Raw genomic sequence first — 59,603 nt, 5'->3', positions numbered from 1 at the left:
CTTAAAACGCTGAACCACAGTCAGAGGTTACATAACCAGGGGTAGCCTGAACGGTTGCGTTTTTTTTAAAGCTTGCTGATACGAAGTATGTGAAGACTGTGTGTAAAGGGGCGGGGGAGGGGGGAGTAAGAGCTCCTGGGAGCTGCGAATGTGATGATTTGACGACAAGGCGAGAGGGTTTTTTTTAAATGTGAAGGGACGAGATGCTCAGCGTTGAATAGGAAGACGATGCGATCACATCAACTTCCTTTCTGACGGCTGAACGGGGAGGTGGAGGGGAGAGGGCATGTAAAAGGGTTTATCCTTTTCAGTGTCTTTGATGTACTTAGAGCGGCGCACATTAGTAAACAGTGTCTCACAGTTCAGTCGTTTCAGTGACTGAGAGAGTCTGCTTTGTAAAGCTAGCATTCAGAGCTCCTAGCAGTTGCTGTGCTAATACGAGAGGAACGGACCCACTGAGTTGTTATTGCCGTTTGATTTGTTTTGCTGTCGTTTGGGGAACTGCTTGGCAGCCAGTTGGCACTTGGCAATGCCATGGTGGACTCCCACAGTGGGCATTGTGTTCCTGGCCGTGCTGTACCTGTTGGCCAGGCTGTATTTCGGATGGAGTTTGACCAAGAGGTGTTTGCTGAAGGGAGCCCAGAGCCCGGGGGACAGTGATGTGCCGAGGCTAGTCCACAAGCCCTCCGCCCTGGCCAAGTACCTGCTCAGGAGCTGCCTGAGCTTCAGCGCGGGGGCGCCGTGCCGCTGTCTCTGGAGCAAACTGCCTCACCTGCAGACCGTCTGGAATGTGATCTGGCCGCCGGGCACTGCCGTCCACTTCGTCCGGGATTACCTGCAGTTGGCCGACGAGGGGCTGGTGGCACTGGACTGGGCAGTGCCCGCCACATCGGGCAGGAGAAGAGCCTCCAGTAACTCGCCGGCGCCCATCGTCCTCGTCATCCCCAACTCCTTCGGCAAGATCACCAGGAACGTGGTCGAGGTGAGACTCCAGCTAAAAATATTGTTATCCCTTCTCTCCTTGCTGTCTCCCTTCTCTCCCTCCCCTCTCCCACTCTCTCTCCCTTCTCCCCCTCTCTTTCTCCCTTCGCCCGTTCTCTCCCCGCCTCTCTTTCTTCTCCCTTCTCCCACTTTCTCTCCCCCTCTCGCTTCTCCCCCTTTCTCTCCTTTCTTCCACCCCATCCCGTCTCCCTTGTCCCCTCCTTTCCCTTCTCCCGCACTCCCCCCACCCCCACCGGTCACCTCAATACCTAGAGAGAAGAACTCAGCCACGCATTGGGGTTGCAGCGGCTGATTAGCAGCCTCTGAGCCAGTAGAGGCATGATGGGCCGAATAGCCGGCTTTTCCTGTGGTATGGCGATAAGAAGTAACATTGGTGCGCCGTGTTTCGAGTTGCTGAGGACCAGCAGTGTCTCGTTCAGGTTTGCCCTGAGCCCTTCAGTCAACCTGCTTTAGAACATGACAGAGAGCAGTTTCATTGCAAAATTGCAGCTGACCACAATCTTTACCCTGACGTTCAGGAAAAGGCCTCGAATAAACGTTCACCTGGGGGAGGGGAAGGAGAGGACAGAAATATGGATACATTCTCCCTACTTCCCATCCCATTCCCCTAAACTCCCAATGACCCCAGATCAGATTTTATGCAGTTTTTTTTGGAGATAGAATGTATGAGCATTCAGTCTCAAACTGTCACCGCGGAGGAAGTGGGGCGCTCACGGTTTTGAACAGCCCAGAGGTTAAAAAAAAACAGCTTATCGAAACTCGGTGCTTAGAACCCGAATGAATAGCAAACGACACTTGATGTTGCTCGCAGGAGAGCGGTCTGTATCTGACATCTCTCTGTTTAAACACTGCACAAATCCGGCTGACAGACTGTATCAGTGGGATAAGATGCTCAGACTTTCTTGTTCTGCTTTCAAGTCGGTTAGATTTTCTTTTTAACAGGGCTGTTTAAACTAAGATTCTGGAGGATTGGTATTGACGAGCCAGCTTCTGTTTACATTGCTAAAATTCAATTCACTTATGTCAGACTTTTAGACGATTAGTTTGAACGTCTCCTGCATAGATAAAGGGTTGGAACTCATTCTGACAAACGGATCCCGCAGACTGGGTTCTCCGAATCCAAATGAGATGACAACAGTGTGAGTATAACTGCTACCTTACTCTGCTCAGCCATCCACCTTGTCCACTTCATGGACAGCAACAATTACCGATTACTGAACTATTTGTCTCAAAACAGCAGAGTACAATTAAGAGGATAGTGGCAATGTCCCTACTTCTGGACCAGAAGGTTCAAGTCTCAACTGCTCCAGAAATGTGTAACAGCATCTGTGAATAGATTGGTCAGGAAATAGCTATAATTCGAAGTAAATTGGTCTTTAGAACATTTTCTTTGCCAGAGGCATTTGAGACCTGTGAACTCTTCAGGGCACAAGAGAGATGTTTAATCCTTGAAGGAAATACAAAAAGAGTTATATTACTGATCCTTCCACCTCAGCACCCCAGTGGGTTGTTGGTAACAATATACATCAGACGTGTGACTGTGACTTGCTGACCATGAAATGTGATGGACAGAAAGTTCAGCATGGGGTGTGTCTTTTCTAAATACCACCTGTCAGAAGCATTTGAGTCCAGCCTTTCCTGTCAAAGAACTCAGCTGCGAAAGACCAGCTAAGAATGTCAGTCTTCATAAAAGGGCACCCGAGAGGTACAGAAGTAAAGGAAATAAGGAATACTAAACCTGGAAAGTTACTCAAGTTAAATTACAACATTAAGCAAGTATTACTTCAGTTTAAACTAACAACAGACAATTTTTTTACGAATGTCAAGAAGTTCCACTTCCCACAGACAATGATCAATTTCCAGGTAAGGTAACGGAAACAAAAATGCAATTGAACAGTGGCATAATGGAGAAACCATATGCTAGTAGGTGGTTCCTGCATAGCTCTGCTTTGTGATTGTTAGAGATTTTTCTGTTTGTTTTTTTCTCTGGCTTCCAACCATTCATTCTGAGAATTAAAGTTAAAACCAAAATAGCTCACATACCTTATGTCTACAGCCCCATCTAAAGCCACCTCAACACTAACCCATCAACCTGTGCTGATTGTTTGATGTTATCCGTACCTGAAGTTAAAACCAATATCTTGCATCATGGTTGAATCACAAAGCATCTCATCCACTTTATTTGGAGAGATATCTCCAAAATGTTCAGTTTGCAATTTACTAAATAGTTACATAGTTCATGATTAAATGGAGGAAAGCCACCTTATTGGATGAAAAGGTGAGCAGACCCCAGATACACATTCCAGCAGTTGCACTGCACTCCTGTTTGAAAGGAGTGCAAGAATGGTCAATAAGATTATTACATCTATCAGCTTAGCTCGAAGCATTTGTTGAACTATAAATACTGCATCAGTAAAAAAAACAAGAAAAACCACATTACGAAAGTTAGTTAAAAAGTTAAGAGTCCACAATGTTCCTTTTAACGTGCTGCCAATCAATTATCTTCGCTATTGCACTTGAAGAAGCCTACACATAAAAACATTTCTTCAAATTGAACTGATTTGATTCAGCTTAATATTATCACCCCTTTCTACCTCATTATTGGACACTGCTTCCTGGCTTGATAATTGACAAGAATTTATAATTGAAGAGTGGTTATATCTGTGTCAATAAACTAATAGTGAATGCAACAAATAACTGTGGATGGTGGAGATCGGAAACAAAACTTGAAATTGCTGGAGAAAGTCAGCAAGTGATAATCACTGGTTTTGATGGCAGGTAGAAAAAGCAAAATCTTATATTGACTAATGTTTCAAAGAAATTTGTAAATAGATAGATTGCTTTGTACTTTTGGAAGGAAGTCCTCATCTTTCAACAAAACTTAGTTACTGTTCAGAGCCCCTGTGCTAAGAAAGAGAACAAGCAGGCAGCTAACTCAACATGGAACCAGAGTCGAAGTTGGTTTGATAGGAATCAGCTGAATAAGTACACAGATTGCAAATTCCTGAAATTGACCTCTGCTGCCATAAATTGGTTATTTTAATAAGCAATATCTGCTAAACTGTATAATGCTTCACCCTGAGATAGCAGAAAGTAAAACAATATTAGGAGTCTATGCATCAGGTATGCAGCTTCACAGCAGTTGTAAATTACTATGATTTATATCAAATCCACACAAACTGCCAGATTCAGATCCCTGCATAATGCAGAATATGTAACTGGCAATACTCAGATATTGTTGAACTCTGTCATTGTATATGGTATGAGGTGCCTTGACTGTAGATGCAATAAATTGTACTTAAGTGTGATCTGTTATGAAAACAAAATGTGACCTCAAAAATTAATTTTAATTTTCAGATAAACCTTACAAATTTGGACAACTCCATATATTAAGGGAGACTGATATCAGAATTGAGCTCATATCTTCCTTTTCCCATTTCCATCTTGGCAGCGACATGCGGTTAAAATATAGTCAGTTCTGATATAACACGATAATTCCATTTTCATGTGATTACGCGTTATAAGAAAATCATGCAATATCCACGCAATTTAAACTAACAGAGCCGGAATCACATTCTAGCCAATACAAATAAGGAAAGTTTGCATTCTACAGAGAATGGTCTAAATTCTTCAATCACATTGAAGCCAATTTGTGTTAAAGAAACATGCACTGTAACAGAACCGACAGTGTAATGATTTATTTTCTGAATTAATTGGGATTGTTGCTTTTTATAATACTTTCCTTTTGACTTAGAGGTGCTGGTGTTGGATTTGGGTGGACAAAGTTAAAAATCATACAACACCAGGTTATAGTCCAACAGTTTTATTTGGAAGCACAAGCTTTCAGAGCGGGATCAAGGAGCGGTGTTCTGAAAGCTAGTGCTTCCAAATAAATCTGTTGAAATATAACCTGGTGTTGTGTGCTTACCTTTTGGAGATGATCAAAAAACTGTTAGACTCCAGCTACTAGCTCAACTGGCTCACTAACACCTTTCAAGGACTGAAACCTTCCATTCTTACTCAGTGTTACAAGTGCTCCCCAATATTTATGTACTTAGACAATCAATACCCATCATCTGTTTCTTCTTAATCTTAAATAAAGATATTAATAAGCTTAACAATGTAATTTACCAGGCCTCCTCTACCCATCCCTAATGCTATTGACTCTTAACCTTGTGTGTCAAACTACTGCAGACATTGAGTGCAGTGATTCAAAATGGCAACTCAACACAATTTTCTCAGGGCAGGTAGGATGTATAATAAATGCAAGCCTTGCTTGTAATGCTCAAAATCCAAGAATACCTTTCTTAAAAGTGCATAAAGCTTAAAATAAAATAGAATTTATTGGAGATAGCAGACAAAGGACCATCTGTAGAGAGAAAAGCAGAGTTAACAGTCCTACTGGTCAGAAAAAATTAAAACTCATGGGTTGTAAGAAAATGTGACAAAGTTGAATACAAATTTGGCTTACAGTCATAGAATCATAGAGATGTACAGCATGGAAACAGACCCTTCGGTCCAATTCGTCCATGCCGACCAGATATCCCAACCCAATCTAGTCCCACCGACCAGCACCTGGCCCATATCCCTCCAAATCCTTCCTATTCAGGTAGTAGGCAGCAAAGGGAAATGGTCAACCAATATCATTGTGACTGGAAGGCTGTTTACAATGGAGTTCTGCAGGAATTCGATATAATTCAGAGAACTATTGTCTACATAACATTCTATGGGCAACTATTTTCTCAAATTGCCCCTTTTGTAAGATATTGGAAAATACAGCCCCACTTCTATTGTTTCCACTCATGCCAATGTTGTATCAGCCAAGATACCTTTAACACCCCTCTCAATTTTCTTGGCTTCTAAGATCAATGGAAAACATTGTTTATTGTCTCGCACCAAGAACATGATAAAATTTGCCATAGAGGAGTAATGATCTGGAAGATTGCCATATGAAGAATTGCTAAAAATGACTAACTTCATATCTTTTGGATCATCCAAGACTGGAAATTTGGATACATAATTCCCTAAACTTAATTTCTTCACTATTTTATTTACTCTTAGAGCCTCCTCGCCTATGACATGTTTTAGCATAGTATTGAGTTCCACTAAGCCATTACTAGCTTTGGGTATCATCATAGCATGCAATCAATTCAACTGACTAACCAAGTCTCTTAACTGACTTGTTTGTACCCTGGATGCAAAATTCTCTTTCAGAGGACCTGGCTCTATTTATTGGGATGGAATTGGACTGTACTAAGCAAGATTTTGATTCCAAGTCACTCAAAGTTAATCTACTCAACATCTATATATTTAACGTTCCCCGAAGCTCGACTACCAGTCTTAAACTCCTTCATATTGTGTCTATCACATAGTTCTCAAACACTTGTAGTTCTCACAATTATCAACATATATCATAAAGATGCCTGCTAGTTTCTTGTTGTGATAACAATAAAACATCACTGCATCTGCTATTAACTGAATGCAATCCCTTTCAGTAGGATGGACTCAATTTAGAAATTCCACATCCTTCATACACCATGCAACTCAAAATTACTTGTTTAATTTCAAGTAATTCCACTTCTAATCATAAACTTCTTTAGATGGCTATAAAAATACTTTCCTTTCAAATGTTTCTCCTTGCCAAAATGCAGATTTTATATCATTTGATTTGCATCCCAAAATATGTTGCTAAAAGGGCTAAGAAACTCTTCAGGCCTATTTTTTCTGATTTAGCAAAATTGACTCTAATATTTTGATCACCACAGGTCTTTTGGCAAATAATCTGGCTTTAGATTTATATGTATCATCAGAAGGCATTAACTGTGAGATCAAACTGGCTGTCTGATGCCTTGTGCATAAACCAAATTATTTCCAACTTCCCAATTCTTTTTGTTTAGCATCCTTTATCAACTTGTCTACCTAGTTATTAGCCACTAACACTTCTCAATCTATGATCTTATACTTTTTTGTGGTATTTCTGACAGATCCTATAGTCCTTATTCTTATTAAACTGAGTCTCCTGCTGACCTTGCAATCCTAATACTGGATTTCCCTTCTATGATCTGAGTTCCTTTCACCAATCCATGATCTTTTCCTCAGACCATGATCTAGGGCCATTCGAGAACTTGTCTTATGTTACTTGTCTTTTTAGACCATAAGGCTGCAGCATAGAAGTAGGCCATTCAGCCCATCTCATCTGCTTCAATGAGATAATAGCTGATTTGATTATTTTCAACTTCTATTTTCTGCCTTTTGCCCATAACTCTTTATTGTTTTAGAGATTTAAAAAATCTGCCTATCACAGTTTTGAATAGACCTAATGACCCAATAACCTCTGAGGGAATAAAAAAACCTCCTCATCCTTGTCTTAAATTGTTGATCTCTTATACTGAGATTGTATAGAATTATACGGGATCTAGTCCTAGACTGTTGCACAAGGGGAAACAACCTCTCAGCATCAATCCTGTCCTGCCTCCATAGAATTCTCAATATTTCAATAAAATAGCCTCTCATTCTTCTAAACTCCAATGAGTACCGGCCCAATTTACACAACTTATCCTCATAAGAAACTCCCTTCATATCCAAGGACAATTTAGTGAGCCTTCTCTGGACTGCCTGCAATGCCAATATATGTTTCATTGGATGTGGGGAACAAAGCTATTCACAGTATTCTGGGTGTGTTCTAACTAATAGTTTATATGGTTCTGGCGAGGCATCCCTTTGTCTACACTCCACTCCCTTCAAAGTAAAGGCTAACATTCCATTTTCCTTCCCTGTTAGCACTGAAATTGTATGTTAGCTTTTCTTGATTCATGAATGAGCATCCCTAAATCCTTCTGTGCTGCAGTTTTCTGCAGCCTTGCTGCATTTAAATATTGTTCAGCTTTTTTTTCCTGCAAAAGTGCATAACCTCACAATTTCTCACTTTATATTACAACTGTCAAATTTTTGTCCACTCATTTAACCTAGTTATATCTATCTTTTTGTGTCATCCTCAACACTTGCCTTCCCATCTATTTTTGTGTCATGTTCAAACCTGGCCATAATACATTTACTTTCCAAGTCATTAATATATATTGTGAATTGTTGTGTCCCCAGCATTGATCCACTAGTAGAGCTTTGCCTCCTGAAAATGGCCCTGTTATCCCAACTCTCTGTTTTCTATTATTTATCAATCCTGTGTTCATGCTAATATATAACTCCCAATATCATGGTCTCTTATTAAGTAGACTAATTAAGTAGACTAATTAAGTACCTTATCAATCACCTTTTGGAAATACAGATTATATTACATTGACTGGTTGGCCATTATCTATCTTGCCATTAGCTCCTCAAAGAATTATAAATAATTTGACAGGCATGATTTCTCCTTCATGAAATTATGCTGATGCTGCCTGATGAAATTATGCAATTAAATCATTTATAATAGCCTCTAATATTTGCCCAAGAATAGATGTTAAGCTAACTGGCCTATAGTTAATTTTGTTTTGTTTCCTCCCTTTCTGAATAAGAGTATTAAATTGGCAGTTTTTCAATCCTCTGGGATGTTTCAAGATTCTGAGGACTCTTGGGAGGCTATTAGCAGTGAATCAATTATCTTGTAGCTACTTCCTTTAATATGCTAGGATACAACTCATCAGATCCAGGGAACCTATCAACTTTTAGCCCTTTTAGTTTCCCTAGTACTTTTTCTCTCATGGTATTTATTGTGTTTATTTCAATCCCCTTTTTTGTACATTGATTATTTAGCACTTTTAGAATGCTGTAGTGTCTTCTACCATGAAGACTGATACAAGTGTTTACTCAACTCCTCCACCACTTTCTGGTTTCTGGTTATGATTTCACTAGCCTCATTCTCTAACAGGCCAATATTCACATTGGCCTCTCTCTTCCTTTTTTATGTATTTAAATAAGCTCTTGCTGTTAATTTTTATATTAATGATAGACTTTGGTTGGCTCATCCCCTCCTAAGAATCTCTCTTCTTCACTGGAATATATCTTTGTTGTAATGTAACCTATCAGGTCTAGAGGATTTTCTGGTCTATAGCTCCATTGGTTTCCCCAGTGCTCTTCTCTAGAATTCAGCTCATCTGTTCCTGTTTTGTCCATATTACTGCTGAATGGCTTATTTGAGTCATGAAGGCCATTGAGAATTAATGTTTTCCCAATAATTATTTTTAAGGTTTCTGACATCTGTTCCAAAATTCTTCTTTTTGAAAATTTAACTCCAATTAATACTAGGGTCTATCCATGTCTTACACTTTAGCGCTGTCTAAAAATTTAAAGGCACACATAGAAATAGGAACCTCCTTTAGTTCTGAGAATATTTTATACTTGTTCCTGGTTCTAGTGCGAATTGGCAGTGCCAAGGTTATACCTTGATTTCTCGAAGAACATTGGTGGGAAATCATATCTCAGAATTTTACACTTGGTTTCAGCCATTCTTTTCAAAGATGACTCAAATTACAATGTTCTGCCTGAATAGGACCCTTAGTTTTCAATCTTCACCTTCACAGAACTATTCTCTGCTACCAATGTCAAAATTAATCTAAGTCAATCAGTGAGACAGAAAACCATGAGGCCTTCTTCTGTGGATTGAGTTCGCTGGCTACTCAGTGCCACTGCCACTGTGTTTCTATACCCATTTCCCTACCCCAACTTAATGTCCCCATGCCACTCCTAAGGGCATTCCCCACATCTATGAGTTTAGACAATAATAACTACCATCTGTACTCTTTAACTTTGAATAAAGATATGAACAAACTTAACAATATGATAAATTAGATATTAAAAAAACACTGGGATCTTGGAGTATACTTCGGCAGATCCTTGAAGATAGTGTGACAAATAAATAAGATGATCAGAAAAGTACTTGAGATATTTTCCTTTATTGCCTAAGGCCAAGAATATAAGAGCAGAGAAGTAATGCGGAACTGTATAAACCATGACCATAATTTATACAAATAAATGCCTGCAGCTGAAGTGATGTTTTTAGCTCTGGTCTCCCATTAGAGGAAGTATGTGATCACAATACAGTGAGTACAGAAAAGATTATGAAGAAATTATCAGGAATAGGGATTTTTGACAATAAATAAAGATTGGATAGTTTGGGGTTGCTTTCTTTGTATTGGAGGAGGTGGAGGGGAGACTTAATGGAGACATATAAAATTGTGAGGAGCCTTGTGATGATGAATAGTAAGAACATATTTCAGTGAGCAGAGAGGACAATAACCAGTGAACATCAACAGAAAGTGAGGATAAGGAAATCATTAGAAGGGAGTTTTGAGGAGCAAGTTTTCACCCACAGGGTATTGGGCATCTGGAATTTACTATCTAAGACTATGGTAGAGGTGGAAACCCTTACAGTATTTAAAAACTAACACTTAGATATGCTTTTAGGGTGCTGTAATCTACAGAGCGCCAGACAAGGAGTAAGGTGGGTAATCTTTCCTGGCCAGCATGAACATGATTTCCAACTGGCTTTCTTCTGTGCTGTAAATCTTTCTATGTTTCTATATTTTTGTCTCTATGTTACAAGTCAGTGACCTATCAGTGGAACCAGCCTAAAACAGATGTCCCTCGGATGTTGCGACATTATTTCCAGCATTCAGTGCAATTTTTTTTCCAGAATCTGACATATGTTGCCTTGTAGAGATAAAGCTTACTTCTTCTGAACTCAAGGGTGGTTTTGCATTGTCCTGTTTTTGCACTCTTGATTATTGTTGATTTAAAGATAATCATTATTGTGAAATTGTTAGGAAGGAACATTGATGATATTATGCATTACATTGTCAGTGCTTTAGAAGTCAATGAACTGTGCGCTTGTACTTCTAGCTACAGCACAAACAACACCCAAATCAATCTGGGTTAAAACCAAAAGATTAAATGAATTTAATCCAACTCGAACCTGAATTTTAAAATTCCAACTCCATTGTGACAAGCATGGTTTGAATCACCTGTGCAAATTATTTAGGTTAAGCGAAAAAATCTGTTTCAAACTCATGGAAAGTTCAATTCTGTACAATACATAAAACATGTTAATAATTTCAAGTAAAAATACAGACCAAATGTGTCCTCTTCAGATTCAGTTATTGTGTGAGAATGTTTTAATTTTCTGTGCAAAATGTTTAGGAGAAATTTTATATGTGCTGAGTTGCACTGCTGTTATATTACAAAGGAGTGATTTAAGCCCACTGGTGGTCAACAGAGGTATTTATGTAAAAGTTTCCAGGAGCCGTCATTGGTGTAATTACCTTGTGAAATGGATGCAAGCTGCTGCAGTGCCTAAAGAGTGGGCTGTGGATTTTTAAATAGATAGTTCATGCTGAACATCTGGGGGCTAGACAGGTAAGGAAGCAGCAGCACTTGACTTACTCACTTGAATCTCACATACTTTACTGCACATTGCATGAAACTTTCTCTCTAATATTTCAAGAATGGCCAAATATGGCAAATGTCTTGCAGCAAGCAGATTAGTCTGCAAGCATTGGCATCCAGGCAAAAAGGCACTTATTTAAAGCTTAGATTGTCATTTTCTTTGAGGAAGCAAGAAGTTGTGTCTCCACCCAACCATCTTCAGCTGCTTCATCAATGATCTTTCCTCCATCATAAAGTCAGGAGTGGAGAAGATTGCTGATGATTGCACAATGCTCAGTGCCATTCATGGCTCCCCAAATACTGAGATAGTCCAAATGCAGCAAGACCTGGACAAATCCAGGTTTGGGCTGACAAGTGGCAAGTAACATTCAGGCAACACACCAGGCAATAACCACCTCAAACAGGAGAGATTCTAACTATTGCCCCTTGATATTCAATGATATTACCATTGTGAAAGCCCCCACTATCAAGCTGTTACTATTGACCAGAAACTGAACTGTTGCTACAAGAGCAGAGAGAGCTAGGGACCATTGGCACAAAGCTGGTCCTGTTTTTCTAAAAAGCTGTTTCTTTTCTCAAGGATTGTGTCCTTGATTTTATCAGAGGGGTCATAAAACCCTCCCGGCTCCGAGGTGGCTAGTTTAGTACAGAGATGGAAAAGGCTTTTGAGAGGCCTTTTGTTTATATGTAAGTAGATGAGACTTCCAGCCAAAGTGGTCATGTTTTAGAAGTGACCTGTACAATGAAAAGGATCTGGTCAGCTTTCTAGCTGAGCTGTTCAGTCCAGAACTAGGTAGGAGTTAGCTGTGTGGAAACAGTCTGCTAGACTCTCTCTCCTTCTACCGTTCTAATTTCAACTTGTAAGTGTTTGTTTCATTTTTAACTGTGTTTCAGCGGGTTTGCTTATTGGGACTGTTGTGTATATTTGGAACAGCATAATTAAATCTAGTTTGGATAGACTGAGTTCTATAGGTGTATTTTATTCTGTTCTTTGTGTTTAATTGTGTAATTTTGTGAATAAATTTTTGTCTGTTTTAAAACCTGGTATTCAGCCTAGCTAACTTACTTGGGGTAATTTTCACTGTACACTTAGCAAAACAAATTGCAAGGTTATGGTCTGGACTGCCTGCTTAAGAATGTGGTCTGGCCTAGTCCATAACACCATGCAGTGAAAAACTCACATTGTGGCTCCCCAAAACATGCCCACCATCTACAATGCACAGGAATGTGATGGAATGCACCCCATATGACTCGATAAGCAGCTTCAACAACATTCAAGAAGTTTAACACCATCCAGGGAAAAGCAACTTATGTCATTGACATGACATCTACAATCATTCACTCCATCCACCATTGACATTCAGAAGCAGCAGTTTGTACCAGATACAAAATGCACTACAGAAATTCACCGAGGTCCTTTCGACAATGCCTTTCAAACCCACCATCGTTATAAGGACAAGGGCAGCACACACAAACAGGAACACCAGGACCAACAAGTTCCCCTCCAACATACTCACCACCCTGACTTGGAAATATATTGCCATTCCTTCACTGTCACTGGGTCAAAACCTGAACACTTGCATCCTCAATGGCATTGTGGGTCTACCTACAGCAAATGGATGGCAATGGCTCAAGAAGTCAGTTCACCACCTCCTTCTTGAGAGAAACTAACGATGGGCAATAAATACTGTAATTAGAAAGTAACAGGCATTAAAATCTGAACAAGAGTAAGCCTCAGATGTGAAGAAAGGAAACAGCTGTTTGCAAAAGTATTATGCTGGAAAAGCACAGCCAGTCAGGAACTGGAGAATTAACATTTCAAGCATAAGCTTTTCGTCAGGATTCCTGATGAAGAGCTTGTACTTGAAACGTTGATTCTCCTGCTCCTTAGGTCATAGAGTCATAGAGATGTACAGCATGGAAACAGACCCTTCGGTCCAACCCGTCCATGCTAACCAGATATCCCAACCCAATCTAGTCCCACCTGCCAGCACCCGACCCATATCCCTCCAAACCCTTCCTATTCATATACCCATCCAAATGCCTCTTAAATGTTGCAATTGTACCAGCCTCCACCACATCCTCTGGCAGCCCTTTCCATACACGTACCACCCTCTGCGTGAAAAAGTTGCCCCTTAGGTCTCTTTTATATCTTTCCCCTCTCACCCTAAACCTATGCCCTCTAGTTCTGGACTCCCTGACTCCAGGGAAAAGACTTTGTCTATTTATCCTATCCATGCCCCTCATAATTTTGTAAACCTCTATAAGGTCACCCCTCAGCCTCCGCGCTCCAGTGCTGCCTGACTGGTTGTGCTTTTCCAACACCACACTTTTCAACTCTGATCTCCAGCATCTGCAGTCCTCACTTTCTGCCAGAAGTAATATGTCTTGAGATAATGGTCAACCCAGTTCTTTGGCTGTTTTGTAGGACTTGAGTAGACAGCCATCATTGATGGCTCTAAAAAGGGAAAGCAGTGCAGTAGATGAACTAGTGGCATGTGTAAAAGCTCTGTCAAAAGTGGTGTTAAAATGATTGTTGGCAGCCTTCTGCTTACTTTGGATTTCATACTGTTAAAATAAACATGGAACAGATAGATACTTTGTTATTCATGGAATCTATAATTGTACAAGGAAAGGGGTTCTATTGGTGCAGAATTATTTACACAGGTGGTGATGCCTGGTGTGTTCATTGAGAATTAAAAAGTGCACATTTGTTGTTACATTGTAAGATGGGAATTGCAACGATAACCTCTCTCCTTATTGAACAGTGGCAGAGAGGAAGGAAAGATTGTGATATTAAATGATGTTCCAAAATGGGAAGACTTGAATGATATGATTGATTTCGTCTGATAGCTCATGCAACAGTTTCTGAGCGCTGATCATTGGGATATAATTCTCCATATTGTTCTTGATCCAATAGTGTCATACTCTTCTTATCAGACAACACTGTCCATCTCCATCCCTTCTGCTATAGAAAGTATATAAATCATCATAACACATTGTTAAGTCTTTCTCAACTTGACTAGGCAGTGGAAATGTATTTTTAAAATCCTGATTATCTTCTGATGACCAATTTTTAAAAGTCTTAAAAAGTCTTTGAAAGAAATGTGCCTTCCCCAAACTCTCAAAACAAACCACTGCAACTGTATGTAGGTAGAATAGTTAAAAAATAGCAAAAATGGTTCATCCCAGTTGCAAATATCCCTTATGAAACTCCAAAGATCCTTCATGATCAGAAACTCCAAACTCCCACTTTCTATCATCTGATACTGGCAGCGTCTGTGCCATATAAATCCCAGTCTAAGTGACCCAAAGTATAATGTAGACAAATGTAAAATCAGGAAGCTAAGAGCTGCAGTACCAATGTGAAACAACATCTCTATTGACCAGCTGACTTCTTCATTTCTTAACATATAACTTCCCATTAATCTTAACTGCAGGAATTCATCTCAGTCAATGCACCAAACAAGAAATGTACTCATTCTTCTATGTTAAAAAGAAGTCAACGCACAATGAAATCTGATGTTAGAATTCATTCCAGTCTGTTTCAATCCGGAAGTACAGTTGCACAGCTTAACAGTGTAAAAAACAATGATGTAGGTTAGTAATGGTACAATAAATACAATTATCTTTAAACTGGTGAGGGCAAGTCTTAGAGTGAACAACACATTTTTGGGACCCTCACAGTCCTTATTGCATGAATGTTAGAAGGTGACAGTAAACCTTATCTATTATCCCTTCCAATCATGCAATAAAAATTGCTTGAACAAGTCCAAGAAACTAATAATTCATTTGCATCCTGACAGGACTAAAACACTCACGTCAGTCACACAACAACAGCAAAAACCACATCACCTCAAAATAACATACCAAAAGCATGATCACTGCACCACTGCTGCTTAGCAATGATACACTGTTCAACCACAGAAAACTAATTGTGCCTGCACTCACCTGATAATATGACCATGCAAGAAAATCTTTTAAAAATACATTTAATTAATGTTCCAGAACATTATATTCACTACCATGAGATGAAATAACATGATAAGATCTGGAAATATATTGTACTGTTTTGATCTGAGCAGTGCCATCCAGTATTGAATTAACCTCATTAAATGTTCATTCTTGACAAACTGATGGTTATCAGAGGACATGCAGTTCATTGGCAGTAACACCCAGACAAATAGTTGAGAACCAAACCACATGAAATACTTACCTTGTGTGTGCTGTGCCTTTCAGGGAACAGAAAGATACTAGCCTGCACTTTTTGTATTTCTATTTCAGTAGAGATTTGCATTTTTTCTAATTCTATTTCCATAGAGATTTGTATTGGTGCCATTCGATATAGTTGAATAGATTACACATTACATGCTATATTGTGCAAGTGAAATAGATCAATTTAATGGCCATGTGCTAACTTTTAGTATGATTTTGTGTCTTTTACAATCTAGTTACTTAACAACTTGCTCCAGTGTGCAGGCCTAATTGGTGTTGAGGACCAGTTTGTGGCAGTCATTTCCTGTCTCCACTTAATTGTGTTCAGCTGCATTATAAATTCCTCTCTTAGGTACCATATAGATTTGGCAGAAATGATGGTGAGAAGCAATATAGATTAAATGGTGCAGGTCTAGGAAGTAGAGTCTAAGAGAGCACATAGGGATCAGAGATCTTTGTATGTCACAGGCAATATTGTGGGAGTGATTAGCAAAATGTATGAAATTTTAAGCTTCATAAATAAAGGTGTTGAATACAAAAATGGACATTATACAGTGAATCTTTATAAAAGTCTGATTATATCATGATGAGAGTTCTGTACCCAGTTTTGGTCACCACAGTTTAGGTAGGAAAAGTGAATCCTGGATAATAGTCATGGTTGCTAGTGCATATTTATCAGAATGACTTCACGGTTCAGAAATTTTAGCTGGAAGGTTCATTTGGAATAGTAGGCTAATTAGCCTATCAAGGATGCTGTGCCATTTGATAAAATCAGGGCTGATCTAATTTTGGTTTTTGTGCCACTTTTTACATGCTCTGAAAACTCTTAACTCCCTTATTGATCAAAAAAGTTGTTCAAATCAGCTTTTAAATTTCAATGACCTCACCTCCACTACTTTCTGTGGAAAGGAAATATAAGAATTCTGAGGGAAGAAATTCCTCCTCTTCTTTGTCTTCAATGGGAGGTGCCTAATTTTGAACCTTTGTCCCTAGTTCTGGATCCCTCCACATCCTCCCATCATTTACTTTGTTGAACTTCCTTAGAGCCTTAAATGTTTCAATAAGTTCAATAAAGTCTGCAAATTTCAATGAGTAGACACTATGTGCTCAAATTTTCCCAAGATAATTCCTTCATCCCAGGGATTAGCCTAGTGAACCTGCTCTGAACTGCTTCCAAAAGAAGTCCCTCCATAAATCAGGGATAAATAATCTAATGTTGTCCTGAATGGCAACAATCTTCTTGAGTGTTATTGGAGTTGCACTCATCCAGGCAACTAGAGAGTATTCCATTACCCTCTGGCTTATGCCTTGCAAATTGATTGTAGGCTTTGGAATCAGGAGGTGAGTTACTTGCTGCAGATTCCTGTTCTTGTGGTCATAGTATTTAGATGGCTACTCTCGTTCAATTTCTGCTCAATGGTAAACCCCAAGGATCCATCTGTGTTGAGACCCTTGGCCACCAATATCCCCACCAGCTCCTGCTCTGTAGTTGGTTAGGCCCAAGTGTCCTTGCTGAATCCTCTGAAGAATGTCATTCTATAATGAATGGGGAATTACTAATCAATCATCAAAACTAGTAAATCTTCAATGATACAGAAGGGTTATTTTTGTTCAAAGTAAGTTCTGTCTTTCATTAGGAAGGGGTCCATACGCCAATGCCGAGGGGATGTCCCATTGTTCCTTGCCTTGGTTTCCATATATACAGCAGCGTGGTCAGAAATTGCTATCCTACCTATTTTACAGGATGATATGGAATTTTAAAAAATCGGGGCAAAAAACATATCAATTCTGGTATGGCATTTATGTGGATTGGAGTAAAAAGAAAAATCTCTGCCCTGTGGATGAAGACATCGCCATACATCTACTAATCCTAATTCTTTGTTCAGATCCACCAATTGTCTAGATCTGGGAGATACTCCTGCAGTACTCTTGGGAATCCTATCTATTTCCAGATCCATAATACAATTAAAATCTCCCCCTATAATTGTATGACGGGCACCAAGAGCCATCAATTTTGAGAAGGCTTCCGTTATAAATTTAAAGGGGTGTGCCGGGGGGCAGTACAAATTTAAAATCCCATATTCCTCTCCATTTATAAGGGCTTTAATCAAAATATATCGTCCAGATTCGTCTTTTGTCTGATTTAGGATTTTGAAAGGGAAATTCTTCCGAACAAGAATAACAACACCCCTGCTTTTTGAGCTAAAAGAAGAAAAAATGGTCTGATCAAATCCACCCTGTTGTAATTTCAAGTGTTCTTTATCCAACAGATGTGTCTCCTGGAGGAGAGCTATATCAACTCTTTCTTTCTTAAGATTTGATAATATTTGCTTCCTTTTGACTGACGAATTACTCCCCTTGACATTCCAGTTGCACCACTTAACCGACTGATCAACCATAATCATCCGGGCAAATCCGAGACCCCTCGGGAGGGGAAACCCCATCCAAAACATCCCGAGCATAGAGCATATAAAATTCACAAAAATAAAGGCTCTCTAATACACTCACAACAGTATAATAAAAAACTATTTCTAAATAATAAAAAATATATAAAATGTATTTAAATGGAGATTTTCCCCCTTGTTCCCAGGGGGTATCACTTCCTTTCCAAAGGTCCATCGTATCCTCTCCCAACCAATGCCCCAACCTTGACCCAGGCGCTCCTCAATAGGATGAGGAGAATTCAGATATAATACAAAGCTAGAGTTAACAGTGAGCACCCTACCCCCACCCACACCTGGATATATTTGGTAATGTTAATACCATGTATAAACATATATAACTATGAAACTATAAAATTACAACCTCAACAAATAATAATTAAATATAATAATACAAAATAGCAAGGGAAAACAACCCCGCTCATATATACATAGAATAATAAAAAAAACAACCTCAACGGGGGGGGGGAGAAAATCGTTAAATAGAGAATAAATAAATAAATCCCTCTCCCCACCCCCCAAGATAATATTAAACAGTAAGGTAGGAAAATAGAAGAAGGGGGGGGATATAAACCGGAATGAGGGAAAGGTAAACCAACATCCATTGTCTCTTACAATTTATCTAAAAGAGTCCAAAAATTCCTTAGCCTTTTGTGGCGATCCAAAGTTATACATGGATCCTTCATGGTTAAAGCGTAGCGTCGCTGGGTAGCATAAGGAGTACTGAATATTTAAGTCCCTTAAACACTTCTTCGCCTCATCGAATGCCTTCCTCTTTCGGACCAGAGCTGGGGAAAAGTCCTGGAATAACATGATCTTGGATCCTTTATAGATCATTGCTTGGGAATCTTTTCCAAGATTTCTAGAGGCTTCTAGGAGTTTCTGCCTCTCCCTATAGCTCTGCAGCCAGAACAGGACCGGACGAGGGCGCTGGTTCGAGCCGGGCCCGCGTATTGCGACCCGGTAGGCCCATTCTACCTTTACCTGGCCTGATCCAGCCTCCAGATTTAAAAGCTGTGGCAGCCACTGCTCGAGAAACGCTGTAAGCTGTCCTTTCTCTTCCTGTTCAGGAAGGCCCAGCAAACAAATTTTTTTCGCCAACCTCGATTATCGAGGTCATCAATATGATTCTCTAAGGTCCGGACTCGCTGTTCGAGAGTCCACGGACCTGATCCACGGCCGATTGCACTGTAGTTTCGGAGGTCGCGGCTTTTAGCTCCGCCCTCTGACTCGGCGCTCGATTTCTTTAATGTCTCGGTCGTGCTTTTGCAGCGCGGCCGAGAGTGAGTCCCATCGACTTCGGGATTCTTCAATGAAAGTGTCGATCTTCGCATCCAGTTTGGAGATGATTTCCACAAGGCTTGCCACTGTAGGTAAGTTCCCCGAAGTGGCTGCGGATGCCTCTGCTGCAGCTGGAGAGGGTGGGGGAGGGGTTCCTGCTTGCTGAGAGCTACGGGCTCTCTTCCCTTTAGTCATTTTTACTAAAGATTAGATTGTTTAAATTTAATACTAAGCAACTAATTAAATTAAACAGCTATTTTAAATGATTTGGTGAGTGTAGTGGGGGTGGGTGGCCCACTTTGCTCAAGTCTTGGGAGGAGCACTGTAGACTCAGACTTGCTGGGTTGCCGCCATCTTGGATCCCCCCACCTAACTATTCTAATCCCATTTTTCAGCTCTTGGCCCATAGCCTGGTAGGTCTTGGGATTACAAGTGTATATCTAAATACTTCTTAAATATTATGAGGGTGTCTGCCTCTACCACCCCCACAGGTAGTGAGTTCTAAATTCTCACCACTGTCTGGGTGACAAAGGTTTTCCTCACATTCTGTCTAAACGTCCTACTCCTTACCTTTGAATACATCACCTGTGACTCTGGAAAGATCATCTGCTGGCATCTGATTCTTGCCTTAGACATTTTGAGTCTTGTCTAAGAAACTCATAAGTTTGAGATGATCATGTTATACATGAAGAGTATTTTTAACAATACTTTTTCATCCAGAAAGGAGAGCAAAACTTTATGATCAGATTCAATCATGACCCTGAAGCCTTGAATGCAGTCAGAAAACTTTTCACAGTAACCACTACAGCTGCTTTCTTGATGATGGCATATTTGTCTCCAAATCTGACAGATACAGAAATAGAATATAATTGTTTTTGATATCCTTTTGGCTATTCCTATAATAGAAGCCCAGCCAAAAAAGCAGTCAAGTAATGCCAAACAGGAGGCATTATGTAGTGGGAGGGGAATAAAAAAGGAAATACTTTAGAGGGTACAGGGGTGGCACAGTTGATACTTTGCTATAAGTACAAGCTTATGTTTGTAAATGTACTGCTAATTTTACATATTTTATTTTATTTTACCTGTCTTATTAACAGTCACTAGTAAGAACCAAATCACACAGGTAGTTTGCTTCTTACATCTGTGGCATCATCCAATCTTGGAACCCCCTCAAAGAGAGTGCTGTTCTTTTTTTAGTGCTCAGCATAGTGCAGCATCTTCTAAATTGTTCAATGTGAGACAGTCATATACTGGAGAGCCTTCAAATGGTTGAAAATATTCACTTTTATTCAGCAGCAGCAAAAGTGAAAAGACAAAGAAACACTGCATTTACTTCTGGAAACAGACAAGGACCTTCTGTCTTTTGATCAGCAACAAATTTACAGTCATTTATGGCCACGATATCCAGCTCTCATCTACTAGAACTGTCTGGTTTGTTGTGCCTAATGCTACAGCACTCTGTCATCCAGGAGATGATGTTCCTTTTGTTCAATGTCCTCATCTTCCTACTTGAAAGACTGTTGTTGCTCTCCCAACTTTTCAGCATCCACCACATCCCTTCTTCATCTGAGCATAGTTTTCTTGGATTGCATGGCACACTCCATCTGGAGTATACTGCAAGGACCCCTCAGACTGATCTAAGCATCAGAACTTCACCTTTAGCAGCTCTACTATCTGTTCCATGAGGCTCTGGTCACAGAAAGGGCAGCATTGCATTAATGCTCAGCTTCAATTAGGGGCTTGCGTAATGGTGTGATCAGCAATGGTTGCAGAGGGTAGTTCTTATCTCCTAGTAACCATCCTTGTAAGGCTTATGGCCCTTGAAATGAAGCAGAAATGTGAGAGTTCTTAGGGATATATGCATCCTGGCAACTTATGCATCCCAGATAACTTACAGATTGATGGAACAGAACACCTGTCTCATGATGATGTTGGCTGTGTTATAATATGTTGCTCTCAATAGAACATGTGTCCAGTCTATGGTGCAGTATACCTGGGGGAATGCCAGCTGTGCTGGCAAAATCTACTGCCTGGGCTGCAGCACTGATTTCCTCTGGGGAAACTGTGGTGAAATGGTGTGATCTGGGACAAATTACATTGGTAACATTCTTGAAAAATTTGTGGGTCGAGGATTGTGAGATCACACACAGATCGCCAGTGGCTTCTTGGAAGCAGCCAGTCTTGGAAAGGTTTAGCACGGCTATCACTTTGACAGCCACTGGAACAGGTGGCCACCCACGTCTTCAGGTTACAGGTCTCCTCCAGCAGTTAGTATGGGTCTGTGAAGGTGTCCTGGGACATTCATAATCTGTGGTGGCATGGCCTCTCATTCATCTGGAGGAAACAATATTTTGGATGATAGGTTCTGGCCCTCCTAAACCTCCTTTACATCCTCAGGGGACCGTCGGCTGTGACATATTCATATGACAGTAGTTCAGCAGCCACTGAAGTTTATTGTTGTTTCTGGACTCTCTGGTGAGTTTGAACCTCCTCGATGTCTCTATACCTTCATACCACTGCAGCCACATTGATGATAACACTTGCTGTGAAAGTTGATCATTGATCCATATGTAGGGAATATCAGAAACAATATTGGTTTATGGAATATAAGGCATAGTCAGGAATTATCTTCATGCTTAGATTTCAAAGTTTTAGATTAGATTAGATTAGATTACTTACAGTGTGGAAACAGGCCCTTCGGCCCAACAAGTCCACACCGACTCGCCAAAGCGCAACCCACCCAGACCCATTCCCCTACATTTACCCCTTCACCTAACACTACAGGCAATTTAGCATGGCCAATTCACCTAACCTGCACATTTTTGGACTGTGGGAGGAAACCGGAGCACCCGGAGGAAACCCACGCAGACATGGGGAGAATGTGCAAACTCCACACAGTCAGTCACCTGAGGCGGGAATTGAACCCGGGTCTCTAGCCCTGTGAGGTAGCAGTGCTCACCACTGTGCCACCGTGCCGCCCACAAAGTAACTTAATTTATTATACATCAATTCCAAATAATGCCAAATATGGTAATCATAGAGACAGGTTGTTCTCATATATCGTATGTTTCATCAACAAGAACTGGCTACAATGAAATTGACAAATTGTGGATGCTGTTTGGATAAAGCAAATTTTCTACTGAATGGGTATAGCGATTTTCTATAGTGTGATTTCCTATAGCAGATTTCCATAATGTGATTTCCTATAGCTCGAGGTTACAGAGGGCCGCAACAATTGTGTTCAGCAGAATGACCTATATACCAGCCTCTCAATCATTGTTACATTAAGCAAAGGCTAATCTACATTCTTTGTGCATTCATATCCATCTGCTCTCTCAGATTAGTGTTCTAACTCTGCCCACACTGTGCTCTTTATATTCAGTGATGTGCAGTTCTACAACAATATTGCAAGGTTGCTCTAAGATCTTGAATTCCTTATACAGTAGAGTGCCTTCTCTCTTTCTGTCATGCCTTAATATTCCAAACACACCAATATCAGTGGTCTCTAAACATTTGGTGGTACTGCGAGTCTAAGTATAATGATGGCCGATGGGATTGCTAGAAAGTGAACCCTGAGTCTCTCTCCAATAGGAGAAAGTGAGGTCTGCAGATGCTGGAGATCAGAGATGGAAATGTGTTGCTGGAAAAGCACAGCAGGTAGGCAGCATCCCAGGAGCAGGAACATCGAATCCTGAAGAAGGGCTAATGCCCGAAACGTCGATTCTCCTGTTCCCTAGATGCTGCCTGACCTGCTGCGCTTTTCCAGCAACACATTTCCATCTCTCTCTCCAATATACCATCAGGTCTAGTGTACAGGTATAATATGTGTGTTTGCTCAAACATGGCAGATCCTGGCCATTGACATGCATGACAAAATGATTGACCACACACTAGCTAAACATTCACCGAATGAAATTTTTTTCTCTTAAGTTAATGATATTCGCAATTGGGGCATGAATTATAATTTGAGTACAGTCTACGCCACCTGAACCTAGAGAAGTGTTGCTTATCACCCTCTTACTTGGTCAGGTTATTTTGACAAGTGATTCAGTGGATGATTGAGCAAACATCAGTGAAGAGTTACTAACTGATATTTGCAGAATTCCTTTGTGGACTTCCACTGTTGCTCTTATTTTGTAGCCTTGGCTTTAGGAAAGTAGCTTGAAAGCTTTCTAGGCAAAAGTGAGGACTGCAGATGCTGAAGATTAGAGTCAAGATTAGAGTGGTGCTGGAAAAGCACAGCAGGTAGGCAGCATCCCAGGAGCAGGAACATCGAATCCTTATGAAGGGCTTTTGCTGAAACGTTGATTTTCCTGTTCCTTGGATGCTGCCTGACCTGCTGTGCTTTTCCAGCACCACTCTAATCTTGTCAGCCTTCTAGCTTTACTGATTGATAGCACTTTATCATTAGTCATGCTATACACCATTTGCTCCGTGGGATGGTCATTTAATGTGGCAGCGGTGACTTGTACAGTCCATTTATGTGAACTATTCAAATATTAACATGGTGTCATGATGGTATTATAAGAATTATATTAATTTGTTCACATCATGACAGAATGCTATGCCATTATATCATAACCAATAAGTATAGCAGCTGCCACTAAAACATTGTATTAATTTTTTTGACGAAGAGTTATCACAACCTCAAACATTAGCTCTATTTTTCTTCCTGATTCTGTTTAACTTACTGAGTCCATGCTTTCTGGAATTGAATTCCAGCTGTTTCGATTACAGATTTTCAGTTACTGCAGTAGTTTGTATTTGGATTTATTGGCCTTCTGTTACCGTAGTCACTGTGCTTAAAAAGTGTACTAAATTTATCATTATACCATCTTTGGATATTCACGACTGGCAGCAGCAAAACTTAGAGGATGCACATCTGAGCACTGACGCCATGCTGCATCCACCAGCCCAGTGAGAATCCTGACAAGCTTTGAGGAGTCAAAGGCAATTCCTTGAATAGGAATGGCAGCTGTTTGTGCCTTTTGGACTACTACAATGGTGTACACCAAAGGTGAATTTTGGTAGGAGTGACTGACCGAGAGCTGGGATTGGTACAATGTCTTCTTTATACCCTCTATCAGAAACTTTATCTTGCCACAAGAACCCACTTTTTAAACAAGGCCAAAATAAGAAAAAAATGAGAAAAAATATATTTTGAGGTTCAGGCGAGAGTCCCAATTTGAAATTTAAATTGAGAATTTTTTTGCTATTCAGCAAGCTAGTTTGGAGAGTAGCCAGATGCACTATCCCTGTTAATGATATCCCAGTCACCTCTGAGAGCTGAGGACATGTGAAAACATGAGTAGCTTCAGATCTAAACTCTGCACTCCTGTCACATCCAGTCTTAAATATTTGTGGACAATCAAACAACTCAGAGGAAGAGACTACACAAACATCCCAATCCTCACTGATGGGGAAGCCCAGCACATCAATGCAAAATTAAAGGTTGTTGTATTTGCAAGCATCTTAGGCCAGAAGTGCTGAGTGGACAATCCAATTTGGCCTCCTCCTGAAATTCTTAATATCAGAGATGTCTGTCTTCAGCCAATTCAATCCACTCCTACCTGATGTCAAAAAAACAACCGAAGGCACTGGATACTGCAAAGGGCATGGGGCATTTGTACTAAAGACTTGTGTACCAGAACAAATCATACTAGCTAAGCTTATTCAGTCCAGCTACAACATTGGCATTTATATAGTACTGTGGAAAATTACCCACATATGTTCTGTCCTCAAAAAGTAGGACAAATCCAACCTAGCTAATTCTGTCCCATCAATCTACTCGCAACCATCAGCAGTTGTTGATGCCGTTATCAAATGGTTTTTACTCAAACCTAACCTGCTCAGAGATACTTGGCTTGGGTTCCACCTGGCATACTCAGCTCATAACTTCAATGTAGCATTTGTACAAACATGGACAAAAGAACTGATCTTAGGAGGCTAAGTGATGGTTACTGCCCTTGGCATCAAGGCAGCTTTTGATTGAGTATGGCATCAATGAGCCCCAGCAAAACTTAAATCAATGGGAATCAGTCTCTGCTGGTTGGATTCATACCTGGCACATAGGAAAATGTCTGCGATTGTTGGAGATCAGTCATCTCAGTTCCAGAACATCTCTGCAGAAATTCCTCAAGGTAGGGTTCATCTTCAGTTTTTCATAAATGATGTTTCCTTCATCATACACTTAGAGTGATATGTTTGATGATTATTGCACACAATGTTCAGTACCAGTCACGATTCCTCGGGTACTGAACCAATCTGCGTCCATAATATCACACAAACCTGGACAGCATTCAGGTTTGGGCTGATAAATAGTAACTAAAATTCGTATTTCACAAGTGCCAGAAAATGACCATATCCAATAAGAGAGAATCTAACCATCACTCCTTCACACACTATGGCATTACTATTGCTGAGTCCATCACTACTGATGTGTGCAGAGCTACCATTGACCAGAAACTGAACTGCACCGAGCATGTTAATTGTACAGTTACAAGAGCAGGTCAGAGCTGGGTAACTTACCTCCTGACTCCTTAAAACCTGTTTGCTATCTTCAAGATACAAGTCAAGAGTGTGACAGAATATCTTTTGTTTTGCTGGATGAGTACAGTTCCTCAGGAAACTCAACACCATTCTGGACAAAGCAGCCCTATTGATGAGGGTCCCATTTCACTCTTTCAAAATTCATTCCCTCCACTACTGACACATAGTGACAACAGTGTGTACCTTTACAAGATGCATTGCCTTGGAACTTGAGAACATGAGTGGGGCAAAAACAAAAAGTTGCTGGGAAAGCTCAGCAGGCCTAGCAGCATCTGTGCAGAGAAATCAAAGTTAATGTTTTGGGTCTGGTGACCCTTCCTTAGAATTGGGGAATTTCTGAGGAAGGGTCACTAGACCTGAAACATTAACTTTGATTTCTCTTCATAGACTTGCTGTGTTTTTCCAGCAACATCTGTTTTTGTTTCTGATTTACAGCATCCGCAGTTCTTTCGATGTTTATTTAACATGAGTGCATTTAGCCCACTAAGCCTGCTCCATTATTCAATATAATATTAATTTCAATATTTTTATCTCAAACTTTCCTCATTTCCCTTTATGAATTTGGTATTTAGAAATGTGCAAGTCCCTGTTTCACACAGACTCAATAATAAACTTTCACAGCCCTCTGGAATAGAGATTTCCAAAGATTCACAACACTCTGGGTAAAGATGCTGCCTCATCTCAGTCCGCCTGAACCTTCCCCTTGTTTGGAAGCTGTGTCCCTGCTTCTGGACTCCCCAATTAGGGTAAACATCTTACCTGCATCTACCCTGTTTGGACGTTAACTATTTTGAAGGTTTCAATGACATCACTTCTCATTCTTTGAGATTCTACAGAATATAGGTTTGGTTAGTAAGTTTATGGATGACACCAAAATTGGTGGCATGGTATACTGTGAAGACAGTTTTCTAAGATTACAAAGGAATCTTGATCAAATGGGTCAATGGGCTGAAAAATGGCAGACGGAGTTCAATCTGGATAAATGCGAGATATTGTATTTTGATACAACAACCAAGGTAGGGCTTATACAATTAATGGTAGGGCCTTGGGTAGTATTGTGGGACAGAGGCACATAGGGTATGTAATTCTTTGAAGCTTGCATCACATATATACAGAATGGTTAAAAAAGTGTTTGGTACACTTGCCTTCATTGCTCAGTCCTTTGAGTACAGGAGTTGGGATTGGGAAGTCATGTTGAAGTTGTACAGGACATTGGTGAGGCCTCTGCTAGAACATTGTATCCAGTTCTGGTTGTCCAGTTATAGGAAGGATATTATTAAGCTGGAGAATGTTCAGAAGAGATTTACCAGGATATCGCCAGGTGCGGAAGGTTTGAGTTATAAAGAAAGGCTGGACAGACTGTGACTTCTTTCATTGGAGTGTAGGAGGTTGAGAGGCGACCTTATAGAAGTTTATAAAGTAATGAGGGGTATGGATACAGTTAATGGTAGTTGTCTTTTCCCAAGTATGGGGGATTTCAAGACCAAGGGCACATTTTTGAGGTGAGAAGAGAGAGATTTAAAAAAGACATGAGGGGCATTTTTTTTTAAACAAACGGTGGTTCGTGTGTGGAATGAACTTCCAGAGTAAATGGTGGAGGTGGGCACAATTACATTTAAAAGACATTTGGATAAGTATAAAAATAGGAAAGTTTAAGAGGGATTTGGGCCAGGAGTAAGAAGGTGGAACTGGTTTAGTTTGGGATTATGATCTGCATGAACTGGTTGGACCAAAGTGTCTGTTTCTGTACTGTATGACTCAATGACAATGATCTAATACAGGCTCAGTTTTCCCAAGGTTTCTTCGTTGAACAATCCTGCCATCCTGGAAAAGGACTAGTGAACTTTTGTTGCACTCCCTTTATGGAAATAATACCTTTAAGAAGGTAATGGAGCCAAAACTAAACATAGTACTCCAAGTGCAGAGTAATCACGCACCTACATAATTGAAGTAATACTTTTCTACTCCTGTACTCAAATCCTTATATGATAAAGGCTAATATACCATTAGCTTTTATGATTACTGACTGCACCTATATGATTGACTGCTGTGAGCCAAGCTCCATAAGAGACCATAAGACATAGGAGTGGAAGTAAGGCCATTCGGCCCATCGAGTCCACTCTGCCATTCAATCATAGCTGATGGGCATTTCAACTCCACTTACCCGCATTCTCCCCGTAGCCCTTAATTCCTTGTGACATCAAGAATTTATCAATCTCTGCCTTGAAGACATTTAGCGACCCGGCCTCCACTGCACTCTGCGGCAATGAATTCCACAGGCCCACCACTCTCTGGCTGAAGAAATGTCTCCGCATTTCTGTTCTGAATTTACCCCCTCTAATTCTAAGGCTGTGTCCACGGGTCCTAGTCTCCTCGTCTAACGGAAACAATTTCCTAGCGTCCACCCTTTCCAAGCCATGTATTATTTTGTAAATTTCTATTAGATCTCCCCTTAATCTTCTAAACTCCAATGAATACAATCCCAGGATCCTCAGCCGTTCCTCGTATGTTAGACCTACCATTCCAGGGATCATCTGTGTGAATCTCCACTGGACACACTCCAGTGCCAGGATGTCCTTCCTGAGGTGTGGGGACCAAAACTGGACACAGTACCTCAAATGGGGCCTAACCAGAGCTTTATAAAGTCTCAGTAGCACAACGGTGCTTTTATATTCCAACTCTCTTGAGAGAAATGACAACATTGCATTTGTTTTCTTAATCACGGACTCAACCTGTATGTTTACCTTTAGAGAATCCTCGACTAGCACTCCCAGATCCCTTTGTACTTTGGCTTTGCGAATTTTCTCACTGTTTAGAAAGTAGTCCATGCTTGTATTCTTTTTTCCAAAGTGCAAGACCTCGCATTTGCTCACATTGAATTCCATCAGCCATTTTCTGGACCACTCTCCCAAACTGTCTAGATCCTTCTGCAGCCTCCCCACTTCCTCAGTACTACCTGCCTGTCCACCTAACTTTGTATCATCGGCAAACTTCGCTAGAATGCCCCCGTCCCTTCATCCAGATCATTAATATATAACGTGAACAGCTGCGGCCCCAACACTGAACCCTGCGGAACACCGCTTGTCACCGGCTGCCATTCCGAAAAAGAACCTTTTACCCCAACTCTCTGCCTTCTGTCAGATAGCCAATCCTCAATCCATACCAGTAGCTCACCTCGAACACCATGGGCCCTCACCTTGCTCAGCAGCCTCCCATGTGGCACCTATCAAAGGCCTTTTGGAAGTCTAGTTGGACCACATCCACTGGGTTTCCCTGGTCTAACCTACTTGTCACCTCTTCAAAGAATTCCAACAGGTTTGTCAGGCTTGACCTCCCCTTACTAAATCCATGTTGACTTGTTCTAATCCGACCCTGCTCTTCCAAGAATTTAGAAACCTCATCCTTAATGATGGATTCTAGAATTTTACGAACAACTGAGGTTAGGCTAATTGGCCTATAATTTTCCATCTTTTGTCTTGATCCTTTCTTGAACAAGGGGGTTACAACAGTGATCTTCAAATCATCCGGGACTTTCCCTGACTCCAGTGACTTTTGAAAGATCTCAACCAATGCCTCCGCTATTTCCTCAGCCACCTCCCTCAGAACTCTAGGATGTAGCCCATCGGGGCCAGGAGATTTATCAATTTTAAAATCTTTTAGCTTTTCTAGCACTTTCTCTTTTGTAATGGCAACCATACTCAACTCAGCCTTCTGACTCCCTTTAATTGTTGGGATATTACTCATGTCTTCCACTGTGAAGACTGACGCAATGTACTTATTATGTTCTCCAGCTATTTCCTTATCTCCCATCACTAGGCTTCCAGCATCAGTTTGAAGTGGCCCAATGTCTACTTTTGCCTCTCATTTGTTTCTTATGTATTGAAAGAAACATTTACTATCATTTCTAATATTACTGGCTAGCCTACCTTCATATTTGATCCTCTCCTTCCTTATTTCTCTCTTTGTTATCCTCTGTCTGTTTTTGTAGCCTTCCCTATCTTCTGATTTCCCAGTGCTCTTGGCCACTTTATAGGATCCCTCTTTTTCTTTAATACATTTCCTGACTTCCTTTGTCAGCCATGGCTGTCTAATCCCTCCCCGGATAATCTTTCTTTTCTTGGGGATGAACCTCTGTACAGTGTCCTCAATTTTACCCACAAACTCCTGCCCTTTTCGCTCTACTGTCTTCCCCGCTAGGCTCTGCTTCCAATCTATTTTCGTCAGTTCCTCTCTCATGCCCTCATAATTATCTTTATTTAACTGTAACACCATTACATCCGATTTTGCCTTTTCTCTTTCAAACTGCAGACTGAACTCTACCATATTATGATCGCTGCTTCCTAAGTGCTCCCTTACTTTAAGATTTTTTATTAAGTCTGGTTCATTACATAGCACTGGGTCCAGAATAGCCTGCTCTCTTGTGGGCTCCATGACAAGCTGTTCCAAAAAGCCATCCTGTAAGCATTCCATGAATTCCCTTTCTTTGGATCCACTGGCAACATTATTTACCCAGTCCACCTGCATATTGAAGTCTCCCATGATCACTGTGACCTTGCCTTTCTGACATGCCTTCTCTATTTCCCGGTACATGTTGCCCCCCTGGTCTTGACCACTGTTAGGAGGTCTGTACATAACTCCCACTATGGTTTTTTGCCTTTGTGGTTCCTCAATTCCACCCACACAGACTCCACATCATCCGACCCTATGGCATTCAGTGCCATAGATTTAATTTTGTTCTTAACTAACAAGGCAACCCCGCCCCCTCTGCCCACCTCCCTGTCTTTTCGATAAGTTGAAAATCCTTGGATGTTTAACTGCCAGTCCTGACTTTTATATGTTTACATTTTCTAACCTCCAAAGTGGTTAGCACTGCTGCCTCACAGCGCCAGAGATCCGGGTTCAATTCCCGCCTCAGGCGACTGACTGTGTGGAGTTTGCACATTCTCCCCGTGTCTGCGTGGGTTTCCTCCGGGTGCTCCGGTTTCCTCCCACAGTCCAAAGATGTGCAGGTCAGGTGAATTGGCCATGTTAAATTGCTGGTAGTGTTAGGTAAGGGGTAAATGTAGAGGTATGGTTGGTTTGCGCTTCGGCGGGTCGGTGTGGACTTGTTGGGCCGAAGGGCCTGTTTCCACACTGTAAAGTAATCTAATCTCATCTAACTTTTATAAAAAACTCTGCACCCCTGTTCTTCCTACCAAAGTAGATAATTATATTACATTTGCCATGTTCTTCCCACTCACCTAGTCTGTCCAAATAGTCTTGTAGCCATTTTGCATCTTCCTCACAGCATATATTCCTACTTAGTTTCATTAACTTGGGAATATTATACTTTTTCCTCACATCCAAATCCTTGCCATACATATTGTGAAAAGCAGGGAAACAGTACTGATTCTTGTGGAACCCCACTGTTACAGATTGCCAACATGAGAATGAACAATTTATTCCTACCCTGTTATCAGCCTTTTAGCCAGTTCTTAATCCATGCGCTAACTTACCAAGGCTCATTTTTGAGTTTCTTTCAAAATCCAGGACCAAAAGGACAAAAGCAGCAGTTACGTGGGAAAACAACCATCTGCAAGTTCCCTTCAAAGTTACAGATCACCCTGACAAGTATATAGGAACTACATAGTTCCTGATGAAGGGTCCTGCCCGAAATGTTGATTCTCCTGTTCCTCTGATTTTGCTTGACCTGCTGTGCTCTTTTTCAGCTCCACATTTTATCAACTCTAACTTTCCAGCATCTGCAGTCCTCACTATCTCCAAGTGTAGGAACTGCATAGACATTCTATCATCATTACTGGGTTAAAATCATGGAACTCCCTCCCTAACAGCAAAGAGGGTGTACTGCATCCCATGGACTGTAGCAGTTCAAAATGGCAGCTGACTATCTCCTTCTGAAGGGAAGTTAAGTTAAGGTTAGCCGCTGACATCCACCTCCTATGAATGGATTAAAAAAAAACTTTAGACATTGAAAGAAGTGGAGTTGTCTCTTGAAGAGCATTAAGGTGGATAAGTCCCCAGGTACTGATGGCACCGACCCCAGGTTAAAGCAAGAGGCAAGAAAGGAGATTGCTGGGACCTTGATCAAGATCTTTGTATCCTCATTCACCACTGGAGAGGTCCTGGTTGTTCCTCTATTCAAGAAAGGGAGTAGGGATAATCTTAGAAACTGTAGACTGGTGAGTCTCACTTCGGTGGTTGGGACCCTATTGGAGAGCATTCTTAGGTATAGAATTTATGCATATTTGGTAAAGCATGGCCTAACTAGGGACAGTCAGCATGGCTTTTTGCAAGGCAGGTCATATATTACTAACTTGATTGAATTTTTTGAGGAGGTGACAAAGGTGATCGATGAGGGTAGAACAGTGAATGCTGTCTAGATGGATTTTAGTAAGGCTTTCAACACGTTCTGTTATGGTAGACTCATCCAGAAGATTAAGATGAATGGGATCCACAATGACTTGGCTGTGTGGATTCAGAATTGGCTTGCCCATAGAAGGCAGAGTGTAGTGTAGGAAGGTTGTTTTCCAGGCTAAAGCTCCGTGACTGGTGGTGTTCCACAGGGATCTGTACTGGGACCTCGGCAGCGGGGGGGGGTTGGTAGGTTTGCAGATGATACAAAGATCAGTGGAGTGGTGAATAGTGTAGAAAGCTGTCAGATGATACAGTGGGGATAGATCAGTTGCAGAAATGGGCAGAAAAATGGCAGATAGAGTTTAATCTGCGTAAGTGTGAGTTGCTGCAGTTTGGGAGGTCAAATCTTAAGGAAAAGTATCCAGTTAGTGGCAGGACCCTGAACAGTATTGATGTACAGTGGGATCTTGGGCTTCCAGTCCACAGCTCCCTGAAAGTGGCCATGCAATTGGATGGGGTGATAAAGAAGATGTATGGAATGCTTGCCTTTATTGGGGTTAGGGAATTGAATACAAGAGTAAGGATGTAAAATAGCAGTTTTATAATACTTTGGTTTGGCCACACTTGGAGTATTGCATTTAATTCTGGTAGTCACATTACAGGAAGGATTGGGAGCCTTTGGATAGGGTACAGAAGAGGTTTACTAGGATGCTGCCTGGATTAGAGGGTATAAGCATTAAGGAGAGGTTAGAAAAACTCAGGTTGTTATCTCTGGAGTGGGGGAAGCTGAGCAGAGACTTGATAGAAGTCTGTAAAATTATGAGATGCATAGATAGGGTCGACGGTCCGAATCTTTTTCCCAGAGTTGAAATGTCTAAAACTAGGGGGCATGCATTCCAGGTGAGAGGGAGTAAAGTTCAAAGGAGATTTGAGGGGCAATCGTTTTACAAACAGAGTGGTAGGAATGTGGAATGCAATGCCACAGGTGGTGGTGGGGTGAGTTACGATAGGGGTGTTTAACAGACTTTGAGATAAGTACATGCATATGCAAGGAATGGAGATATATGGACCAAAGGCAGGTGGAAGGGGTTAGTTTGCTTTGGTATCATGTTTGGCATAACATCGTGGGCTAAAGGGCCCATTCCTGTGCTGTACTGTTCTATTGAATTGTCCCAGAACAGGGAATTTTCTCCAAGTCATGCTGGAAAGCAGGTTGACTGCCTACTACACGGAGAAGGGCAGATAAATAATGCTATTGAGGCCCCAGTGAGGGAGACTTTTCAAGTTTTTTCCAGCATTTTGCTGGTTGCAGAATGGCCATCTACAATGTGGAGAAATCGGCTCAGTGTAGGTAATTTAGGGATGAGTGAACGGCTGCAGATAAAGAATGACAGGGAGTTGCTCTGCCCTCAACTTTTCCTTGGTCATGTACTATGATGTTGCTTCTACTTAAAATATCTATTCCATGATTTCATTAGTTGGATAGTTTCAAGGAGTTTAACAAATATGTCTTATTGTACACAAGAGGGATCTGTATTAATCAAAAGCAATTCCAGACAAAACCAAACCACTGGAGGAATTTCCCCAGAAGCACAAAGCTACTTGATCATTATCTCATGCTTAATATGCAATGCATTGAAGGCTAAATAATATTTAAACGAAATGTGTCCTTTACTACAAGGTGAATGGAATATGATAATATAGGGAAGTCAGGCTATAACAGTACAGGTTATTGGTGATTCTGTACCTGGAGTACTGTATGCAAAGCAAGGGATATACTTACATTGGAAGCATTTTGAAGAAGGTTCACTCAGTTGACTCCTGGAATGAAGGGGCTATCTTATGCAGAAAGATTGAAGAAATTGGGCCTATACACTTTGGAGTTTAGAAGAATGAGAGATAACCTTATTGAAAAGCTTTGGATTCTAAGGAAGATGTTCAGTGAATTTTCTCTCATGGGGAAATTTAGAACTAAGTTTAAAAATAAGGGGTCTCCAATTTAAGATGAAGAAATTGCTCCTCAAGGGAAGTATGGTCGGAAATATGAAGTTAAGGCCACTATCTGATATCGTGGGAACAGGAGAATCGACGTTTCGGGCATAAGCCCTTCTTCAGGAAATCAGGATTATTTCCTGAAGAAGGGCTTATGCCCGAAACGTCGATTCTCCTGTTCCCTGGATGCTGCCTGACCTGCTGCGCTTTTCCAGCAACACATTTTCAGCTCTGATCTCCAGCATCTGCAGACCTCACTTTCTCCACTATCAGATATCCATGACCTTACTGAATGGAAATGCTGGCTTAAAGTCCTAATTGACCTTTTCCTTCTCCTATTTCTCATAATCTTATGATTTTACAACTTGCTTATCTCAGAATGTTCTTTATGATGTCACAGAAACATCTAATGCTTTGCAAATTTATATTTAACAAAACTGTATGTAATGCCATAATTATGAGACAGGATGTGGTATTCAATTCATTCATGTTCACATATAAGACACATTAGCAAACTATAACACTTTCTATGTGTCCTATGATTCACAATGTCTCCAGTAAGAGAATCTGGAAGTTATAAAGTTTCCTTAGAGACTCTTAAAATATGTCTAGTCTGTGTAGATAGTGACTCATTTCCCCTGATTTTACATGCTTTTTCATTTGAGACAGCATAATGTGATGTTTCCCTGAGACATTTAATTAAAGAAGCTGACAACCAGGTGGAGAATCTTCAGTGTAGTCCACATACAATAACCTTAATCAACAGCAGACTGTGGTAAATACTTTACCACAATGTTCTTCTATGATGATTTTAGGGTTTAGAGTGGGTTTAAAGTGAAACTGGTTGAAAACATTTCTCAAGTTACACCGACCAAATCTTGAATATCTTGTACAGCAGAAGCAAATTCACTCATCAATATTAGTAATTAGAATCCTAACTTAAGAATTCTAGGATATCACTATCTAGATGTGAGCTCATGAGCATGGAAATATGAGATGACACCTTTTTATAATTGCTAATGAATACTTATTATAAGAATCAATTCTTGATTTCTTTGTAGTCATGAAAACTGTATCATAGAACATGTAATATGTGAAGACAATACCCTCAGCGATACACGTAATGACTACTCTAAGTATAGCTAATATTCAGTGCTGTATTCCCTCAATAATGAGTGTTAGTTATATAGCCAATCAGTAGTACTTATAACATGACTATTCTACTTTAAATTTATATACAATATTTAAATACATGGATCATAATTTGATGTGAATTATAAATTAATATCTTAAAATAATAAGTTAGTGTATCCTGTGATAATTTTAATACCTTTTATTTTATTTTGTTTCTGTCCTTGTGCAATTTCAAGATGGCTATCACATAATCACAGCAAATGACTTGTAAAGATTGAACACATCTTTCCATTTTATGGTGCAAATCTATCAAACAGCACAATTCATGAGGAAAAACATTAAAGAGAAACATATCATGTGAGATAAGTGCAGGGGAGTTTATTGATCTCAGACTTCTCATTGTGTACAATAAGACATATTTGTTAAACTCCTTGAAACTATCCAACTAATGAAATCATGGAATAGATATTTTAAGTAGAAGCAACATCATAGTACATGACAAAGGAAAAGTTGAGGGCAGAGCAGCTCCCTGTCATTCTTTATCTGTAATGCATCAATACAGAGCATAGACTAAAGTATTATGGGATATGATTAGGCTGCCTCCAAATTATCAGACTATCTGACTGATATCCAGTACTGAAAGAGCAGAAATTTCATCTGACGAAGTGTTGGAAAACTGAAGTTACTACCTTTGGCTCCCACAATAAACTCTGTTCTTTAACCACCAGCTTCATTCCTTGCTCTGGGAACTATTCGAGGCTGAACAAGACTACTCACAACTTTAGTATCATATTTTACCCAAGATGAACTGACCATATATCTGCACTCCATTAAGACAACATATTTTTACCTTCATAATAATATCCAATCCTCCCTACCTTGGTTCAGCTGCTGTTAAAATTTTTATCCAAGCCTTTGTTGACTTGAGACTGCATTGCCTCCATTTTAAATTCCCCAATCTTTGTTTTGTCTTTGCAGCTCTGTGCCTCAGCCTTGGATTATGGCTACCGCCCAGTAATTTTTAATAGAAGGTGTCAGAATGGAAGTCTTTTAACTACACTGAAACTGCAACAGTTTGGTGATCCATCTGATCTAAGGGAAGCAGTCAGATACATTCGATACAAGCATCCAAATGCCAGACTTTTCACTGTAAGTGAGAGCACAGGAGCTGGGCTTTTGCTGTCTTATCTTGGAGAGTGTGGATCTTCCAGTTATGTGACATCTGCAGCCTGCATCTCACCTGTCTTCAGGTATCAGGAATGGTTTGAAGTAGGACTGCCTTGGCTTTATCAATGGTTTCTACTCCTTTACCAAAAAACCTGGCTCAGCAGGTGAGTTTAACCGGATACGTAACTTGAAAGGCATGTGTTACTGCATCAGGAACTGTGTGAGGTAGAAGCTGACAATGTCTCATGATGATTGCTCCATTGTGTTGTTCATTTGTCCTGTAGATGAGATCATATCTTCAGTTTTTATATTCATTCAGGGGATATCGGCATTGCTAGCTAGGTCAGCATTTATTTCCCCATCTCTAATTGCCCAGAGAGCAGTTAAGAGCCTCAAGGAGGCCAGACCAGGTAAGTACAACAATTTCCTTCCCTAAAGGACATTAGTTAACCAGATGGGTTGCAGGGTATCTTTCAATTATGATCAATTTGCAGTCAAATGTCTCCTCTCACAGATAAATTAAACTTTCTTAAGTATATAGAGGACTAGGTCACCCAAAACATCTGCATTTGCTTTATGTGGTTGGATATAAGTATAGGATTCTGAAACCAAATATACTTTCAATTGTAACATGCAGGGGAGGACTGATTACATAACATTCTACTTACAAATGCATTTTAAAAAGGATTACAATTTATTCAATTATCAAACAAGTGCAACAGAAACTACACTTAGCCAGACAGTGGACTCAACTGCTCTAAAAACTTCAGTGCTGTTTCTTCTTCTTTCTTCTAGCTCTCTTTCTTTTTGCACACTCAACTACTGAAAAATAAGCCTCATTAACCTTTTTCCAAATCATAACTCATAGCATGATCAAAGTTATGTTTAACACTAGTTGATCCATTGGATTCTTACATGGCTGGGTGATATACCCACAGTGCCTGAAGGATCCAAGGTCAATCTTTGAATGGCTAGATAGTGTATGCTCAATATCTGTTTTTTTTAATAGTAATAGTCACCTTAATGTTATCACTTCCTCCCCTCTCCTGATTCATTCTTTCTCAAGTGTACTGTATAAGGTTAATTCTTAATGAAATCAAATGTCAATAACTGTTTATTTTAAAGGCTATCTGCTCAACGTGTTTTCCTCTCCCTACTTGAGGAAGACTTGGAACATGACACCTTAAAATAAGGGACATGATGGAAAAGTTATTTATACATAAATCTAATACAGAAAATTATTAAGTACTAGTACACATATTCACACAGCAGGCAATACGTAAGTTAGATAAGTGTGTAAAAAATATAAATACACAATAATTAATGCAGGAACATTGAGAAAATGCAATATCCTTAACATTCAGTCAATATATAATTTCAATGATAGAATTGTACTGCTTACAAAATGAACCACATATTGCCACAAAGCTAATCCTAAGTACATTTGGCAATTTTGTTTCCCAAATAGAACGCCACAAATGTAAAATATAGAATATAGCTGTTGCCTTTGAATAACAACTTTTCACCTCAGAACTTTCTCACATGTGTTGGCCTAAGGTTACACTAGCCTGAGTCATATAACAATAGGACGATAAACTTTATTTTTTGACCTGGACCAAATAGCTTCTTCCTTATAAATTCCTCACACAACCATAATAGAACTTGTCACTTGTATTCTGTTTAAAGCCCCTGATTCATTCCTTTGTCAAGTGATGTTAAATAGTCACATCACTGGAGTCCCACACTGTTTATAATTTAAATAAAATAGTATAATATTCAGTTTATCTACTAATATTCTCTGAACTAATCTAGATTATTCACGAAACAATAGTTTCTCTACATAAATGAATGTGTATCATTGTTTTGCATGCATCTTACCTTTTGTACTGGCCTGTGAGTATCTCCTGTCTCTTGTGACCTGACATTGTTTTCTAGGTGGATATGAGACTTCACAGACAAAAAAGTAGGCCACAAACAAAGAGCAGTACACGACAGGATGTGTTCTGTGGGTGAAGTCAAAAGACAAAGCATTTTACTTCTCTGCAAATGTTGCACTCACTCCTCCTCCCCTGTTAAATTCAATTAATGTTTTCTAGCACTTCATCCATATTACTGGCATATTGTTGGTCAGTTGCCTGAGCTACTTCCTACCTTGCCATTGTTTGCCATGACTCTTAAGATCTTCATCATTGCCCTTGGGGGTGGGGGGGGGGCACCCTCATGATTTGCAATCTGAATGATTTCATACTCAATTTCCTACTCTTTTGTCTTACACTGCCAATTGTAGAATTTTTTACTAGCATTATTAGGTTCACAGAAGGAGCCCAGTATGCTTATTTGCAATTTATTAGCTTGATAAATTTTCACTCATGGTCAGAGTTCACTATTTCCTCTGTGGACATTTTTAATGCTTCCACAGAAACATTAATAACATAAAACAGAAAAAGGCAATTCAAAGCATTTACAAATAAATCATTGCAAAATTAAAATGGTTGATGCTAAAAATTCAATCGTAATTTTGATGATGAGCAATTACTAATAATTTGTGAGATTTATTTGATAGAAACATACAGAGCAAGTGACATAAATAACACTTTTTTAATAAATGCATGGATAAAGACTTATATTCTTAATTGACCGAAGTTCAAATTCCAGTTTCATTGGATTAGAGATAGGTTTAAACAGTCAATGCATGGAAGTTTTGGGAAAATGCTGCTGTTGTAAAGTTTTGTGTAAGTATAAGTACTAAATTGCCATGCTAGCTTTTATTTCTGAAGGCTTGTGAATAAATTGATGAAATATGACACTTGCTTCCGTATTTGAAAAATCTTACAGAGGAAAGGAAGGCTGGAGAAAGGGTAGCATTTTGCGCTAGTTTAATCAGACCAATTCATTATTTTTCAGGGTGATAGACTGCATCCTACATTTGAAATGGGGACACTGAGGGATTTAATTCAAGTTGCCATTTTTCCACTTGAATAATGGATCTTAGAAATGGACTTCTCACAATTCTGTAAAATAATGAAGCTTGTATTAACTATATACATAAAATACAACTGTTAATGCTTTTATTAACTACAGGTATGCCACTGCACTGGGACAGATCATTGACATGGATAAGTTGTTTGCTACACGTACTCTGAAGGAGATGGAAGAGGTATTGTTCTGTCAAACAAAGAAGAGCAACCTATCTTGGGACTTGTACTGGGAGAAGAATGATCCATTGCGGGATGTGGATGAGGTTGCTGTGCCAGTACTGTGTATTTGCAGCCAAGATGATCCATGCAGAGGGAACCCAGATTCGACCCTGCCATTTGAGCTCTTTGAAACCAACCCCCATTTTTTCTTATTGTTAACTAAACATGGTGGCCATTGCGGCTTCTTGAAGAACAGATACTCTACATGGAGTCATGAGGTATTACTAGAGTATTTTAAATCTGTCAGTGAGTTCTTTATGACTGAGGAAAGGACAAAATGTTTTTCAAAAAGGAAATGCACAGGGTCTGGAACCTCCATGTCTTATAAATGTGGCAGAGGCAACAATTTCAATAGAGATTCATTTTGCTCTCACAATATCCATGATATTTTCAATTGGCAACGGTCCTACACCAGGTGATTAAAAATTAGAATGCATATGAAATGATTGTTCTTAATAACCTCAGATATCAAACTGATGCAGCCCTGTTTGATGTGGATCATCATATGAAACCTCATTGGCCTAAACAAGGGTTCAACGTTTCATTTTTTTCACAGGGTTTATGATTGTTGAGGTTTGAATATCTCATTAGTTTCCAGGCAGCTAGAAAAAACATTTTTGACTAAAGAAAATGGACTTACATACTTATATTAATGTTAAAGAGTCCCCATGATTTTAAATTACATATTAATTTTAAAATGGGTTAAAATGTCATACATTGGGATCTGCCAATGTATTTCTGAGTCTTATTTGTAATACAAGATTTCTTATAAGGACTGGGTAAAGTTTGCTGTAATAAATGGAGCTGTGTTAACTGTTATAACCAGGCTGGATTATTAGACTCTGTGAAAATACTTTAGTTGACCTTTAGTCTTTTATGCTTTTGACAAACCTCAAATAACAGGCCAAAATGCAGAGATCAAGTTATGCTTTGCCTCTGTGTTATCTCCAACCTATTTATTAAAACAAAAGTAACAGTAAGGTTACTGATTACTGTTTCATAATTCAATGTGGTTGGGACAGATGTACGTTTTCGGTGGTGCATATTTAAGATGTAAAGTATTTTATTAAGTTTCAAGATTGCATTTGACATCAATTCATATAAGAGTTAATAATGGGAAATTTGGTGTCAAAATATGAATAATTGCCAACAGGGCAACTTGAAAAATGGTGTTTTAGAGATGTATTCAGTCAAAGTGATGTATGTCTTGTTTTATATGTCTTGTGGTTTTATATTTATTGTATCTATTCCTGAACATTAATATGCACCCAGACATGAAACCTACCCATTTCTCACCCCAACCCCTAAACCGGAAGTCTCATTTATCTTCTAGCTTTCAGTTTTGAAATAAAATATTCAATATAACCAGCCTTCTCTCAAAAACTGTACAAGAAACAGATGGAGTACATTTACTAACAGACACAACTGGCCAAATAGATTCAGATAAAAGGATAAGTGTTAATATTCTTCATTTCTTCATTTCATTTTGAAGATTTTGACTTTAATTCTCAATTAAAACTTTATATGATATATTTTTTTAAATGTGAGATTTGAAATATATGTATATTTTAAAGTTTGGGGCAACAACTGGACAGTTAAAAGTCACACAACACCAGGTTATAAACCAACAGGTTTATTTGCAAGTACAAGCTTTCGGAGCACTGCTCCTTTGTAAGGTATCTAGTGGGACAGGATCATAGGACACAAAATTTATAGTAAAAGATCAAAGTGACATACGACTGATGCGATATACTGAACAAACCTAGTTTGCTGTTAAGTCTTTAATCACTTAGAATGGGGTTGCAGATTTCAATTGATGAAGATGTAATGACCAGAGCTTCTTTCAAGTCACAGTGCTGAGATAACTTAAGGTTTTATAGAAAAAAAGGTGACATCTCAGTTCAGAACATGCATTAAAGGTGTGAGGTTAGAGTCTGTCTGTATCCCAACCTTGAGTCAGACTGGTTCTATTTCCAAAGTAGGAATTTATAAAATATCACATGGACTGATTGCTTACAAATTGTGTGCTTTTGAACAAAATAAAATGTACCTGCAAATACAAATCTGCAAATGCAAATTCACCCCATAGACTTCTGTGTGTGCAGATGACACGAAGATTGGTGGAGTAGCAGAAAGCATAGGGAACAATATAAATAGACTGGCGAGTTGGGCGGAGAAGTGGCAGATGGAGTTCAATCCAGGCAAATGTGAGGTGATGCGTTTTGGGAAGGCTAATTCCAGAGCCAACTATACTGTAAACGGAAGAGCCTTGGGTAAAGTTGATGAGCAGAGAGATCTGGGAGTTCAGGTTCATTGTACCTTGAAGGTGGCTACACAGGTGCATAGAGTGGTGAAGAAGGCATACGGTATGCTTGCCTTCATTGGATGGGGTATTGAGTTTAAGACCAGCAGGTCATGTTAAAATTGTACAAGTCTTTGATTCGGCCGCATTTAGAATACTGTGTATAGTTCTGGTTGCCACATTACCAAAAGGATGTGGATGCTTTGGAGAGGGTGCAGAGAAGGCTTATGAGGATGTTGCCTGGTATGGAATGTTCCGGCTATGGAGAGAGGTTGAGTTGGTTAGGATTGTTTTCATTAGAAAAAAGGAGATTGAGGGAGACCTGATTGAGGTCTACAAAATCACAATGAGTATAGACAGGGTGGGCATTTTCCCAGCGTGAGGGATTTAGTAACGAGAGGTCACACGTTCAAAGTGAGAGGTGAAAAGTTTAAGGAGGATAAACGCGGAAAGTACTTTACACAGAGGGTGGTAGGTGCCTGGAATGCGTTGCAAGCAGAGGTAGTAGAAGTGGGCACGGTAGATTCATTTAAGGTGCGTCTGGACAGATGCATGTGTAGGTGGGAAGTAGAGGGATACAGATGCTTAGGAATTGGGCAATAGGTTTAGACAGTGGATTTGGATTGGCTCAGGCTTGGAGGGCTGAAGGGCCTGTTCCTGGGCTGAACATTTTCTTTTTTGTTCTTTGTGTGTTGTTTGTGTGTGTCTGAGAGAGAGCATGTGTATGAAGAGGGCCTGAGTGGGTATAATTGCATATAAGAGTGTGTGTGTATGTGTGCTTGCGTGTGAGCGAGATGTATAGTGTAGTGGAGTCACTTGTAGTGTGATATGAACCCAAATTCCCAATTGAAGCTGTCCTTATGGGTACCAAACATGGCTATCAGCTTCTGCTTGACAGCACTGCTTTGTTGCTTATCCTGAAGTCCGCCTTGGAACACGGTCACCTGAAGATCTAAGGCCAAATGTCCTTGAATGCTGAAGCGTTCCCCAACTGGGAGGGAACATTCCTGTCTGACAATTAGTGTGTGGTGTCCATTCATTCATCCATTGTCATAGTGTCTGCTTGGTCTCGTCAATTTACCATGTCTTGGGGCATCCTTACCTGCAGCGTATGAGATAGACAATGTTGGCCAAGTCACTAGTACCAGCCGTGAATTTGGTGGGTGGTGTTCCCATGTGCAATGATAGTATCCATATCAATACTCTGACACGTCTTGCCGTGGTTGCCATGACAGGGTTGCATGGTGTTGTGGTCAAAGAACAAAGAACAAAGAAAATTTACAGCTCAGGAACAGGCCCTTTGGCCCTCCAAGCCTGAGCCGATCCAAATCCACTGTCTAAACCTATCACCCAATTCCTAAGATTCTATATTCTTCTGCTCCCCATCTAATCATGTATCTGTCCAGACGCATCTTAAATGAATCTACCATGCCTGCCTCTACTACCTCTGCTGGCAATGTATTCCAGGCACCTACACCCTCTGTGTAAAGTACTTGCCGTGTGTATCCGCTTGAAAGCATGACGTTTTGGTATTGAATCCTTCACCCTGGGAAAAATCTTATCTCTCTCTACTCTGTCTATACTCTTCATGATTTTGTAGATCTCAATCAGGTCCCCCCTCAATCTCCTTTTTTCTAAAGAAAACAATCCTAACCTACTCAACATCTCTTCATTGCTAGCACCTTCCATACCAGGCAACATCCTCATAAACCTTCTCTACACCCTCTCCAAAGCGTCCACATCTTTTTGGTAATGTGGCCACCAGAACTGTACACAATATTCTAAATGCGGCCGAACCAATGACTTGTACAATTTAAACATGGTCAATGTTGTCCTGAAGGCTAGGCAGTTTGGTGTGAACAATGGTCTGTTTAAGGTTTGGCAGTTGTTTAAAGGTGAAAAGTCAAGGCATGGGGAAGGTCTTGGCGAGGTGCTCATCCTCATCAATAATGTATTGCAGGCTGCGAAGAATATGGCGTACTTGCTCCACTCCCGAGAAGTACTGGACGACGAAAGGTATCCTACCAGTCATATTCTGTGTCTGTCTCCTGAGGAGGTCATTATGGTTTCTTGCTGTGGCATGTCAGAACTGACAATCGATGAGTTGAACATTGTACTCTGTTCTTACGAGGGCATCCATCAGCACCTTCAGGTGTCCATCACATTCCTTCTTATTGGAACAAATCCTGTGTGTGTGTAGGACTTGTCCGTAGGGGATGGCTGTTTTTATATGTTTAAGATGGAAGCTAGAGAAGTGCAGCATCATGAGGTTATCTGTGGGCTTGTGGTAGAGTGAGGTACTGAGGTGCCCATCCTTGATGGAGATGTACATCCAAGAATGAGATTGATTCTAAAGAGTAGTCCAAATGGTGGAACAGACTTGATGGGCTGGATGACATAATTCTGGTCCTTTCTTTTAGTCTTTCGATCATTTAAGTCACTTTTAATCATAACCAAGAAAGTACATTTCTTCTACTTAATCACTAGTTGAATGTAGCATGTAGAAATGGCCTCCTGCCGTCAGAGCAAAAAAAAATCTCTTATTTCAGTACTGTACTCCTCTGAGCTTCATCCAGAGTCATTTGTTAATCATTTTAAAGTACTCTAGTAAATTAATTTTAATATTGTGTTACCTTTTCGTTGTGGGGAAAATCACCAGCGTCGGAGTCCGAGTCGGGGTTCAATGGCAGAGTTTATTGTACAAGGAAATACCAGAGCTCTGGGGAGAGAGAGTCACCAACAGCACAGTGGTCAGCTGCGAGTCTTCTCTCCACCCGGAGCACACGTCAAGATACTTTTATACATTTTGTAATATAATAGGTCAGTGATGAGGTTATTGTCTTTGTAACATAGTTTGTTTATTGTAAACATTGCAGAATTGTTGATAGTTTCGATGCAGTCATTGTCAGTTCTAGCACAGCCATTGGAAATTTCAGCGCGGTCATTGTCAATTTCAACATCTGCGCGGAAGTCCATTACTGTAGTAATGTGTGCTACTCGCTCTTCTTGAGAAGGACGATTACTGCAGCCCTGGCTATTAGCACTCTGTATTGAGTCCATATCAAACAGTTAGCATTTCTATCAAAGGTGTTGGATGGACCCAGACACTTCAGCGGGCAGTATACACTATTCATGTGTATTTTCTCCCCCACCTGCTTTAAACTAATCAACTAGGTTGTGAGTGCATTGTGCTGGCATCCAGGTGGCCCCAGGCAGTATCTGTGTTCGTTCTGCCATCTCTCTCCATATTGTGGTCCAGCGGCCATCTTGTGTGTCAAGTGGCCAACTTATGGCTCAGCGGCTACCTTGTGTGTCTGTGTGCCTAGTGTCACCCTGCCCTGTGCCATCTCCCACTTCATTTTCTATCTTTGAAAAGTGGCTGTGGTTACTAAGCCATTTCGTGCTGCCTTTTTAAAATTTAAAACCAGTCTTCAGCTTTTGTGCCCTTATCCTATATCTTCAGACAGAGTCTCTGTTAAATTCATAGTATTAGAACGAGATGATCAGAGGTGAAATAGCTCCCCTCTTCCCCACTCTTCATTTGATCATGAGTGTTTAACTAGTTATATACTGTAACCTTAAAAGAACCAATGAAACACATTTTCACAATTTTAACAATGAGTTAGTTTTATTGTACTTGCACTAATCTGGGTAAAATAATAAAACACATTCCAATATTGACAAGCATACACAGATGATGGGACCAAGCATAGAAATACAGATTACAGAGCAAGTAAGAAAAGGTTTATTATATTCGACTCAAGTGAAAAGAATACAATGTCAGTGATCTTGCTGGCCAAGTGTTCTTCAATAGTCCTGACTTTTTAAGTTAAAGCTAATTTGGGTTTTTTTGTCTGGAGATGATAGGGTTGAGCAGAATTTAAGTTTTAAAATATTTCTGTTTGCAGTTGTTTGATCCTTGTCAGCAAGTACACGCTCTTGTTTGTAGGATGATTCCTGCCATCACAAACATTGCTGTTTGAGAGTTTTAGGTGCCCTTCTTCTCGGAGTTAAATGAATTATGGGTCATGGTTGAAAAGTTGCTGTTCTGGTTGGTACAGCCTATTCACATTTATTCTGTAATGAGTGCTTCCCTTCAGTGTAAATCTCTTAACTGAATGATTGCAGAATAGTATTTGTTATTTATGTTTCAATTCCCCGAATTGGGTTTGTGTATGTATGCAGGAACATGTACAAATAGGTGTTGGTCCTCTCCCATTGTCCTGTACACCCACTGAACCTGTTCATTTCAGCCCGCTTTTGAGTTAGGCCTGATCTGAGTTGGGCCCCATTTGCTGGTGTCAACCGGTGTGGCTGCTTCACTCAGACTTGATCAGGCTTCACCCCTTACACTTTAAACAGTTGCACAAAACAATAGTTTGGTTATGAAGAAACCAGGTTACTGAAGAAGTTTGCACTCAACAGAGCTTGGAGGAAGAAAATGTACTCACCAGTTACACAACTCATATACTGTACGTGTTGGGTTTGGAGACACATGAGTTTTTAAGTTTGTCTTAACAAGATTATGCTCATAAAAGTTATGCAATGTGCTGGAGTGTTAATGAGTATTCATGCTAAGAAAAGTAAAGGAGGTTCAAGCCTACCACCTGAAAGGTTAGGAGAACCCAATACCAACCTTTTAAACCACTGTCAGGAAACTGAATTTTTGCTTCCAATCCTATTAAGTTCCCCCACCTACCCTTATAAAAGCTCCATACAGGCCTGGAAGATTCTGACTGTAGGAAAGTGGGCTATTTAATCACTACGGCCTGCAACTCATTGAATTTGATCATGGCTGATCTGTGTCTCTGTATTATTTCGCATACTTGGTCAATATTGCTTGATATCTTTAACTAATAAAAAAAATTGTCCATCTCTTAATCTTGAAAATGTCAATTCACCCAGCATCCATAGGCTTTTGTTGGATAGAGTCTCACATTTCCAAAACACTATGTTTGAGCAAGTGATTTGACTTTAGTCCTGAATGATCTCACTCTAATGTTAAGATTGTGCCACCTTGTTTTAGACCATCCCACAAACATAAACTACTTGTGTCTGTATTTACTCAGCTTTTCAACTGAATCAACCTTCAACCTTAAGGGAATAGAAGGACGCAAGAATTTGCAAAGAGTACTTTCATCAAGAATATACCAGGATTTAAAATGTTGAGTTATGAGGACAATGTTTAGTGCTAGGATATTAAAATAAAGATGTTGAAATACAAGTATAAATTGAAAATATAATTGAAGGGACCACAACTGACATACATCTCTCTGATGAAGATAAACTCAGCCAGATCGATTGAAAAAAGGACAATATACTGGAATTAGCAACTTGAAAGCAATTTCATCATTATTTGTGAGGTGCTAAGAGACTAATCTTCTATTCTGCACAGACCCTGAACTTCTCTTTACTGTGCTACACAATAACTGTCCAGACAGATGGGAAAGACATGCTCTTCACTTGGTAGGCAGGATTTGTCTTAGATTACCTTTAATGATTTGACTGCTGGTTTCAGCAGTCTCATTACTTTTTTGTCTGACACTTATTTAACAGCATGAGCTTGATGTTCCACTGAACTGAAGGCTGTGAATTAAGTAAATTCACAAATACAAATGAATAAACATATATAATTTTTAATTGAACACATGGGTCAAAATGCAATGGATATATGACCAGTCAATAATTGTCTTTGTTATTGGAATCTCTAAATATAAAGGTTCTGTAGGCCATCCAGCTTCAAATACTGGAGGTCTAGGAACTGGGAAAATAGATAGTGGAAATCATGACACTCAAAACTGACAGAATTGGTGTTTCTAAGTTTAGTATTAGTTATTAAATAAATGATTATGGTATACCACAAGAGTACAATTTATAACAAAATTTAATACAAGTACAACTAATGTGATATCAATTAGGATGTAAACACAGATTGGACTTAATGCAGAAAATTATGGAAAATCACTCAACATTCTTTTTAAACCTCCATTATCAGAAAGACATACACAAAAAAAGGGAATTGAGCAAAAGCTTTTTTAACCACATTATAGGGTTCTCTTTTAACATTAAAATAACCTCTTAAAAGAGCCTTTCCTGCAAAATCAATGGACAGACAATGCTTACTTCTGAGAGATGATCACGGTGATGAGGTATCAGAATATTGTGAACATTCATGAAAGGATATTAAAAATGAGCTGGATTGTTTTGAGATGAAAAAGGTAGAAAAAAGGCATTTGGGAATAAGTATGAAAAGTAGAATTTCCTATTGATTTGGGGCAATTGATTTGATGGGGTTTGGGGGATAGAAGTAAACCTTTGATTGCCTAACCCATGGTGACCAGTCTGCCTAATCTTTAAAGAGAATTCTAGATCCTAGCACAGTTGAAGTACGTTCAGCTTTTTCGATTAGTTTACATTCACTCATTTCCTGTCACCAAACTGGTTCTTAATCAGAACTGATCTGATTAGGGCCTGACCTTTGTGTTGTTATTAATTAACCCAAAACAAACTTATAGTGGGTTAATTGTTATTCAATGGGAAGTTTGTTCTAATTTATTCAATAATAAATATTAAAACCACTATCAGAGTCTTTATCAGTGAACTGTCCTTCACCTGTCCTGCTTTCAAATGGTCAGTGTGAAGCAGCCTGGAGCTTTACATCGATTCCCATTGATGTGGCATTGCTATGTTCTGCCTGTCTAATACACAGTTTAAAAGAGAAAATAAATTTCAAAGCTTATCCTTCAATTCACTAAAGCCTCCAGCTCAATGGAAGGGATCAAAACTTGAAGACCTCTGGCCTATTCTGTCAACCAGCAGTGGCGATATCAAAAATACTGCAGCAAAACTGATCATGTTCCCTCAACAACAGTAAGGTTGTAATTTCAATTATGAAATGGGTAAGAACTGAGGGGAAGAAGACCTGCAGTGAGCTGGAGAAGTCAGCAAAAGTGTTGTCTCAATTTTCAGAATGCCTCATGTTTGTGTGGTGGAAATGAGCAGGCCAGCAGGAAATGTGCTCCTCAGAGGCATGTTGCTATAGGGAGGTAGGATGTTGGGTGCTGCTACAACTTCTTAAAGGTCTGCAGAACCTAAACAAGATTTTCCTTTTGTGTCTAATACCGGGAAGCCAAATGGTGGAACTACAGTTTAACAGTTGCACTTCCAGCAGATAATCAAAATATTTTGATGTATTGATGGAGATGCTAGTGAAGCAAATATATGGTATAAAAAAAGTTATCTTACCTTTGGGTTGTAGGTAGGTAACATAGTAAATTGTTAAACAGGCATCATGAGAAGAGCACATGAATGCCACTTGGATTTTTACCAACATCGGGCAGAAGTTTAATGATAAGGTAAGAGTTATCTCATCTTTCTAACACAATCTGTCAGGGGCTCTATCTTTCCTTCAGCCTTATCAATCCTTACCTTCCTGCTTGTCATGGTTATCTCCAACTTAGATTGGAAGTGCTCAATGCAGACCCCATCTGTTTGTCGTCATACCCACAATGCCTGATAATGCACTCAAAACTGCTTTTTCTTCTTGGCTAAATTTAATGCTTTGGATTAACTACCCTATACAGTCAGAAATTAATCCAAGGCAAAACTTACATCCATTATTCTTAAAGGGGAAGCTATATCACTTAAAAGGGGAAAGATAACCAGCAAGGAGAAAGTGAGGATTGCAGATGCTGGAGATCAGAGTCAAAAAGGCATTCCTGATGAAGAGCTTATGCTCAAAACGTTGACTCTCCTGCTCTTGGATGCTGCCTGACCGGCTGTGCTTTGCCAGCACCATACTTTTTGACAAAGATAACCAGCACTCCCACTATACTGAAAGTGCTGACATTTGTGGGAAAGACTACTGTTGATATAATTGAAGATCACACCTAATGGTTACTAGCATAGTGGTTATGTTACTGGATGAATAATCCAGAGGACTGATGCAATGATAGGGATTCTGTGGGGATACCTTATGTAGAAACTTGGTACTCTGTAAATATCAATTATTTAGAATTAAAGGTAGGAGCATCATTCAGAAATTTATATTCGACAGAAATTGTCTATGCAGTTGACAGTGAGGACAAATGGTGTAGGTATCAGAAACTATCAATAGGCAGGTCGAATGGGTAGACAAGAGCAAGATAAAGTATTTGGAGATGGTAAACAATGGAAATGAATATGAGATAAATGGTAGGATAATGAGAAGTATTGAGTGGAGGAATAGTGGTACCTTGGACTGTTGTAATCAGTGATCTCTAAAAGTGGTTAAATGTATACTTAGCTCCATTTGTCTGAGAGTATAAGAACAGGGGGGTTATGCTAGAACTATATAAAATATGAGTTAGACTGCTAAAGGTGTAATGCAAATAGTTCCAATCACTGCATTTAAGGGAAGGATGTGATCAAGATAGAAATGATGTAGAGGAGATGCATGACGATGCAAGGTAGAAATTTTAAGAAGATCAGGCCAGCAGGCACAAATGTCCATAAATGTGACCATGATCTTCTGGTCACTTCTCATATTGATTCTTCACCTTTTTCTGACTCTGACTTCTCCATCTTCTGCCTCTGTAGTGTTCCAAGCAATCACACTGCAAGTTACAGAACTGCACCTCATCTTTCTGCAGGCTTCTAATTCAACATTGTGTTCAATAATTTTATATCATGACATCCTCCTTTATTTTGTTTTTTTCTTTCTCTCATTGTTTACAGATGGTAGCTACACATGATACTGCCATTCACACCTCTTCGTGAAACATGTTTGTTCCTTCACTTGTTACTACTCAACCTTGTCCCATAGATATTTAATTATTTAATGGAGCTGTGTAACTGGATCGTGACACCATCAGCATGAGTTTAATTCAATGCTGGCTGAGTTTACTATGAACTCCAAGGACTCCACTTCTCAAATCTCCCTTCACCCAAGGCAAGGTAACACTTAAGTTAAAGCACTACTATCTCTCTTATGAGACAGCAGCCCTATTTAGCAACTTTAAAAAATCAGTGACTCTCTCCTATCCTCCCATTTTCACAGATGCTCCCTTTTGTTCTTTTCCCACAACCCACTGCTCTCCCTCACCCTCTTTCATTTGTGTATAACCATTACATTTCTAAGTTTCCCAGTTCTGATGCATGGTCACTGATTTGCAGTGTTGATTCTGTTTTAGTCTTCACAAATGTTGTCAAACATGCTGAATATTTAAGGCATTTCTTTTGATTTTATTAAAGATTTCTAGTATCTGCACTATTTTGCTTTTGGATTTGCAGGGGTTTGAACAGAGGTGCCTAAAGGGAGATTCAACTGAGATATACAAAATTATGACAAACCTATATAGAGTGGATACAACAAACCACTTTCCTTTAGTAGAATTACAAGAGGGCACAGATTTAAAATAATTGATAGAAGAATTAATGAATATGAGGGTTAAGGAGAATTATTTTCACCCTGAAGATGGTCAAGGGCTAGTCAAGTCAGAAACCTTCGCCATATTGAAAATACATGGGAATATACTTGACGTGCTGCGACCTTTAGGTTATGGCTAAAAGCATGGAAAGTAGAATTAGTGTGGAAAGCTATTTTTCAATCCACATAGTCCTGGTAGACAGAATAGCCACTTTCTGTGTCCTAAACCTTTCTATGACTCTACATTAAGACACCACAGTGGTGTATTGTACTGCCACTGATCTCCAGTTGCTTTACTATAACCAAGTTTTTACGCCCTCCGCTTTATTTAGACTAGTGTCAACCAGAAAAATGAAGAAAACTCTGAAGACAAAGCACATTCCATTTTGCTCTTTTTCTTACTTAGCCTAGTTAAGCACCATTAGAGTCAAGTCACTTGACTTACAGTTATCTGTAAAGTGACTTCAGAACAGTTAAACAGAGCAGGTATGGTGGGAAGGCAAGTCCAGCCAAGACTGAACAAGATGACTTTCTCATATCCCTCCCCTGCTGAAGGAAAGATACAAGTAAAATACAAGGATCCAGCATTTATAAGAAAGGTGATTTTTATGCATCAACAATTACTCCTCGCACTGTATTGGATCAACAGCTAGTTGCAACTCCTCACGAATCACTGGGTATGAAAAAAAGTGGGATTTTTCACATGTGCAAGAGCATGTGCGAACTCTTTCCGTAAAAAATATAAATTATGCAAAATTGTAAAAAAACCTTATGGATTTTGCAATACAATTCAATTTGTCTTCCTATGCATGTTCTATTCTTAGGTGTTTCAATATGATTGTGATTGTCCTAATATTTACCATATACATTCCATGACAGGCTAACATCCCACGGGCAAAACAATTCATTTTGTCAAAGACAGAAAGTGCAATATACAGGTAAAAAAAAAATTCTCAATGCACCATGACCCAGTCTGGGGTATCTCAATATAATTTCAATACTCTTGATGTTTACAATATATATAGTATAGATTCATAGTCATACAGCACAGAAACAGATCTATTGGTCCAATTCGTCTATGCTGACAAGTTTCCTAAAACTTTCCAACTTGTCTGCATTTGGCCATATCCCTCTTGATCTTTCCTATTCATGTACCTATCCAAATGTCCTCTAAATGTTGTAACAGTACTTGCATCTACCATTTCCTCTGGCAATTCATTCCACATATGAACCACCCTGTGTATGAAAACATTGCCTCTCCTGTCCTTTTTAAACCTTTCTCCTCTCATCTTAAAAATATGCCTCCTAGTTTTGAACTCCCCCATCCTACGGCAAGTCCTTTGCTATTATATATGGCCCTCATGATTTCATAAACTTCTAAAAGGTCACCCCTCAACCTCTTCTGCTACAGTGAGAAAGCTGCCAGCCTGTCTAGTCTCTCTTTATAACTCAAACCCTCTGGACCCAGCAGAATCCTGGTAAATCTTTTTTGAACCCTCTCCAATTTAATAATATCCTTCCTATAGCAGGGTGACCAGAACTGTACACAGTACTTCAAAAGTGGACTCAGCTCAATGTATTGTACAGTCTCAACATGACAGCCCAACTCCTATATGCAATGCAAGCAAGCTAAATGCCTTCTTAATCACCCTGTCTACCTGTGACATAACTTTCAGAGAGCTATGTACCTGAACCCCTAGGTCTCTCTGTTCAACACTACTCGGGGCTTTACTAATAACTGTATAAGTAAGTCCTGTCTTTGTTAGTTTTCCAAAAATGCAATACCTCTTATTTATCCAAATTAAACTCAATCTGCCACTCCTCAGCCCATTGGCCCAATTGATTAAGATACCTTTGTAACCTTAGATAACTTTCTCCACTGTCAACTATTCCACCAATTTAGGTGTCATCCTCAAATTTACTAACCATGCCTCCTAAATTGTGATCCAAATTATTTATATAAATGACAAACAACAGTGGACCCAGCACTGATCCCTGCAAAACACCACCAGTCATGCACTTGTAATCTGAAAAATGACCCTCTCCATCACCCTCTGTCTCTTGGTCCTCACCCTGAACAACTTCTCTTTCCATCCTCCCACTTCCCAAAAGGAGTAGCCATGGGCACCCGCATGGGCCCCAGCTATGCCTGCCTCTTCGTAGGATATGTGGAACAGTCCATCTTCCGCAACTACACTGGCCCCACCCCCCACCTTTTCCTCCGCTACATTGATGACTGTATCGGCGCCGCCTCGTGCTCCCACGAGGAGGTTGAACAGTTCATCCACTTCACCAACACCTTCCACCCCGACCTCAAATTCACCTGGACAGTCTCAGATTCCTCCCTCCCCTTCCTCGACCTTTCTATTTCTATCTCAGGCGACCGAATCAACACGGACATCTACTACAAACCGACCGACTCCCACAGCTACCTGGACTACACCTCCTTCCACCCTGCCCCTGTAAAAACGCCATCCCATTCTCCCAATTCCTTTGACTTCACCGCATCTGCTCCCAGGAGGACCAGTTCCAAAAACGCACAACCTAGATGGCCTCCTTCTTCAAGGACCGCAATTTCCCCCCCGACGTGGTCGACGATGCCCTCCACCGCATCTCTTCCACTTCCCGCTCCTCCGCCCTTGAGCCCCGCCCCTCCAACCGCCACCAGGACAGAACCCCACTGGTCCTCACCTACCACCCCACCAATCTCCATGTACAGCGCATCATCCACCGTCATTTCCGCCACCTCCAAACGGACCCCACCACCAAGGATATATTTCCCTCCCCTCCCCTATCAGCATTCCGTAAAGACCACTCCCTCCGTGACTCCCTCGTCAGATCCACACCCCCCACCAACCCAACCTCCACTCCCGGCACCTTCCCCTGCAACCGCAGGAGGTGCAAGACTTGCGCCCACACTTCCCCCCTCACCTCCCTCCAAGGCCCCAAAGGAAACTTCCATATCCGCCACAGATTCACCTGCACCTCCACACACATCATCTATTGCATCCTCTGCACCCGATGTGGCCTCCTCTATATTGGGGAGACAGGCCGGCTACTTGCGGAGCGTTTCAGAGAACACCTCTGGGACACCCGGACCAACCAACCCAACCACCCTGTGGCTCAACATTTCAACTCCCCCTCCCACTCCACCAAGGATATGCAGGTCTTTGGACTCCTCCATCGCCAGACCACAACAAAACGGCGGTTGGAGGAAGAACGCCTCATCTTCCGCCTAGGAACCCTCCAACCACAAGGGATGAACTCGGATTTCACCAGTTTCCTCATTTCCCCTCCCCCCACCTTGTCTCAGTCAAATCCATCGAATTCAGCACCGCCTTCCTAACCTGCAATCTTCTTCCTGACCTCTCCGCCCCCACCCCAGTCTGACCTATCACCCTCACCTTGACCTCTTTCCACCTATCACATTTCCGACGCCCCTCCCCCAAGTCCCTCCTCCCTACCTTTTATCTTAGCCTGCTGGACAAACGTTCCTCATTCCTGAAGAAGGGCTTATGCCCGAAACGTCGATTCTCCTGTTCCCTGGATGCTGCCTGACCTGCTGCGCTTTTCCAGCAACACATTTTCAGCTCTGATCTCCAGCATCTGCAGACCTCACTTTCTCCTCCTGACATCAAGCCAATTTTGTACCAAACAGACAAGCTCTCCCTGAATTCCATGTGATCCAACTTTACTAATCAGTCTACCATGTGGAATCTTGTCAAAGGTTTTACTGATGTCCATGTTAACATTATCTATTGCTTTGGCGGGACTTAAGCCCAACCACAGTATGATTGCCTGAGGTCCTGGATTAGTAGTGGTGTGGCATTACCACTACCCTTCACCCCTTGAAAGGATAATTGTTAAATGAACATAACTTTACACAAGTGATCAGCCTAGAGACAACTATTCTGAAGAGAGGCTGACTGCAATCTCATATCTTTTCTTTGTCTTAACTAGTTGCCATTTCACGCTTCATGCTAATAGTGGTACAGTGTGCAGACGGATTAATTTACTTTATGATACACATTAAGGAGCCTTGATTGCTTCTGTTCCGTCCATAAACTATAATGTAAGTTTTTAACGAAAATGAATATAAGACCTTTAACTTAAACAGATATCGTTTCTTGAGCTCAATTATCAATATCAGTATTGCTAAACAGCCACTAGCAGTTGCTGAAATATCATCAATGCTTTCTAGTTTTAAAGGAGAAAGTGAGGTCTGCAGATGCTGGAGATCAAAGTTGAAACTTTATTGCTGGAACAGCACAGCAGGTCAGGCAGCATCCAGGGAACAGGAGATTCGACGTTTCGGGCACAGGCCCTTCTTCAGGAATGAGCAGAGAGTGTGCTGAACACTCTCTGCACATTCCTGAAGAAGGGCCTGTGCCCGAAACGTCGAATCTCCTGTTCCCTGGATGCTGCCTGACCTGCTGTGCTGTTCCAGCAATAAAGTTTCAACTTTCTAGTTTTAAAATTGACCTTAGATAGTTCCGGTCAGAATGCACAAAAAAAAAAGCTCCGAGATAATTCTAATTTCAGGCGAGCAGTGCCACCTAAAGAAACTCTCCAACCCTACAAGGGTAAAGCTGCACTTAATTAAGAGTTTGGCTGCAGTACGGTACAATTGAGGCAAAGTTGTTTACACATGTTGAATTTATATGGCGCCTTTGATGAAGGAAAGTTTCCCAAGACACTTCACAGGAGCACAATCAAAAATGACACTTGGTCTAAGCAAAACTTGTTAGTAAGGGAAACTGAAATCTTAGCAAAAACGTTAACTTTCAGTGAACAAAAACATCATCCGGCACCACATCGGCTTTTATGCGAAGTGCGATGCCGAAGTGGACTTTTTTTTAATACAGGAATATTTACAGTCTTGCCAATTCACGGCTGACAATAAACCACATCCATCATTCAGCTGCCAACAATCGCAGCTCCGAGGTGAACTAAATTTCGCTGGCTATAGAGCAATAGGACCATTTTTGGCTGTGCCTGATATGTTTGTGATCATGGAACACTATATCGACTTTGGTGGAGCATAGTTTTAAAATTCCCCCCAAGAGATTCTGCGCCACCAGAAGAACGTCAATTTTAAAATCAACATTAAAAACTCGGACATCAAAACAGCTAGCTCTTTGAGATCAATCCGTGCACCAGGTTCTCTCAGAAGACAGAGCTGAAACAACCGTTTTCCACCAGATGGCGCATTTGAACACACCCGCTACCGGCAAAGTTGTAAAGGAAATAACAAAATTCCACATGATAACGTGGAATTTACGAAATATTGCTTTTTTTTTTAGCAGTTGTTACTTTGTTTTTAAATAAGAAAGAGCTGGACTTACTGTTTTGCCATTATCAATCTCACTGCTGAGGACATCACAATACCACAATGTTATTGTCAATGACTCTCATTCTCTAAGCACCAGGGAGGGATGGTATACTGGGTACTCCTTGGTTCTCTAATTGATTGTTTTTATGGTCCATTAGATTAGCAGGCTTTACGGCCAAACCTGATCCCTGCACTCACCCAATGTTAATTTGAATACATATCACTAGATAGAAAGTGGAATCAGGCTGACGTCATTCATTTTTTGACCAGTTGGAGCTCATTATTAGTAAGATCAGTGAATTAGGCACAATTCAAGAATTAAAAGGGGTCAATTTTGTAAATATAGCTCTGTTCCATAATGGGAAGTGAATATTATCCACATTAGCATTCAAGCTATTTCGGTTACATATATGGAAAGTGCTGGAAAATCTCAGCAGGTCTGGCAGCATCTGTGGAAAATGAAACAGTTAGGGCTTCTATTCCAGTGTGACTCTTCTCTGAAATGTTACCTCTGTTTCTGTCCACATGCTGCCAGAGGGGACATCAATGTTGAGGTTGTACAGTACAATAGCAAGGCCTCTTCTGGAGTACAGTGTGCAGTTCTGGTTGCATTGCAAAAGCTAGGACTTTTTTCATTGGAGCGTAGGAGGTTGAGGGATGACCTTATGGAGGTTTATAAAATCAGGTGATTATATCGATTATATAGATCAGGTGAATAGCAAAGGTCTTTTCCCTAGGGTGGGGGAGTACAAAACTAGGGGGCATTGTTTTAAGGTGAGAGGAGAAAGTTTTAAAAAGGAAATGAGGGGCAACTTTTTTTTTACCGCGTGGTCCATGTGTGGAATGAACTGCCAGAGGGAATGGTGCATGCACGTACAGTTACAACGTTTATAAGACACTTGGATGAATTCATGAATAGGAAAGGTTTAGAGGGATTTTGGCCAGATGCAAGCAAGTGGGACAAGTTTGGTTTTGGGAACATTGTCAGCTTAGACTAGTTGTTTTTATTTCAAATTTCCAGCATTGACGGTATGTGGCTTTTATTTGAGAAAGTATTTGGGTAAATGCTTCCACTTGTTGACAGTATGTACTTTTAGGAACTATTTAGGAGTTATTTATTACTGAAGTGCTGAGGGAATATCAACAAGCTACGTCTATTGTCATTCTTTTTCAAAACCATAAAACTACAAGATACAGGAGAAGAATTCAGCCCATCATGTCTGTTCTGCCATTCAATCATTGTTGAAAACTTTCTCAACACAATTCTTCTGCCTCCTCACCATAACCCAAATCCCTCTTTGGCATTGCCTTTCCTGATATTTGCATCCTCTTCAAGTCTCACAACTATTTGAGGTATCTGCACTCCTTGAGCTCTGACCTCTAGCACATCTTTCATTTTAATTGCTATATCTTTGGAGGCTCCACCTTCTGATTCCTAGATTCTAAGCTCTGAAATATCTTCCTGACACTTCTCTGCCTTTCCATCTCACTTTCCTCTATTAGGACACTTTCTCTTTCTCCAAGCTTTTAGTTATTTTATTTAACATTTCCTCATGTGGCTTACTGTCATACTTTGTTTTGTAATGTTCCTGTGAGTGCCTTAAGGTGTTTCATTACATTAAAGTGACCGTTTAAACATAAAGTGTTGTTGCAAATTGGATTCTGATTCTCTTTAAGATGCAATAAACTTTCAACAATGACCAAGATCCAAACATAAGTAGTAGCTGTTTATATAAGTACATAAGATGACTGATGGCTATGAACTCTGTAAGAAATACTTTCATAAAGCAGGGGGCAAAACTTGCCATAAATGAATTACAGTTCCACATCATTGTAATACAGAACACTGTTACATTTTTCAGACTACACGTAATACTTTCCATACTCATAGCATAAATTGATAGTATAGTGGTGAACTCTTCAAAATGATTCACATTACACCTACAAGTATCAACCACTGAAGTTACTGATCATGAGTCATGTAGTTGTCCTCACTCTATTGCTCATGACACACAAATTACAATGAACAATGCATCATTCATTGCCCTCTGCACTTCTTGTTCAGAGTAGAATTAACTGTTTTCATCTTTTCTGAACCCTTTCGTCAGGTCAAAATTGAATATGGTGCATGGGAAGAGGCAGAGGTCATGCTCTTGCCTTGAGTTCTGATTTACTGATTTCATTATATACAGATTTAAGCATAGAAATAGTTATAATTAGTCATAAAAATCCAGTTTTTAGGGGTCCAAATTTAATTTTATTTTTAAATGAGTTACAAGCTATCCACTTTACGATTCCAAAACCTTCAGACAACATAATTAAAAAAGCAAAGTGATCTAATTCAAAAAACGGACAGGTGGTGACACAACTTGTAAACACAGTTACCGGTGAAATCATTTTAAGTACCTTTTTGTAATTTCTTTTGTTTTGCTGAATTATTTGCTGTCAGAGAGGTAGAGATTCAGGGACACTGTATAGTTGGGCAACAGTTTGATTCATGCACAACAACCTTCATCTCACTTTACCTCTGGCAGACTAAAAAGTTTCAGGTTTATTGTTATAATAAAATAAACAAATCATTGAGCTGACATCTTTTTATTTAGTCATATATAGCTTGCAAACTGAACAGTCTTGACAATATTGTCTGCGAATGGCATAGATCATGACAATACTGGAAGTGTGAAGACAGGATGAATATTCTAGTGTTTTGTTTGTATTGATTTAAGGTTCAGGAACATTCATACAAAGGTTTCCTTCAGAAAGCTAATTGAGAGAATTACAATTCACAATAAAGTAGGCACTGACTGTGGAAGTAGCCACCTTAATAAGCTGAACAGTTTTTTTTGTTCCCTAC

General features: G+C 40.1%; 1 protein-coding gene across 2 annotated transcripts; it reads left to right on the top strand.

The window, feature by feature from the left end:
• Nucleotides 1-236: 236 nt before the first annotated feature.
• LOC122564048 (protein ABHD15-like) lies at nucleotides 237-41,077 on the top strand. Of its 2 annotated transcripts, none has more exons than XM_043718521.2 (3): nucleotides 237-982; nucleotides 36,324-36,676; nucleotides 39,594-41,077. In XM_043718521.2, exons 1-3 carry the CDS (start codon nucleotides 530-532, stop codon nucleotides 40,126-40,128), a joined length of 1,341 nt encoding a protein of 446 aa, XP_043574456.2. In that variant the 5' UTR covers nucleotides 237-529; the 3' UTR covers nucleotides 40,129-41,077. The 2 variants fall into 2 exon arrangements, with proteins under 2 accessions (XP_043574456.2, XP_087833510.1); XM_087977384.1 differs by lacking the exon at nucleotides 237-982 and adding an exon at nucleotides 1,297-2,865.
• Nucleotides 41,078-59,603: the final 18,526 nt, after the last annotated feature.

Source organism: Chiloscyllium plagiosum, unplaced genomic scaffold (assembly GCF_037043375.1).
Source record: "Chiloscyllium plagiosum isolate Xiang-an unplaced genomic scaffold, Cpla_swu_hap1 HiC_scaffold_31, whole genome shotgun sequence".
Lineage (NCBI taxonomy): Eukaryota > Metazoa > Chordata > Chondrichthyes > Orectolobiformes > Hemiscylliidae > Chiloscyllium > Chiloscyllium plagiosum.
Note: the sequence above shows the minus strand (reverse complement) of the source record. Positions and strands in the feature narration are given on the sequence as shown.

Excerpts from the sequence above, each read along its gene's own strand:
- LOC122564048 (XM_043718521.2), top strand. The coding sequence starts at position 530 with ATGCCATGGTGGACTCCCACAGTGGGCATTGTGTTCCTGGCCGTGCTG. Across the intron at positions 983-36,323 it reads TCACCAGGAACGTGGTCGAG|CTCTGTGCCTCAGCCTTGGA; the intron begins GTGAGACTCCAG and ends TTGTCTTTGCAG. Across the intron at positions 36,677-39,593 it reads CAAAAAACCTGGCTCAGCAG|GTATGCCACTGCACTGGGAC; the intron begins GTGAGTTTAACC and ends TATTAACTACAG.